General features: G+C 32.1%; 4 protein-coding genes and 2 long non-coding RNA genes across 10 annotated transcripts; 2 read left to right on the top strand and 4 right to left on the bottom strand.

Moving 5' to 3' along the window:
* Positions 1-23,596: 23,596 nt before the first annotated feature.
* On the bottom strand, positions 23,597-33,837 carry LOC139905442 (uncharacterized). Its single transcript, XR_011780178.1, has 2 exons — positions 33,474-33,837; positions 23,597-23,890 (listed from the first exon to the last, which is right to left on the bottom strand). It is a non-coding gene; the product is annotated as an uncharacterized lncRNA (long non-coding RNA).
* A 5,549-nt stretch (positions 33,838-39,386) lies between these two features.
* Positions 39,387-63,333, bottom strand: LOC121117471 (uncharacterized). 5 transcript variants are annotated; one of them, XR_011780177.1, is made up of 13 exons: positions 63,194-63,333; positions 62,516-62,872; positions 62,042-62,357; positions 61,760-61,979; positions 61,436-61,468; positions 56,800-56,920; positions 53,335-53,502; positions 50,214-50,326; positions 46,247-46,305; positions 46,087-46,184; positions 41,102-41,596; positions 39,977-40,083; positions 39,387-39,923 (listed from the first exon to the last, which is right to left on the bottom strand). XR_011780177.1 is itself a non-coding variant. In XM_040711913.2 (12 exons), the coding sequence occupies exons 2-12, from the start codon at positions 62,789-62,791 to the stop codon at positions 39,578-39,580; spliced, it is 1,857 nt and encodes a 618-aa protein (XP_040567847.1). In that variant the 5' UTR covers positions 62,792-62,872; positions 63,194-63,333; the 3' UTR covers positions 39,387-39,577. The 5 variants fall into 5 exon arrangements, 4 of the variants coding, with proteins under 4 accessions (XP_040567847.1, XP_040567849.1, XP_040567848.1 ...); XM_040711913.2 differs by lacking the exon at positions 41,102-41,596; XM_040711915.2 differs by lacking the exons at positions 41,102-41,596; positions 53,335-53,502.
* Positions 43,417-45,215, top strand: LOC121117472 (uncharacterized Golgi apparatus membrane protein-like protein CG5021). Its single transcript, XM_040711919.2, is given in 4 exon segments — positions 43,417-43,656; positions 44,461-44,835; positions 44,890-44,934; positions 44,936-45,215. Coding segments are annotated over 4 exon segments (720 nt in total). The 5' UTR covers positions 43,417-43,554; the 3' UTR covers positions 45,134-45,215.
* Positions 62,867-68,030, top strand: LOC121117473 (uncharacterized). Its single transcript, XR_005864182.2, has 3 exons — positions 62,867-63,039; positions 63,087-63,954; positions 64,502-68,030. It is a non-coding gene; the product is annotated as an uncharacterized lncRNA (long non-coding RNA).
* Pcif1 (Phosphorylated CTD-interacting factor 1) lies at positions 63,942-68,475 on the bottom strand. The gene is made up of 7 exons (XM_040711911.2): positions 66,462-68,475; positions 66,193-66,374; positions 65,982-66,123; positions 65,737-65,912; positions 65,379-65,650; positions 65,044-65,313; positions 63,942-64,973 (listed from the first exon to the last, which is right to left on the bottom strand). The coding sequence occupies exons 1-7, from the start codon at positions 67,177-67,179 to the stop codon at positions 64,664-64,666; spliced, it is 2,070 nt and encodes a 689-aa protein (XP_040567845.1). The 5' UTR covers positions 67,180-68,475; the 3' UTR covers positions 63,942-64,663.
* A 64-nt stretch (positions 68,476-68,539) lies between these two features.
* LOC121117470 (uncharacterized) lies at positions 68,540-71,400 on the bottom strand. Its single transcript, XM_040711912.2, has 5 exons — positions 70,995-71,400; positions 70,777-70,935; positions 70,532-70,649; positions 70,376-70,476; positions 68,540-70,315 (listed from the first exon to the last, which is right to left on the bottom strand). The coding sequence occupies exons 1-5, from the start codon at positions 71,157-71,159 to the stop codon at positions 68,954-68,956; spliced, it is 1,905 nt and encodes a 634-aa protein (XP_040567846.1). The 5' UTR covers positions 71,160-71,400; the 3' UTR covers positions 68,540-68,953.
* Between the last annotated feature and the right edge of the window lie 689 nt (positions 71,401-72,089).

Raw genomic sequence — 72,089 nt, 5'->3', positions numbered from 1 at the left:
CTGCCACCACCATCTATACCCGTAAGTAGCCCTGACACCAGGTTTGGGTGAGATTTAACAATCAATTTGCAATACTGAGTGGAAGTCGGAATGTATGTCAAAAAATTCAAACGACTCCGTTGCTGTCTAATAAATATTAAAAAAATGTCATCAGTCAAATCAGGAGAAAAAGCTATATAAAAAAAGTTAATTATTGCTTTTCAAATCTAAAAAAATGGAATTATTTAATATACTCAGTAGTAAACAATGCTTAAAATATATTAAAATGCCCGTGCTTTTTATTAGACTTTCTACCATAACTTTGCCAAGGTATGATCAGATATCTTCAGCATATAGGAAAAACTAACTGCAGTCTAACCATCTTTTCAAAATTATGTTCAAGAAGTTTTCTTTGAGAATTATTTTTCTTAACATTGAATCATCTTAAAAAGAGATATCCTTATTACATACTTTTATATATCTTTCATTGCTATAAGTTTGGTGACCTATGTATAAATGCTCCGTGTGTATTTTGTGAATAATAATATGATATTCATTCTGTATTCTCGTCGTGTAGAATAAAGTATATATATATAAACTAATGGTGGAACTGGCAGGCAAGGAGCATCAGCATCTGCCTTCAAAGGATGAAGCGTGTAAAGTATACGGAAAAATTGTATACAAGGAACCGGAACTATTGAGAGGAAGCATGGATTTGAATGAGTTTATTGAATGGAAACCCAGTTTTGAAGACTAGAGGCAACTAGCAGGAGTTGATGGTTACTCTCATGCAAAAGAGCTAGCGAATTTAAGATCATTCATGGATATAGAAATGAGAGAGAAATTAAGAGTCTCAATTGGGATTAAAGAAAACATAGGAAACATTTCAGGAAACATTCCTGAAATTTTAGAAGAATGGAGAAATATTTTCGCTCTCAATATAACGTCATTCTTGATAAGGTTAAATTCCATTCCTTATATCAAAAAGAAGGTAAATCATTCGAGGACTTCTATGTAGAGGTAACTCGAACTGCAAATAAAGCCGAATTAAATGAACGATGTGGTAATAAAGACTGTTTCGAAGAAAATATCAAAGTTAAATTAATTGTGGGACTTCGGGATGAAGAAACGAGGAAAAAACTTATGGCCAAAGAAGAAAAAGAATGTACACTTCAAAAAGTTATTGATAGATGTTTTGGAAATGAGGAAATTAAAGAAGAGATTAATAATTGTAAAGGAAAATGTTAAATTTACAATGTCGTGGGTATTGTGTAAGAAATTAAGAATTTTACCCGAAGATTATATATATTATTATAAGTCAAATTGAGCGAGGTGGATGGAAAAGAGCCAGAGAACCTAGTGCTCGTGGAATCAAGGAAATGAAATATCGAAGATATGGTGAGAAAGTGTGAGGAATGCCAGAAGTTATTACCTAGTTTATTAATGGAGGCTCAAATTTAAGGACCAAAATGAGGAGACCATTTCAAGTAGTAGCTGTGGATATATTTTCTGTATGTGGAAATAATTTCTTGGTTTATGTAGATAGACTTTCTGGATATCCTGCTTTATATCATTTTGAGCATAGTGGATGCACATCAAGAGTGATTAAGAAAGTAATTGAGAGATTCTTCATTGATTATGGTATACCTGAAGTTTTAGAATCAGATGGTGGAACCAGGGAATTTCAAGAATTTTTATCCTTTTGGGGGTTGAATGGCGATGTTCTTCCCCACATAACCCACAATCCAATGGATTGGCTGAAGCTTGTGTGAAGAAGTTAAAATATTTAGTAAAGAAAACTATGAATGGAAATAAGATAGATCAGTCAAAAATCAATCTTAGAATTTTAGGAATGAGAAATATTCCGAGAATAGAATATGGATTGAGTCCAACTAAAATCGTCTTTGGTCGTAGTACTAGATCTATTATACCTATGCCACCTGAATTCCATCAAAAGAGAAGCCAAGAACTTTGTAAGGCTCCAAACCCAATTTAAAAAAAAGGAGATGTGAAGAAGTTATCTGTATTAAAGATCGGTGAATCGGTTCGGATACAAGATCAAAGCAAAGATGGACCCATCTAGGTACAATTGAAACACAGGAATCTCAAAGGTGATATCTCATACGTATGAAAAATGGTCGTCTTTGGCATCGTAATAGGAGATTCATCCGTTTGGATTCCACAGAAGGGAATAAGCGAATTTATATTTTTTTTAGATTTATATTTTGTAATCATTGTCCTGGGGGAAAGAGGGGATGTTATATATCTTCATAGCTATAAGTTTGGTGACCTATTTATAAATGTTCCGTGTGTATTTTGTGTATAATAATATATAAATATGCTATTCATTCTGTATTCTCCTCATGTAGAATAAAGTATATATATAAACTGCATATCCTCATATATCTCATATCCACGTATATCATACATACTAATTCAATTAGCTATGATAGTTTGTAGAGCAAAAACTACACATCTTTAGGTTTACTGATTCACAAGAGTTTATTGCTCATTTGATGAAGAAATTAGGAACAAGTTACTTCACAGTAATTCTTCGAGCACTTCTGTGTTACCAATCTCTCAGTACAGACTAAAGAAATAATAAGTTATATTTATTTAAGTATTTTATATAACTTCTAATATGTTTGATTAATTTCATAGTCCCTTTCATTTTAAGGGAAGGAAAATAATTTACAACATGTTAAACATTAAACATCAATAATAATTTTATCAACATTGTTTATTAAGGAATTCTCTCAGTAACTCGATTCAATATCTCAAAAAAAATCAATCTTAGATTAGCTCTTTCCACATGAATCCTTATGAATGCTATTTTGTGAGAAGCATCATTTTCTTGTCATGTGCACGGACGATCTGCCACTTTGATACTTTCCTTTGAGCTTGGATTCGTCACTTTACATAATATTTTCAATCATAATTATCATTTCAAATTCTGGGAGTTTTTGCCGCAATACTAGTACCTCGCATTAGCAGACGTTAAACAGTCTCTTTATCTGTTCATCGACGTCAAATCATTCTAAACAATGCTGGGTACTTCCACTAGTTAGTAATAATCAAATTATATTAACTATTTTTATATATTGTAAAATAATTTAGTAGTTAGAATAAATTCGTGTATAAAATTTATATGAACCATACGCTTTGGAGTTATACATATAGTTCGAGTTATCTGCAAAAAAGTATTTAAGAAATTATTGTAATACATGTTTTTTACCATATGTTTTAAAGAATAACAAATTTGCTGAAAAGTCCCGGATTAACAAAGAAAGCATGTTTCTTTTCTTTTCATAATTGGCTTTATTCATTAATATAATCTCCATTAAGAGCGATAAGCTCATTCCAGTGCCGTTTCAGCATTTCAATGCCACTTTTATAAAACGCTTTATCTTTTACCTCAAAAAACTCCTCAGTTTCAGTAATAATCTCTTCATTGCATTAAAATTTCTTACCAACAAGCATATTATTAGGTCTGCGAATAGTCAGTATTAGCTTGGAGCTAAGCCTGGAGAGTAAGGTGGATGGGGAAGGACTTCGAAGTTCAATTGATTTTTGACACGGTGCGTTATCCTGAAGAAGCAGCACTTTCTTCTTATACAAATGAGCCGTTTTCCGTGATTTGTCATTCAAACGCTCTAATAACACTCTCATTGTTGTTGGTATTTTCCTTCTCAGGGTAGTCGATGAATATTATGCCATGCGCATCCCAAAATTACCGATGATATAACCTTTCCCGATGATTGTTATGTATTCAGGCAGTGAGGTGAAGTGATTTATCCATGTTTCATCCATTCTTACATACAAATGCAAGGATTATTTTGTGTTTCCTTTAAACATGGACAAAAAAATGTTCAGAATCATCATTAAGTTTTTTTTGTCAACAGTGATCAAACGTGGCACCCACTTTAAACAGAACTTTCTCATGGAGAAATTCAATATAAACGTAACACGTTCTTTTGATACCATTATGATCTCAGCTAACTTACATAACTTCACTTGTCGATAATTTAAACAATTTTTTGGATGTTTTCTGTTGCTACCGCCTCATTTGGACGTCAACTGCGTTCTGAATCATTAGAGTTTCTACGATCACTTTTGAAGTCAGCAGATCAGCGTTTAATTGTTACTGATGAAACAGATTCTACATAATACTTTTCGAGCCATTACTTAGCTTGAACGGTATTTTTCCCATCAAGAAGCAGTGTAAAATTAAAACACGAAAATGCTTTTGATCCATTTTTTTAGAAATAAAAAAAAATAGCTTCACACTGAAAATGAGGTGAATGTGTGTAGCCCGGGACTTTTCAGCCAATATGCTATGATTAGGATAGATGAGGTTACGAATGTGAATGGTGAAACCCACTTCATTGATTTTTGAACTTGTGATAATTCATGAGTAAGGTGGAAAAAAAAAAAAAAAAATACGCTCACTCCAATAAGCTTAAATAGGTATGTTACTGGTTTTGAAATAGCCTTACATGTAGAAAGACTTGGGATGGGACCGGAAACTGTAGTTCTATCAATGAAAAATAAAGGAGGGCAAAGAGAAAAAATCTGCATTTTAAAATAAGGAAAAAAAAAGCGAGACAAAAATGTAGCTTCTTTAAAAAAATAATTTTGCAAAAATATCAAAATTCTTCCCTTAAAGAAGGGAAAAAATTATGAATAAATGTCAATTTCTATTAAGTTGTAGTCTAAGTCAAGGGTCGTAATATTTCCTGTGAAAAGTTGAATTTTTAGAATTAAATAAAAATAAAACTTTTTAAAAAACGTTAAGAACACATTTTAGGAAAAAGGATACAAAAAGGCTTGACCTTATAAAAAACGTCGTTTAAAAGACTGTTTTTCTATAAAAATAACGTCATTCCATTAAAAATGAAATAAATTGTTTATGAGAAGAAACCCTCTAATTATGTTTGGGATAAAAACAGCAAAAAATGAAGTGTAACTCGGAAAATTTGGAAAGAATATTGTTCCCAAAAATTTATCGGAAAGAATATTGTACTAATTTTATATTTGAAATTTAATTTTTTAATTTTTTTTTTCCAAAAAAAATAATTTTTACTGAATAGCTGCTGAGTATCATATACTGTTACTCTTAATCATATAATTTTTAATATTTTATACTGTTAATCAGAAGCATCGGCTAAAGTTGGCTATAGGGTCTGTAACCTTCCCCAAATTAATAATTTTTGCTTTTTACATGAAAATTTTTATATTTATTTTTCAATTTTATATTTGAAATTTAATTAAAAATTTTTTTTTCAAAAAATTTAATTTTTTTGTGAATAGCTGTTTAGTTTTGGAATTTTTGGATTAAAAAAAAAATCCGTATAGCATGCCCGCTCCCCCAAAAAAAAAAAAAAAAAAAATCCTGCAGACGCCTCTTTTATACCGTTGTTATACTCTATGACGTCAAAATCTGTGTTTCTTGCCGAGCGCTCGGTACGGTACATCAAATAGAAAATTCTAGCAAGGCCGACTACATGATGGCATAACTTTATATTTCTTTTAACCTAGTCCATCTTAAAAGGAAAACTTTAGTCAATACCCGGGGGTTTCCTAAAATTCCTTTCCTATTATATATGCTTGATTAAGGATCTGGTTCCAAACTTTCAAAATGTCTTCCATATGATGTACAATCTACAAACATAAATCAAAATCTTTCTTTACAAAACTAAAAAAACTTTGGATTTGATACTCATCAAAACTTAAATAATATTTAAATAGATAAACACTCAAAAAAAAAAAAAAAAAGGATCTTTGGATTTACATAATAACTATTATCGTAAATAAGCAGAAGAGAAGGAAGAAGGTTTGAAGATAAGGAACTGAAAGGGAGGGGATATTTCTTATAGTTAGCTGTATAATATAAATTAGAGCGGTTGGATTTTCATTTTTTTCGAATTTCGATTCCGAAGTTGTCATTTGGTATAAAAATTACCTCTGCAAAATTGAATTATCCTATGAGGTCATATTTAGGTCGCACACCTTCATCAAATTATGAAGTAAAAACAAGCTTTCTTTATTTGGTGAATATAGATACTCAAAGTTAATAGAAATAGAAAATTATACCATAACGCGTGTACAATAGTTGTTTGACTTTCATCACACGTTTTAATATTGATATTGATATACTTTATTAATATTTTTTATAGGTTAAAATAATGTATATTATCATTAATTAATGTAAATAAGGATGAATACTGTATTTTAATCTCTATTCACGAAGTAAAGAACTTTTGTCTCCTTTCAAATATTGAACTAAACTTACTACCTCAAGATGGCATCGCAGGAAAATGTAATTTTGCTATGAAAAAAGTTCGAAAAATTAAATTTTTGCAAAAAATTTCAAAAAAACAGAGCTATTCTCAAAAAAATTCAAAAATCTATAGCTGTTTTCAAAAAGTTAAATTTTTTTAGAATTAAATTTCAAATTCTAAATTTTTTTCCAAAAAATTTAGAATCCACAGCTGTTGACAAAAAATTAAATTTTTTGGAAAAAAAATTTGAAAAGTTTAATTAAATTTCAAATATTACATTTTCTATTAAGAAGAAAAAATTCCTTTATTTCCTTACCAAAGCCGAACTAGCCGTAATCGAAATTCGAAAAAAGTTGAACGACAACCCGGCCTAATATATTTATATACATTTACGCATCTCACAAACAGGGGTGTATTGTTGCTTCATCATAAATAAACACAATCTCATATAAAGTAAATATTTTGTATATTACTGACTTTTCTGTACTATGATTATTATTTATTTATAAGTAAGAATATGTAGAAGAAATAAGATATATATGTCAAGTTATATATCTACATAAATATATGCTACTATATTTGAAAGAAATTGAAATAGATTTAGAAGGAAGGTCTTTGTTTAAATAATATATATTTTTTATTATATACTTTTACCCAATTGTATAGATGTACATATTATAATAATATAAATATTCTTCATATTTTCTTCGTCTACTCCCCCCGCCTTTTCTCTCATACTACATACACACATGTGTACATTTTCTATTTAAATCGAAAAAGTCAAGTATTATTGTCAATCATTCTACATATTATTTACATAAAAATTAAATTGACTTCATTTGTTAAACTTACTAAACAGTCTCAAGTACCTACATGCATACCATCATAGATAAGTATGGATTGCTTGAGAGAACTAGTGTTGCGTAAGAACTTTTGTATGTAGTGATGAAAATTGTGTATATTTTGGGCATGTTACAAAAAAAGAAAAAAATGGCTGGTACTCGTCTGAAAGCACAGAAATGTAGCATACTGAAGAACAAATTGACGTATTTGGTTTTTATTGTGTCAAAGGAAGGTAGGTCACTGGATCCAGAACTTATTCGTCTTTACCGTTATCATGTATGGAAGTCAAATCCTTCCTGAGTATGGTTCAATACTACGCTCACTTCGTTCTCAACCTCTGCTGAGGCGACTCCACTTCATGAATTGTGGTTGAAAGATACAACCTTTGAGTGGACGAAGGAGATGCAGGTCAGTTTTAGCCATATTAAAAATTCAGTCTCTAATGCACTATGATCCATCTCAACCGTTGGTTTTGTCAACTGATGCTTCCCCTGTTGGTCGGGGAAGCGTCCTCTTGCAGAAGGGAGGTGAAATGGAAGACCCAGTGGCCTTTGCGTCGAGGAAACTGACTTCAGCTGAAGTGAACTATTCTCAAATTGATAAAGAAGCGACTGGCATTATATATGGTCTCAAGAAGTTTGAACGGTATATCCTGGGACGAAAATTAACCATTAGAACGGACCACAAACAATTAAAATTCATAATGGAAGTTCATATATGAAGTTCATATTCATATAGGAAAGAACTTCCCAGCGTCGTGTCGGCAAAACTGTCGCGTTATGCGATGACCCTATCGTCATTTGACAACATGATTCAACATGTGAAGGGGGTGGATAATTCAAAATCAGACTCTTTCATTGTCTCCGCCATATCACCCTCAGTCCAATGAACAAACTGAAAGAGCCCTTGGAAATATCAAAAACCTTCTGAGAAAAAACCCTACCTTATCGTTGGACGAAATGTTGTTCGGTTACAGATCGACTATTAATGTCTTGCCAATTTCAAATTTGCTTCAACTACTAATATGTACGTATTTCAGTATGTTTAAAACTATCAATATTGGTCTAAGGCAAAAATTAACGGCACAAAATCATTCTAAAATTTTAATTTGTGTATATAATATAGCAAAATGTATGAATAAGTCATGATAAATATAAAACAACTTTAATTAATAAATCATGTTATATTATAAATGGTACAAGAGGATTTCAAACTTGAAGATGGGAGGGGGGAGGAAATGACGTATTTCCTTCAATTAGGTCTCATTTCCTACCCTCTAGTTTTGACGGTCCTCAAATCAACATGGACACCCTGACCATTTGAATAATGTTTTTAAGTAGATCCTCTTAGCTCTCATAACGCTTCATTTGATCAGCTACAATCGCCTGTGAGGAGGGGGAGAAAAAAAACAAGGACGTGCCAAAGAATGACTCTGATGTCGACTCTCAATTCTATTCGTAGTTCATAAGGCCTTACCGTTATAACTCTACAACAAATCCTAAAGGTTACTCCCGTCTTTTATAAGCACACATAAATGTTCAATCAGGTCGTGAATATAATTGAATGTAGAAAGAAAGGAAGTTTACTTACTACTCAGGAGTTAAATGATTATGACGACAGTGGAATATGTGTTGGATACAAGAGGCGTTCATCCTCTATTGGTGATGCTGAAGAATCAACTCATACGCATTCAATCCAAAAAGGAACATATACAGGGACTCCTTCAAAGTTGCAACATCGACTATCAGGGACAACATCTCTTGGCAAAACCACACTGACAAATTTAAGGAGGCTGCGAGGGGAAAAAAAGAGTACATGACTTCATCGAGCGTATTTGGGATTTATCCTTACACCAAAGCAGATGCACTTGAAATATCGTATCTCGTCTTGGGTCTTTTTCAAAGAAGGGTTTTTCAAGGACGAGCGGGCAATCCGCAATGAATGTAATGAATAAAATAACCAATATCGCATAATTTCAGGGACTGCAGCTCCTTGAAGTACATACTACAAGAAATTAGCCAGGGTGTGGAGTCCAAACTGGTTAGGGAGCATCGAACCACGAACTTTTGTATATTTTTGGGGGAGCTAGCGATCACGATTGAGGGGCCTCGAAGGTTGTTATTAAATTGCAGTGTTTATTATGTAGAGCACAACCAATGGGCTCTACTAATATTTGGAATGGACCAAGGGTCATTTACTTAACCCCATGTAAGTGGAATGGTATTTTTTAGGCTTAAAAATCAAATGACAAAACCTTATTGGCTTTTCACAATATTACTCACTTTTTATTCCATCAGCATCAAAGAATCAATTTTAAGTCACACGCTACAACTTATATCTCTTCCACGAAAACCACATTTTGGAACTGAAATAAGAAAGTTTTTGATTAAAAAAAACTTGCGAAGTGTAGGTGTTTCAATCTGAGAGTCATACAGATTTTACCTATAACATTTTTATACCAGCCAAAATTTTAAAAATAATTACTAAAAGTAAAGTTTAGATCGACCATTTTATCTGTTAAATTTAGGAGTCATCTTTTTCGAAAAGGATGTATAATAAGACAGCAAAATGCAAGACTGTTAATTAATGCTTATTTTCTCATTACTAAGTTTTAGTAGTTATTTTTTGATATTCTGTTCTTGCTGTCCTTTTTACATGAACAAACTATACTAATCATTTAGTCATTTAATCAGCATGAGCAAGCAACACACAAAAAGGAAACATATCTCAGATATCCGGTTGTGGCACATCATTAATAATTACAGAAACTGATTTAAATTTTTCATTTTATTGTTATTTTACTAATTTTGTTCGTTTTGACAAATCTGCAAGTACATAATGTTATGTTCATCGACCTTAATTAACAGTGTACATTTTTTTTTCTAAATAATCTGTAAGCAGTTAATCAATTAGATTTTCCCCTCAATTTGTATCTTATTTTGTATATATAATAAAACAAGGATACATGGAAGCTCAAATTAGATTTTTATTATCATTAGACTTAGGTTTTGTGTGCTATCACTCCATTGCTCAATTTTTTGTCATTTTGACCTTTTGGAGAAAATCAATCATTTTGTTTTTTTTGTGTAAAAATTGTTCATTTTTTGAGACTGTTATTGTTTTTTGAACCAAAACCTCCTAGAATTTTGAATACTCGTCCTTGGGTATATTTATGGTTACAGGACCGTTCTCGCATACAGGGATTGGTACCTTCGACATAAACTATTTCCCCTTAGATTATTTTTTTTAAAACCATTTTCCCTTAGGATATTTACCCTTAAAGCTATTTTGCTTTAATATATAAATAAATCAGGTGATCTTCCCTTTGGATGTTTTAAACCAAAATATGTAAGGTTTGTAAATATAAAACTCATTAAATAGTTCTTTTCTGTTAGAATAATAATGGGAAAATGATGAAATAGTATAAGGAAAAATTTCCTCAGGCAAAGACTTTAACATAAATAAAAAACGAAGTAAGAAAAAAATTTTTAGTGATTAAAATGGGTCTTACTCCACCTGAAGTCCTTTTTTTTTAAAAAGAATAACTTGAAATGAGGGCTTTTTAATTCAATTTGGATGTAAAGAATTAAGTATTAAGTTGTTTTTTTTACCGGTGTACTATAGCTGAGAGAATAGAGGAAGAAAGAGCACAGACAAATAAATCTACAATGAGCTCCTTAAATTTCTGAGCATTTCCCAAAATATAATCCTGAATGGAATTTGTACTTAAATAAGGTGTGTTAATCCACCCGGGAAGTGCATCTATTTCACGCACAACCTTGGAACAGTTCAAACGAATAATACATCTTTTGAAGATATTATTCACTGTAAAGTCGGGTTACCACATCTATCGGCTCTTACCCCCCCGACCAACTACCACCCGTTCTTTAACCCACGACCAATTATCCCCTCAGCATTTTACTCCCTATTTAATAAATAGCAACGACATGACCAAATATTCAATCTTTTAACAACCATAAAAACGTAATTATTAATTTAACTTAATGGCGTAAGTATTAATGATGTAATAGACTTCTCTTGACCTGATCACTTGTCACCACTTGAAAGTCAAAGAGGAGTTTTCCATTAGCTGTACATTTATTTATGATTTATTAATTGTTAATAAAATAATTAATAGTATATTAAAAATGTATAATTCACGATACAATGGTCAATTATTGCCATAAGCGGGAACTTGGACTCAAGGCTTGCTACTCAACTTGGAGTGGAGTCCATATTTTGTGGACGATCTCATAATCATAGACTTGATAATTGACTTAGACTCCATAGCTAGATCTTGAAACTCGACTTGGACTCCAGAGTTCATATATTGTGCTTTCAAGAAAAGCCTTGTCACTGTAGACCCATTATTATAGTTATGGACTTGAAATGAGATTGAATGAAATCTGAGGATTCGATGAAAATATTCAAGGACTTGGACATGACTGTATATTTTACGTGGACTTGCAGTATAAGGACTTTGTTCCTACTCTGATTAATGCTGTGTCGTAAGCTGCAGGAGTTGAAACGAAATTCCGAAATCTTTGGAAGCTATGGGCTAAAGATCTTTGTAGAAATGATTAGATACCTGCTAGAATTCAAGTTTGGGCTCATTACATTTTGAAGACGACAAAAAAGATTACTCCGAAAATGGAGGAATTGATTTCTTAGCTGTCGAATGTATCTTGAATTCATTGTATGTGTCTAAATCCAAAAATTATTGTATTTAATATTATAATTGTATCTGTTTTTGTAGCAAGTAAATATGCATATATATAAATATATGAAGTATTTTTTTACTGCACTAAATTATTTATTTATATTTGTATGGTCTGAAAAGTTACTTCATTAGTTTTAACCTACAAAACCGATTACATAATAAAGTCAAAAAAATTAATAACAAATTCAATAAAATTATACGATAAGTTTTTCTTTTCTTATGCCTAAGGTTGATAATTTTGATAAGAATACAAAAGCGTGCGAGGAGAACAGAAGAAATACTTATGGCATCATTGATTAAATAATAACCATCTTCTAACAAGAACGTTATCATTCCCATTTATTTTTTAGTATGCAGATTATATTTAATTTAAGCCTTTTTTTTTTTAAACTTGGAACTTCAAATATATTTTGAAATACTCTACTTTGTCGTTTCATTAGTTATTATTCTGAGAATAGGGTTCATAATGAATTACAGTTTTATTGAGTGTGACGTTTTCAAATCTACTGTAACGGATAAAAAACGGTTAAGTCAATTATACGTAGTATATCTTCATTAAACATTTTGCTAATAAATACTTTCGTTATACCCTCAAAAATCATAATAAAGCAGGCAGCTGATAATCACATCAGTATTTTAAACAATGATACCATATGTATTTCTCTTCTACCCCTTCTCCTTGCACGCGTTTTTCTCTACAGAATTATCAACTTTACTTATGCCTAAAGTTGATAATATTGTAGAGAAAAATGCGTGTAAGGAGAAAAGGGGGGAAATACGTATGGTATCATTGTTTAAAATACTGATGTGATTATCAGCTGCCTGCTTTATTATGATTTTTGAGGGTATAACGAAAGTATTTATTAGCAAAATGTTTAATGAAGATATACTAAGTATAATTGACTTAGACGTTTTTTATCCGTTAGAATAGATTTTATAACGTCACACTCCATGAAATTGTAATTCATTATGAACCTTATTCTCAGAATAATAGCTAATGAAACGACAAAGTAGAGTATTTGAAATATATTTGAAGCTCAAAGTTTAAAAAAGAAGGTTTTAATTAAATATAATCTACATACTAAAAAATAAACCATTAAACATTTAAGTTAAATATACAAAATTAAACAATTAAAATCATATAACTAATAATAACAATAAATAATATAAACAGAATATTGAAATAATAGATTGATCCAAATAATATTTTCTTGTTCTGACATCGGAATCCAGTTAAATGTGTCATAACTTTAGGTTGCAAAACACAAGCGAGACGTGTAGTTTAATCAAAAAGATAATCACCCTTCTTCTTCATGTGGAAGTTGCTATATACACTTGTGCACAGGATAGATATATCTCTACCGATGAGATCTAACTAATTATTAATAATAAAGTAAATGTCAACATCATAAAATTAGACAATAAATATACTAATAAAAAAAATGTTAGAAATAAATCCATCTTAAAGATTTAGAGAAAAAGCTAATTATGTAGTAATGTCCGGCGATAATACTCCTTATTAAGAGGATAAAAAAAGATATTTTCCCCGTTATTTATGCTTCTATAACAACATACTATTATCATGAAGGATATACACAATTGTTAATTATAATGCTACCCCCAATGTAACTACCCCCGTTATTGTGACCATTTATGCAGTTTTTTTTTTTTTTTTTGCCTTTTATGAGTTTTCTGAAAACCATTTCTTGGAGCCTATCAACCATAGCTAAGCCTTAAGTGATAAAAAAAGTAATATTTATTGACTATGTAATATTGGAAAACCTAATTATCATACCCAAGTCTTTAAGTGAAGAAAGTAGTCTCAGACAAACTAGTTGCGAACCATCCAAAGGTACTACTCCCGTTGTTGTGACCATTTAAGCACTTTTTTTTGCCATTGAATGAGTTGTCTATCATAATTCTTGATAATTTTGGCTAAAATAAAATCATATTTTATGGTTAGATTTAAAAAAAGTTCAATACTTACTGTTAGATAGTATAAGATTCAGAGTTCCATGAAATTAGTAAATATTTTATACTTATTACTGATAACTTGATCGTCTTTTGGTGTGGATGACTCAAAACATTTTTATAAGTATTTCAGTAGATGACACCAGTACCAACATCCTCCATTAATTTAATGATGGTTCCTCGGGAAGGGATAGGTTTACCCGTGTATTTCTCCTTAATTTTTTTGAACGTAGGATGATCAGCAATGGATAAGGTTATATTACATCCAATAAGCATCTTTGTGAGATCAAAGTTAAAGTCTGACTTGATGCATTCATCATTAACTTGATTTTTTAGATGAATATCCATGCTCTTGATATGAGATGAGGATATTGAGTGGCGTGTAATTCTAGACAGGGGATTAAAGGCACTTTTATATCGACAAATCCGACAAACCATCTGTTTCTCATCCTGTAAGTAGTTTCCAAATTCCTGGGCCTCCATTTTCAGAAATCCAGACAGAAGGCGACGTTATTTTAGGCATTTTATTCAGTTCTCTATCGACTATCACCATCTAATATTAAATTAATATTGAATAATAAAGGCGGGAATGATAAAGTTCTTGATTGATAGAAGAAGATGTATATTATTTAATCAATGATGCCATAAGTATTTCTTCTCTTCTCCTCACATGCTTTTCTATTCTTACCAAAATTATCACCCTTACTTATGCCTTAATTGTAATAAGATTTTTCCTTTTTTAATTTGACGTCATTTTGAATTACTTCCGCAACGCTGGAACTTTGACTGGATGGAGGGTAAATATTTTCGATTGCACATAAAAAAAATTGTAAGTCATTACCAACACCTTAGCATATCTCATGATTCATGATAATTTTGAATTTGGTGAACTTTAAAAAATAGCGAACACTCTTATAAATATGAATATTCTCCGTGTTCCAAACCGACTCCGTGAGTATATAACTCATCAATCGTAACTATTACTTCATGAAAACGAGATGTATCTGGTTACTAGAAATTATATTCTTTCGATCCTTTTAAGCTCATGAACGGGGATATAAAAAAATGATACATCCTGACTGATGTATCCAATTGGTTCTTTTTCGGTACGAAATATAAGAATCTTGTTAATCCCAATGAATTAATTATATTATTAATGTAACATTAATGGGGAATATCATATTATTTGAATAAAATTTATTATAATTCTAAATCCATTCAACTTTGTTAGTAAATATATGCGACTTTAATAACTCCCGGCTCAATTAAATGTAATTACTTAAGATTTCATTACTTTGATCCTTGTAAACTCAAGAATTAGGGATACGAGCAATCGATACACTCTGTATGAAGTTTTCTATCGCTTTCTGTTCGGCAACTGACACATAAATACATTATCATGGTTATGAATTAATTACATGATTACTCAAAGATCAATGGAGGATATGATATTTCAATGAATATTACAAAATAATCTCGTATGAGCACGATCTGAAAGTAAAATTAATTTTAGAAGGACAAATTCATCAGTTTAAATTATTAGTTTAATAGTTTTTTTAAATTTTACTTTAGAAAACTCTTCAACAATTATGTATATAGGTTTTTGAGTTGTATAAATTACGTCAATCCATATTGTTTTGCTCCGAAAAAATTTTACCATTTCAAATATTATCCCAAAATGGAATAGTAGCTTAAAATACCACGTGATGTTGAGGAAAAATTACAGCTACTACAATTACGACAAATATTGTAATCTTATAATTGATTAATTAACCTTGAACTACGACAAATATTATAATTGTACAAAATTCATATGAGTTTACCATGTTGAATTTATCATCAGAAATGATATACATGTAAGTTAGTATTTTGAAACTTTCTATTACAAATATACCGTTGATATTACTTGGGAAGGTTTGGGATGATTCTATTTGACTTTTAAAATGTTAAAACATATATATTAAAAATTAGATATAATTAACGTATTTATTTTAGATATGCATGACTCTATTTCATCGTATTAAAAAAGTGTGCATACTCGTTCAATATAATCGATCTCTAAATTCATCACATAAATAATAAATTAAAACTCAATGTTTTGCCAACTTTTTGTCATGGGATTAAGAAAATTAGTTTAGGAATTTTTAGAAATATTTATTCTATCTTATATGTCATGCCTATGGCGAAACAATCGGGCTAAGTATCTATTTTAATTGAAAAATGTTTGTATTTTAGTATTAAAATGTTGATGATTTATAGAACTCATAGTTCCTTTTTGTTTGAACTTGAAAGCTTCATTGCTCAACAACCGCTCCAAACAAACAAACATAATATTCATTTATTACTTTGGCCCTCTATCATTTGTTAACTGTACTTTTCAATGTTTCCATTCAATTTTTATTTGACTCTGTCAAATGGTTTTATGAATACAAATAGACTTGATACTTACATTTAATTCTACTTGATGTCAATGATAAACTTGAATATAATCAAAGTAATATATACTGAAAATTCCTATGGAATGTCTAACTTGTCGTTTTTTTTATAGATCGATTAAGGACAAGTAAAATATAATCATTAGAGAAAAATATACTATTTGTTCCATTGTAATGATTAATTTTTATCTATGGTATTAAAATAAAATTCTATAACAATGTTATAACAGTCCTGGGCCCAAATTTAAATTAATAGTTACGTTTGTTTGGTTGTTAGAAGATTGAATATTTCGTGGTATGGTTGTTATTTATTATAATGGGGGGAGTAAAATCCTGGGGGGGGGGGTCAATCAGTCGGGGAGTGAAATGTTAGGGGGTAAAAGGAGCCGTAGAACCGTCAGTAATATATGTGGTGTGCTTCAAAAATGGATTTTACTCTCCTTTCTCTGCTTCTTATTTATACACATCCTTGATTTACTTGTTTCTTCGGATTAAGATTTACTTTTTCCTCGATATGAAATAAAACATGAGAAATTCTTCATATTATATAGTTCACATTTTTTACTTTTTTAAAATGAACTTATACACAAAACTGTGACCTTAAACATAGTTAACTTGTCAAAATGAGGGTAAGAGACTTTAGATAAAAATTTGTTATAACATTTTTTCAAAAGATGTTAATTTTTTTTAGTCATGCACGAAAAATTCTAATACATCCATTTGTTCAAAAAGTGTACCTGACTCTTTAAAAAAAAAAAAAAATATACTAGATCAATTTTAAATTACATATCAATTATGCCTAGTTGAAATTGATAACTTAGACATGTAATGCTAAGATGAAACATTTCAAAATTTAATTCCATCTTTGTGGGACACGACTCCAAATGCAAAAATACACCCCTTAATCCCCACTCTAAGCGAGATAAATGATAACACACATGATCTTACTTTTTAGAATTCACCAACACTCCCTTATTATCTCTTTTTATATATATAATTAAGAGGTAGTGAAGATTTTATTGGTCCCCTAAATCTTGATAGTTGATCACAAATCAATTTACTTTGATTTAATTCAAATACCACTGTTTATCATTGACATCAAGTAATATTGAATGAAGGCACATTTAATTTGTATTTATTCATAAAGTCATTTGATAGAGTTTAATCAAGCTTTTTTGCAAATTTGTCCATTTGATGTAGTAACAATATCAACTATGAAATCCAAAGATGCCTCACCTTATTATTAACCATAGGACTATCTATACCTTGTAAACTAACTAAATTTGATATTGAGAAACAAAATTTTACAAGTCCAATAATTTCTATGGTAGATGATAGTTTTTGGAAATTTTGCTTTCAAAAGCCTACACACTACGGGATTTAACCATAATCGGCCAGATATGTCCAAAAGTTGACAGAATAACCTTTTGTTATCGCACAATTTTAAAATAGTTGATTTTGAATGTTTTAGAGCTATTGAAGCTTCATTTTTTTACAGAGTTTCATCTGACAAAAAATTGATTTTGTAGTCATCTATGTCTCTTAGTAAACTAAAAGTGAGATTAAGAAACAAACATATTCTTAGCTAATAATGTTTTATGAAATTTTGACAGTCGATAAACAAGGCCAAAACTTTAACAAATCATACATGTAGTTGACTGGATATAGTCGGAAGTTGAAACAAAAATTAGCATTTGAAAAAAAACACGAATTTGAATGTAGTAAAACTATTAAACCACTTAAAAAAGTTGTAGCTCGGTCTCACTTCAGGAAGAATAGTTAGCTGAAAAAGCGAAAGAAAAATAATTAAAATTTGCTGAGTAATTAGCGACAGAAGAATTGGATGTATTTAACTCTTTCAGAAAAAAACTAGAAAAACCTGAAAGGGTAAGTATGATCATTTATTTATTTAAAAAGCAAATGAGATAACTGTGAAGACCAGTTCAATATACCATTTACCATTCTTAGAAATATTTAGATGTAGAAAGAGATGTAAAAAAATTATAATATATTGTCAAAAAAAAGTCATAATAAATTATTTTCTATATCCTAGTGTATATTACTTTGTGTAACTTGAGTGTATCTTTATGAAATCTCTTGAAAAGAACCAGATCGATCCTTGAAGATAAAGATCTCATTTGTTTGCCGACAGAAAATAATATATGAAAAAAATTTCTGCTGCTTCCCCAGCATCAATAAATTTTAAGGAAGAGATAATAGACGAGAGAGCTTTTGTAGCTCGAGGCTTGGAAATAGCTGAGTTATTTTTTGAATCACGGCTTGATTTTAATTCGATAGTAAAATCTCCTCCCAGAATAACCACTCTGTGAGATAATATTGACACAAGTATGACCCATACAGCCCAATTTCATCAAAAATTAGCTTCAACTTCTTCACATCGTACTTTCGCAAGATTTCCTTGTGAGCATTTATACTCGAATTTGGGATTTAGTGATTTTTTAATCAATAATGATACACATTTTTTAGGATTTACGAGGTTTTTATTAAAAGCTCGGTAAAACATATAGTGGGTCCGGTAATGATAAGTGGTTATGCAAGTCGCATCTTGTATCACATAGAATGATAACATCAGGGAAGTTCAGGAATTTTAACAACCTAGAGAGACGATATTTTCTCTCCAATGTTTGAAGGGAAATAAACTTAAAGATAAAAATGAAATCATAGTCGTTTAGACTGTTGAGGGGGATGTAATTATGATTATAATTAGTTGTAAATAATTTGAAATTAAATTTATTTATAAAGTTAGTTCATCTTCTTGCTCAGGAGTCAGTTTATTCTTAGTTGGTTTATATATTTTGTCCACACTAATATATAGACTTTAATTTTCAATGGATGAACAGGAATTCTGTTATGCAGGTTTATTGCACTTATTAATTGTTAAAATTAAAGAACAAACAATTTTATACGGTGTCATTACAGGTAGAAACCCTAGTCTTAAATATAAGTATTCAATACTTAGCTACTCACATCTTTTTTTTTTTTTTTTTTTTTTTTTTTTTTTTTTTTTTTTTTGTTGACCATTTGAAGTAATATACAATTAGAATAATGTAGATAATTAAGTAAGCAAAGATATCAATGAAATCGGCATTATTGAGCCGATTCCGTTAACGAATTCTTTACTTTACAAAAAGTCCGATTTTTACCGATTTTGATGCATCGGTATACCCCTAAAAGAAACTCAACATTTTTTAGTATTCCGATGATATCGTCACATAGAAAACATGTTGCCTATAATACTCTAACTCAAATTCAATATTAAGCTTTGCAACAAATACTCCAGAAATTGTATAATAGATTTGGATCTTCAGTCCCCTAACGTTTTGAAAATTCCTTTGGCACCGTATTGGGTTAAAATAGATATACACTTGAAAAAAAAAAAATTCAAATATGTATATAATAGAAAGCACAAGAGTGTATCCATTAGTATATACGCTTGATTCAGATAACTAAGTAAACAAAATAACATGGTAATTATTATTTATTAGCTTATTATATACGACAAGCCCAAGAATGTACACATTTAATAGAGCTAAATCCCAAGATATTTTGTGGGGGAACCCCAATTACTGCCAATCCTGATAACACTGAGTGATATGTATGTCCAAATTTAGAATCAATATGTCTGGATGGAGATATCGAGTTTGAAGATGATGAAAAAAATAGCTTTGATTAATACATTATATTTAATTTATGGATGTAATTTATTCGACTACTGTAAGAAAATAATATTGTATAGTACAATTATCTCTCAAGGTTTCCAATAATGTACGAAATATACACACCTTCAGAATAATTGTACGTTGATCCAAGAAATTTACATATATTTCATACATAAGTTATTTACAAGCCGTAACGTCCTTCATCTTTTGGTGATATGATGAATATCTTTAATTGGATGTGAAATATGTAAAACAGTCACCAAAGACATTCACATATTGTTCTTACATATTTTAATTAAATACCACTTTAAAGCAATAATAGGGACTGTTTGAAGTACACAAATAGTGACAAGGACACTTTACAATCAAAACCTGACAGTGTATTATATTTTATTCACTTATAGGAAATCAAACTTCTATGGAAAGATTCAAATTACACCGTGGCCTCATTTTCTTCTGATAACAACTTTGGTTTGAGCATGGATTTTTTACATTTCATGATATTTTCAGTCATAATTATCGAATAAAATCCTATTAAGTTTTGCATGGATACTAGCGCCGTACATCTGTTGAAGAGTTGTGCCCGATATTAAACAGTCCTTATAATTTTTTTATATCGTAGATACACAAAAAAAGATCGGTATATCACGCAATATGCTCTAAATCCAACTTTAGAAATTAAAATTGTTTTTTTTTTTAATTTATCTCACGCATCTTGTTGTATTAATCCTTATTTTGTACTGACGAGTGATGACTGCAGTATCGTCCCATTCAGTCTTGGTCTGATCAAATTCTGTCCTGTATATCATTCCTAAAAACTTATAAAGTTCAGTCCTTGATGACGTCACTCAGCTTTATGTCTTCTTTTTCAAAAAAAAAAAAAAAAAAAAAAGGACCAAGAACCGTGGAAAGCTTGGCAATTCTTCGACACTTTGGATTTTGTTATCCAATCATTATGATAAGTAGTTGTTAACAGATTAAAAATAACTGATTCTAATTCAACAAATCAAAGCACAGAACACTGATTAGGGAAAACAGCAGACACATCGACAGCTAACAGCAAATTAAACTTATAACCAACTATTTTATCCACTCTCAACCTTGAGAGTCAAAAGAGAAAGGAAAAAACTTGAAGAAACATATGGTATCTCGTCATTTATATTTTACTTATTGGCAACTGTTAATGATTTTTTAGAAAATAGTTATTAATTATTACATATGTTGAATTTATAATTTGATAAAAATAAGTATCAATGACAGAGTATGAAATGATATGAATTCTAAACGAAGGCCATTGAATGAATAAATATAAAAATCGAAATCCTACGTCATACCTTTTTGATTTCATAATACGTAGAGTCAGCTACTTTAAATTATACCGGAGTCAACTTATGAAAATTAATGGAAACAGCTAAAAGGAAAATAAACTATTTCTGTGTTTATTTAAAAAAAGAGAGCCGTTACTCTATATTTTTGTGATAATGAGTTAACCCCGTGAGTAGTTAGTCAATTCTTCCCAACAGTTATTGAATTATCATTCAATAACTGTTGGAATTTTTTAAGGGCTTAAAAATAACTCATTCTAATTCAACCAATCAATGCTCAGAACACTGATTAGAGGAAAAGAAGCGCGTACATCGACGGCTGACTACAAAATACATTTTGTATTCTTGCATTTTATAAGGTAACCCTGTGACTAGTTAGCAATTCTTCCCATGTATGGAGTTATCATTGAATAACTGTTGAAAATTGTTCAGGGATTAAAAAGAACTAATTATAATTCAACCAATCAACGCTCAGAGTACCTATATTGGGAAAATAAGCAGGTACATTGACAGCTGACTACAACTACTGTATATTTTAGTGTTAGCAAGGTAAGTAGTTAGCCAATTCTACCCAACAAAATCTAATTCAACCAATCAAAGGTCGAATTAAATTTAGTTATTCTTAAGTGCTAAAGAATTCCCAACAGTTATTGAATAATAATTCATTGATTAAGGAGGCATAAACATCGACAGCTGATGACAAAATACACTGAATATATATATATATATTGTGAGGTATATTCCCTGCTTATAGAAAAATAATATATTTGCAATTAGAGTGAGTAATCAGTTAATGACATTGCATTTTTCATATTTACATGTAAAGGACAACAAATTTGGAAATACATTTTCTTTCATGGTAAATATAAATTCCAAGTAATTTTACGGTTCTTGTAAGGATGTATATATATTAACATTCATCTATTAGGAAAATGTCAATAGTGTATTATTAGTAATAGTATTTTCCTCAGTTCACCAAATTCTCACTGCTCACTGTACAACGTTATCTCCTAAAAGCACAGAAAGTTTACTATGTATTTTTTGTCAGTTGTCGTATAATCATCTACTCTTTTTCCTTTTCGCGTTTATTTAAGCGTTCATGAGTTCAACTGAACTAATTATGAATGCCCTTTCTATTGAATTACAGTGGCTTAGGAATAACTAATTGGTTAATTTAATTAAAATAGTAAACTAATAACTTTTTAACACGGGATACATAATTATGTTTTTATTAATATCTATACTGCTGGGAGATTTATGTGTTGACAAACAAATAAACGTTGCTTTAATAATATAGTAAATAACTTCTCAAGAAATCATCTAAGTCCATTAAACAAATACTATTTCATGATGGACAATAGAGCGTTTTCACGGACGTCACAAATTACATTATCTATCTTGGGGGTTCAAAGTTGATACTTTAACAACATAAATTTGACAATTTGCAATAAATCTGGATTAAACTCCATCTACTGGCTCTACAATTAAATTGAAAAAATGGGAACCAATGCATTAGAAGGATACATTTTTGATGGACCGTAATTCATTACTAGGGATATATTGTTATTTCTTTGATCAAAAATACATGAAAGTATTTGATATACATCAGAGAGTACTATATAAAATGCACCCTATACATACGCTCGATGTTATATGCACACGCCTTCAATATTTCATTAATGAGACTACATTGTTATTTATTAGACCAATGATTTGTCCTTGATATATATTAGGGAGCTCAGTGGACCCTGTATACACACTCAATGCTACATGCTCATTTGGTTTAAATAACCAAACATATGGATATACTTTGCTTTACTAATATAGAAGATACGTCGTGTTTTTTTTCGTTTCACGCATGGGATCCAAAAAAGTCGAAGAGATCAGTCTGATATTTAGCAAGTAGACTTATAATATAACCAAGCACATTGCTATGACTTTTTTTAGGTCCTCAAGGTCATTAAAAGGATGTTTCGGACGGAAAATGAGAGGGGGAAAAATACTCATTTCCCTTTTCTCTTTCTAAATTTGCTCTCATTTTTTCTGTTTCTTCCATCTTCTATTCTCCCTCCATCCATTTTTCCTTTTCTAATCACTAAACCGTGTTTTTTCATCAAAAATTCTTTCCCATGACGCATGGGACGCTTTCTTGGACGGTGTCCTAATCAAACTGGTTTTTTTTTAATGAAAAACTGTGAAGTTATCTTTTTTTAAATATATTTTACAACAAAAGTATTCTAATAGAATATACAAAATGTTTATTCCCTTTTTTGGATTCCATTATTTAATCGTTTACGCAGATAATGTTGAATTTGAAAATGTCTAACATTAACAACAAAACCAATTCACAATAAAACACTAATTCAATTTTGCAAAAAAATAACTTTATTGACACATCGATGATAATAACATTAATTTTGATTTAGGAAATCCTTTTTATGAGTCAGGGACTATCTTTAGGAAGAGGTTTACCAGTAAACTTGATATGCAGATATTGCTTTGAATTCTGTGACAGACTTGGCCACCATGAAATGATAAATGGATTGAAAACAGCTCTCGGATCGTTTGGAGGAAATGGAGCCACGGAATCTTGAATGAAATTTGTGAAAGTGAGAGTCACAAGTAGAATCAGAAGGAGTTGAATTGGCCGTCCCATCTGTAAAAAAATGATTTAGTGAAAAATAAACAAAAAAAAAAAAAAATTATAATTATCTATGTACAGGTGGTATCTTATCTGGTGGGACTCATTTTATAGTTTTAAATTATTCCCTAGTAAATTTAAGGAAGAAGTTTTGTAAGGACATTTACCAAAACAATACCATATCAAAATAGTTCTGGCATAACTTTTATGCAAAATATGACCTTTCATCTCTCATACGAGGCCTAAATCCCATGTAGGTCTTGACTATGTAGACAGATTCGAGCTTAGTCGAATCCTTCTTGATGGAAGCCTCTAAAGACTGGACACTCCTGCGAGCACACACCCTCTCATTAAGAAGTACGTAGATAGAGTAGTCCAAAGAGTTCGCATCTGGAGAGGAGGGGGGCACATGCTCAAGTTGTCTAGCATTTTTTTATCCAGAAGTTCAACGTAAGCATGTGTATTGAGCCGCTCCTTCCTCCCTAGAAAAATGGAGGCAGACTTCGCACATGCTGACCACAACGCCCAAGATCATGGTGGCAGTGATTAAGTCTCTGGCACCATAAATAATGTTACGGCTGCACCCAAGCTCCTTGGATATGGCCATGTGAAGGAACTTTCAAAATTTTAATCCTGTTTTGGCTCCATTTTAATCGTTCTCATTTGTTTCATTTTTAATTAAGTCGAAACTTTACCAACTTTACTAAGTTTGAAGACAATCGACGAATAAAATTTATCTTTATTTAAATCTAAATTAGTATACCACTATACAAGATCAACCCTATACACTAGGCTGATTCTAAAATCTTTTTTTTTTAAATGTCGAGTAAATAGGGTTCAAAAATATTTATTTTGATAAAGTTCTTAAGTTGTAAATTTCACAATTCCATGGGGGGAAAAAATATAATTCCTAACTGAAGATACAGCATGTCTCAGCGAATCGTGACTGAACCTTTCATTGACTTACTCAATAATTTACTGATTTGTTCCCTTAATATCAAGGGGTATAAGAATATAAAAAAAACAATTCTTGTAAAGAAAATTTCTTTATCATACCAAGTGCAACTGAGATAGAGGCCAAAAGAAATCGTGTTTTGCTTCTTGACGCAGGAATGAGTGAAACCTAGATATCCTGCATCGTCCCCTACTCCAAAAAATAAAGCTGAAAGACAACAAGCTAAAAAGCTCAGAAGTAAGGTGAAGACAACTTTGAAAATTTCTGGCCCTGGTCTACATCTTCAACAGACTATAACCCTCTTGACTATGGGATCTAGGGTGACTCGAGAGGAAGGTCTGTGCCACATCCCATGCGAATCCCCTAAAGACTACTGTGAAGAAGGAATGTGCTGACATGTCAGAGGAATACTTGACGAAGACCTCCAAGGCTATTAGGCCTAGGATATAGACAAAGGGTTACTACTTTGTCAATAAAACTATAAGAAAAGTATTAAGTCTCATTGTCTTAATACTTGTGCTTTTTGAGAATCTTTATTAAGTTAAGCATAGGATTTGTAGGGGCACACTGTAATCAATATAACTCAAAGTAGAGCAATCTATAAAATATAACTATTTAAGAAAGCATAAACAATTTATCAAAAGTTATTCTATAATTATCGTCTAGACGGATTATTTTATTAAAAATTGATAAATATAGTACTGTTGTATCACGTATATTGGGCATGAATGCTTTGGTTCATAAAGGACATAGCATCCTTACTTTTTTTAAAAGCGTTTTTCAAAATGGTGTAGTATATACGTGTAATAAAAATTAATCGATTGTTTTTCCAGTAAATGTCTTTAGTAATGTTTGTCTCACTCTGTTTAAGTGTAATTGGTTAAGACTGGATGTCTTTAGAAAATTAATATTTTGTAATTAAAAAACTATTCAGACAGTTTTGTGATTGTTTGACTCAACTTTGCTTTGCGGTCGTCAAAGATGGTCACCAGCAAAGAGAAAATACGCCATATTCTACTGGTTTTCTTCGAACAAAGGTGAAACACTAGCCAGGTAGCTGAATGTGTGAATAGTGTTGATGGTCACACGGTATCGAGGTTTCGTCAATTATGTTCCAATAATTCTGATGCACCCCGCTGATTATCGATTATGTGAATAAAATAATAGAAATCGTTTCTATATACTTTTGAATGCCAAGGAGATAAACAGTTAAGGAAAAATCAAACTTTTAAAAATAATGGATTTCTCTTTACTACACCTTGTATTTTAAATTGCTCTATTATGAATTATGTTGACTATTTTAAGATAATAGTTCCGTTTTTTTTTATTAAATTCTGAAACATATAAGTTCAAACGTCCTGTGCACATCCTCTAAGTATTTATCAATATCGCTCAAACTGTATTTGCTTTCATTTTTATATACAGGAGAATTTTGAACTGTGTGCCCTCACATTTCGAAACAAAAATAGTTTAAGATAAATTGGATGTTATGATATGCGCTATAAGAGATTATATTTTATAAGAAAGTACATTATTACATAACCTGTAATTATCGGTTATCAAATTCATATTCATTAATTTTCTTTCCATGGGAAAATTGATCATCCTGAATGACGGTAATAACATATAGGACTACACGAAAATACTGTACATAAATAAGTGTTTACATTGTTTTTCATGACCTAGAAGTGATATTGTCAATTAATGTGGTTTGATCAGTAATGTATCCCTGAGAGAAAACAGGATATGAAGAAACTTTAATTCGTCTCAAAGCGAGAAACTCTCTTCAAAATTAAAATTCAATCTTAAAGCCATCTTAAACAAATATACACAGGGTCGGAGACAGGATTGTTGTGGGGCCCGGTAACAAACCAGATTTGTAGTTTCTTTCACTCATCTCTTCAGTGAGACGAAAGACTTGGGCAAAACAGTCAAATGTAGTGTTGTAGTGTCAGTCTTATTTATTCGGTCCAGTCTAGTCTTAAAAACCGGTCCTATCAGTCCTTGGGGCTGGTCTTTTGGATTGTCAGTACTAGATCTGATGGAAAAAGAAGAAACAAAGTTGAGTGACGTCATCAATGACTGAATTTTATCAGTTTGAGGATTTATGCAGAACTAAACGGGCAGGACTGCAGTCTTCAGTACTATATGAGAGCCAAATCATCACTTGTCAAAAAACTATCATTTCTTACATTTTCAGATCCCATATATTCCTATTTGAAAATTTTCTAGGAGGTATTTATTCACTGGACATCAGTGGCGTCGCTAGTCCTCTAATGATGAAAGCTATAAGCTATTTGAAGGACATAACACTTAATTTAATCATTATTTATTTTGTATCATTAGCCCATAATTGCATTATATTTTTCATACTGATGAAAGTGTAGTACAGTGTATTGTAATTACCTGTAAGTAGTGTTGGGATTGGTTAAAAAAACAACTAAAAAGACTTCAAACCTATCATTTCAGTTGATTCCTTATGGTAATAGTTACTAGCTACATCATTTCCGTTCTTTAAGTTTCATCGTAACCTCCTCCAATAAGACATGATACCTAAAGTTTTAAGAGTGAGGTATATAGTACTTAGAACTTATTATTATACGTTCTATGTATTTATTAATTACTTTTTATTTATTATTAAATTCCTCAATCCCAGCTGGGAGTGAAGAAGATACAAATATAGCTAGGACCGTGGACTGAAATACCACATAAACAGCACATGGGGCATTTGAATAGTAAAAAAAAGATCGGACCAATAAAATAAAAAAAAGACTGAAAGGGTGACTTATTAGGAAATGGAAGTTGTGGACTAAGTTGCTATTAAACGTGCGAATAGAACTCCAACCAACTTGACTATGAATCCCATTTAATTAGATTCTATTTATTATTTCCTATTTACTAAAATATAAGTATTCTGTGGCACATTTATACTTTTTAATGTGCTACAGTTACATTATGATATTAAAATATTGTATAAAACTGTGATTTTAAAGAGTATACTTAAGTATTTGCAGTTAAACGAATACAATCTGTTCTTTTTTAACATTAATTGTACTCTTAAATTTATAATTTTTAAGTTAATTCTGAAATATTCATAACAAAATAAATATACCTATAAATGTAGGTATATTATAAATTATTTTATTAAAAAATAACAATTTGAAGCTATGAATCATGAGGAACAACAACTATCTGTCGGTTCAAAAGGTAGTAGATGATAAACCTTTTTTTAGTGGAAACGCCTTGTTTTTTGTTTTTTTTACGTATGGAGAATCTTGATTTATAATGACACACCCTACGAAATAATTGGTTCAATACAAGTTTTCTTTTCATGGATATTATTTACATTGTACTGTTCTGGATATTTCCTGGATATTAATTCCATAAAAATGTAGAATAAATGTTGGCAAGGGTTATTATAAAACAAATCGGTACATTTAATGTAACACGCAACTTTTCTTTAAAAAAGAAATAGGTCAAAAGGCCCAAAATCAGTTGGTTTTTGATATGATAAAAGTATCAACATGTAAATAGGAAGTATGTGTAAATATGTACTAATACAAAGAGTCTGTCTGTTCTATGTGTTTGGAGTGTACTTATTGATATTAATTGAGACGTAACATGGTGCAGTCGACTAGTAATTAAGAAATTTTGAAAAAAAAACCTACGTGAGAAAATTAAATATTATAAATGATGCCGACGAAGAGTGAATAATAAAGGGAAAATCAATCACTTATGGAGCGGATTCAAAAGCTGGAAAATAATGTAGAAATAACAAATCAAGAATCTACAGTGTCAATAATGAAAAAAAAAAAAAAAAAAAAAAGCTTGAGATGAAAACCGACAATTCATGAGGAAATGTTCGAAAATTTAATTGATCATAAGGGTAGTAAAGATGATGAAAGAGCCACAGAAGGAAGTCCATCAACAAGTGTCACAGAAGTAAAAATACACATAAGCCCACCACCTCAAATCGAAGAAGATATGGAATTCAAAGAATTTATAAATTAGAGACGCTCTCGGACAATTGTGTAATGGTGATAAATGATCAAACAGAAGTTAAGAAAAAAAACAATTTTTAAATCACTATGTAGTCCGGAGATGTCGAATAAAATCAATCACGCTATGGTAATCAACATTGAACATCAAAATTCTATAAAATAAATTATGGTACTTATACAAAATTACCTAAGGAAATATGTCATTAGAACGATAAAATTAGTAAAAAGAAAACACAAAAGATGAAAAATTTGATTCATTCTAAACTTCATTATGTGTGCAAGCTAAAAACGCTGGGTTACGTGAGATGACCTTTGATGCTTGGATGTCAAATTTAATTATAGTAGAGAATGAACTCAGACATTGAAGAAATGATTAGAACATGTAGAAAATGTATATAAACATTACCGAGTTTACCAGAGGACATGATGATGAGGGACCCGATACCAAATAGGCCATTTGAGAACACGTTTGCAGATTTGTTTGAGTATGGAGGAAAACATTACTTGGTATATGAAGATCGTCTTTCAGGATAGCCTTAAGTAGAGGAATTCAAAATAGTTCCATCTTCGGGAGAAGTAATAGAGACATTAAGAAAGATATTTTCTGAAAACCGGGATTCCAGTGAAAATAAGAACCGATCAAAGCCCTCAATTTAGTTCCAGGGAATTTTAGACATTCTTGAAGATGTGGGGAGTAACATGGGGACCTTCTTCACCCCATTTTCCGCAAAGTAATGGACATGCTGAGAGTTTGGTGAAATGTATGAAGAATTTATTAGTCAAAACAGGAGGAAAATGTAGATCTCATGAATTCTTATATGGAATCCTGGAATTTCGAGACTCTCCAAAGGCAGATGGAAAATCACCAAATGAGATCTTATTTATTCATCAAGTAAGATCGTGTTTACCTATTCATTGGAAGAGCTATGGTCTAAGATCCGAAAAAGAACAAAAACAATCTGCTTGAGGAAGAGCAAAGGGACAAGGAGAAAATCCGATATAATAACAATAAGAGGGACTTACTGGAGTTGAAAATAGGAATGGAGGTGATAGTGCAAAATTACAAGAATAATCGATGGTCGGATGTCAGACGGATTATTGGAAAGGAAAAAAATAGAAAATATCCTTTTCGATTAAATACAAGAAGAATTATAGGGCGAAATAGACGTTTCTTAAGGCTGAGGAAAGGGGAAGAAATTGAATGTATGGAAGACAATGGGGATGAACACGAACTCGCAGTGAGAAGGTACAAAAGAATTCGAATAAGATCGTACTGGGGAGGGAGATGATACCATATAAGTATTAACCTGTAAATAGGAAGTATGTGTAAATATTTGTTAATACATGAAATTAAGAGTCAGACTGTTCTAAGTGTTTGAAGTGTATTTATTAATATTAATTAAGACCTAACAGTTGTTAGCCAAATAAGTTAGTCATTCAAACTTCTATTTACCTTTTAAGTACTCCCTATCATTTTATTTATCAACTACTTTTAAAAAGAATTATATAAATACATTTCATAATATTAAAATCCTATCTGATATTATATTTGATACTGTATTATAATATAGCTTCGATATATTATATTAAATGCATACATTTTTATTTCTATATGATGGCCAAAATATCTTCATAAAAATAATAATATGGCCAAATATATACGAAGAGGAATAAATAAGAAATGGTATTCCCGTCCTTCTCGAAACGGAGCATAAGTATATCTAATAATATCTTAGCAACTATTGGTATAGCATTACTTCATTTATCTATCAAAAAGAATAAATTATGAAATAGCCATATGACGTATCAGGGGAGACGAGAGAACTGATAGTTAACACAACCGGGCATTTTGTGTTAGCAAGGTAACACCATGAAAACATTAAAAATAGTATTCTTAGATTTATAAATGTCTTTCAGAGTATTTAGAGGTATTGAGAAGGTTTATATCTAAGTTTAAATAGATAAAAATTAATGGTTAATTAGGGATATCCATGGAATTTTAGATAAATGGGAGTCAATCGAAATCATTCCCTTTTTTCAGTTAGAGTATAATTTGTATATATTTAGATATATTTTCGTTGGCAATTTAAAAATTACAATTTTTGTATCATTATTAAGATTAAAATTTATAATAAAAAAATGTGAAAAAGACCAATCTTTGCTGAAATTTGCATATTGACATTTTAGAAATCTTAAACACAGTATATTCAGCCTTTATTTAAATCTTATTTATTACTAGAGGTAGTACTCGATATTGTCTAGAGCTAATAGGTATCAAGGAACGGAGAAACTTTACATTACTAATATAGAAGATAACTACTCAACAGATCTTCAGCGTTAATCAACGTTTTTAATGAGCAGACTAACACGTAGTTACTCAATACTTCGATGTTTCTCCTCAAGAATGAAAAAAATAATTATAACTACTTGTGAAAATAAAGACGTTGTTTAGGTTACCAACAACAACAATAACAAAACACTCAAATCCTTAAAAAATGCATAGAATTTACAACCCTAAACTCTCCATTTTTATTAATATGAAGCGCTAAGCGAGCAGTAGTTCCATGTTAAATTTCATCTAAAGTCACATTCATCTTTATACGAGTAATATAGAGTTTGTGTGTCCCCAAACCTGGTCAAACCAAAAGGGGGTGTCATTTGAGGGGGAGGGCGGGGTGATATAAATTGAACTTATTCTAATCCCAAAACATAAAAACTGTTTTTTGGAGCTCAAGGGGAATAGATAAGAGGTTGAGTTATAAATTAAAAAAATGACTTGCATCTCTTAAAAAAACTCTAATGGATGTTTTTTTAAATTTATCTAAATTCGAAAAAGTTAGGGACAAAAAACAAAAAAAAAATGGTCAAGATTTCAGTTTCGTTTTTCCCAGGTGCAACAAATGTATTTTCCAATGAATATTGGATTCGTGAATAAAATAAAGTTTGTAAAAATTTGTCTGGAGATTCCCTTTCGTATAAATATAACACATAAAAATTTTGTTTAACTGTATATCTGATGTTTTCTGAATGCATTTTTTTCTCTTTTTTTCATCAAACGTCAATTTTCCTACAATTTTAATATCTACCATTAAAATAATGTATTTTTAATTTCCGTAACATTCTATTACTCAACGACATTTAAATAACATATAAAATTCATTTTTTGAAATAGTATTTATAGTTGTTGTTTTTTAAATAAGTTGTACTATGACAATTTTTACTCCGATACGAAAAATCTATGTATATAAAATCAAAAAAATAATATGAAAGGGGACAAATTCGCTGTTTTAAATACATGTTCCTTCTTAACAGCGCCCTGATGTATTCCTAAATAATCCTGTTTTATTATAAAAAATTACTATTGTTTATTTAGAAATTTAATTGATTGTATGAAGAAGAAAAAAAGAATAGATTGGGAAGTCAATGATCGATAATCCGTCTACTTAAATGCCCAGGGATTGTACATTGAAGCTTTAAGTTTTAAGAAGAAAAAGATGAGATTGAAGAAAGGGTGAATGACTATTAAAGATATACATTGATAAATTTGAATAACTTCTGGAAAATGAAGGACATTCAAACAGTAGATTATATGTACAAAGCCTCTACAAAATATGTACATTGATAAGAAGTCAACTAAAGATTATACCTCCAATTCCAAGTCGGTCAAGAAACAATCTTCAGAACCGAGAAAAAACATTAGGTATTGGACCAAGTCTCAACACTAATACACCACTTTTTATAAAGGTTCCCCTTTGTCCTATTTATTATGTTTCCATGTTTAACTCCGATAACTTATTGTAAACAATTGTCTAAAGAAACTGTAAACCAAAAATAAGGAACAAATAAGAGGGTTACTACCAAAAACATGTAGCAACAGAGAGCTGTAATTATCGAGCTATCCGCGAATGAAAAATCGCCATCTAGGATCTCTAAACTGCTGGACTATAACCGCACAAGTGTGTACCATGTGACCACGAAAGGCACATCAAAAACTTCTAAAACGTTTAGATCAAGGCCAAAAAAATTGTTTGAGGAAGTTAAAGGCACCATTGAATGCAGAAAATGACCATTAATGACCTTGCTCGTGAGTTTGACAGCAGTCAGACCACCATGCACCGCTTAACGAAACAAAACTTAAATATTAATGCCTACAAAAGAACTCATCTTCAGGGTTTGAAGCTTTTGGATCGAGTAAAGAGTGTAACTCGCTGAAAAATCATCCTCAACACGACTGTTCCGCCCTAGGCTGTGGTTTTTTTGGGTACCTCAATGAGAAACATTTGGGAGTACGATACACAACAAAGGACCAACTGAAGGCCGCCATCAACGCTGCTTGACCCAACCTAGGACTGAGCTTTGTACAAGACTGCTGTGCAAATTTACACACCTGGGGGAACTAGTCATTAAGGCAAAAGACGGCCATATTGATTGAGAATATAAATAAGTGTACGTTGATTATATTTATGACTTAAATTTTCCACATTTGATGATATTTTTTGAAATATAACCATTTTTGTAATTTTCAAAAAGTATTATATTTTAAACGGACTGTATATTATATACACATTGTATGATAAATAATGATTGACGAATTTGTACGGAAAATAAATTTGTACTCTAAAACAGGAATGAAATATCTTACCTTTTAGTCTGTTATCCTTTGTGTGGTTGTTATAAAAAAATAACTGATTTGTTTTTCCATGTAAAAAGTTGTTTTTGTATTCCTTTAATATTCTTACGGTACGCATTTTTGAATTATTTAAGATACACATGCGTTGATAGTTATGTAGGTATCTGGTTCCTGCGTATCAAAGGTAAGAAGTACAGTGTAAAGAACTGGTATTAAAGTGTTACCCCGGCCCTCCCAAAAACTACGAAACCATTACATTCAGTAAATAAGGTTCTAATCACCGGCGAAGTGCAGGAGGACCAGGGCCATTGGCGTTGCTAGCCTCTTTTTTTTATCATATATATTCTGTACGAGTTGCAACCTGTCGAAGCACATTGTACAAGTTGCAATTTCTTCATCGTCTAATGCATTATTTAATTACATCATTACTCATTCTAATTACCAAAATTATGCACATTGATGCTATGATTACATTTTGATATATTCTAATTAAATGGTTATTATGTAATTATTAGTAAAATAAGTGTGGGCATTTGAACTTTATAATGACGTGCCAAAGAATACTTATTTTTAGTCATTTGAATTAAAATAGTCAAAAATGACATCATTAATGTATCAATTATCCATGGAATATTCCATTTTTGCATTATCCTCATCTTAAGTACTGAAAATCCTTCGTTTAAAATTATGCATCTCATTATTTATTGCAACTTGAACAAGATGTTTGTACAATTAACAATTTACACAAAATTGCAACTTGTACACAGTATATATATATTTATAATAAACCCATTTATTATATGTAATTGTATTATTTGGAGCTAAGCTCCCCAAGTGATGAAAGCTAGCAACTCCCTGATCTGGGCCCTAACAAATTTATTCAGTAGTAACATTTATCAACCTATGAATGGTCACTCAAATCCACCTCCTCCCATGATTACGGTACTGGCCAGTTATGCTGTGTTGGTCCTTATTTATTATATCCAGTCCAGTCTTAGTGCCGTTCCTATCGGTCCATAGGATAGGTCTATGTGACCGCTCCTATGATATTTTCTTAAAAAATTTCTTGAAATGTCGATGGTTCATTAAGCAAAATATGATAGGTATATAAGATATGTATTGCAACCATAGCACAAATCTTCCACAAAATATTCATGTTTTCATTTTAATAATATATAATATTATTTTTTCTTTGTTAGATCATTTATTCTATTATATAACAAAATAATTTAAAAACAGAAAAATACCCTCAATGACGTCACAAGGGATCTATTTTGCCTTCTGTAAGGACCGAAAAGAGGTGCTGGACCACAGGCCTTTGATGATAAATAAGGACTGACACAAAACTACTGGGCAGTGAAGTATAAATTTTCATATTCTGAAACAAGTTGGTTTATTGTACAAATCGTAACTAGTATAACAGTAGTTCCCAAAGTGGATGTGACGGGACTCAAAGGAGGGGTTGCTGGATGATTTTCAAAAAAAAAATATGTATATATAATTTGAGTTTAGATTACTTTGAGTGGCATCAAAACTTAAAAAATGATGAATGTACATATTTTTTATAAGTACCGTCTCGATCATTTTAAAAATTATTTTCCAGAAGATAATGCTCCACAAATACATAATTGGATACGCCCCTTGTATCCCCACAGCTAATCATCTGTCGTCTGATATGAAAGATACGCTTATTGAACTTTCCATACGTACCTAGATAGAGTAGTTCAAGGGGCTTGTGTCTGTAGATGAGGACAGTCACATGTTGAGGTGGCAAAAGTCCGGAAAGTTGTCTCTCAGGAAGGTTTGGGTCTCAGGGGCGTGATGATACAGGTCTCCTTCTTGAATGGATGCAAAGTTGTCCTCTAACTTTTATCTGGCCCAAGGTAGCACGATTTAAAAATTTGCTAAAATGGGAGGGCAGATTTCGCATGTGCTGGCCACAACGCCTAAGACGATGGTTTGGGCTGGGGTTTCTGCTCTGAAGATATATCTCACTGAAGCTGCACCTGCACTCCAAAGGATATGGCCACTGGGGACATGCTGTAAATGGTTACTGGTACTCGGTTTTTTTTTGTTTTTAATTAAGTGAAAACTTAATATAGGGAATCTTGAGTCACAGAACCTATCCTTCACCGAGTTTAAAGACAATCCACGAATAGATTTCTGATTTAATAAAATTTAATTAAGTGTACCACTAGATAATATCAACCCTGTATATATATTTTAGAATGACTTATGCAACGAATTTAAAAAGATCTAAAACAAAATGGACAAAGTTTAGAAAAACGGCCCCAAAAAAGCTTGGACTTTTCCTTAAAATGATTATTTGATAAAACAATCATTCTTATTATTTGGTAAAAAATGTCATTAGAATAAAATTCAGCTATATTATTCATTAAATAAAAAATAAAAACTCATTATATATAAGATTCGGACAAAATTGTATAATAGGTGAGAAAAATGAGATGTCAGTCGAGGAAAAAAAGATATTATTTACAAGATGATTAAAAAAAAAGACTATATAAACCCCCTATCCCTTCCAAAGAAAAACATGACGTAGCTTGAAGAACAACTCGCTTGGGAGTAATCATTCTCGTGAACTCAATGTGCATAGGTTCGATACTCGATCGTTCTTAGTGAAGTACATATACTAAATATATATGTGTACTTCAAATATTATTCCTGGGTCAGAAGGAGTAAATGTAATACTTAAGTATTAGAATGGATCCGTGTTAAGGAAAAACTAAACATAGCAATTAGAAAAGGAAAAACGGTTGATGCATGTGTTTTTCTTCTTTTTTGTTCATTATATAATAAGTTGAGGGGGTGTTAACCTTGGTCATTCATATGCCCTGCCATAATTGGTAAGGGTAATATTTAGAAATTACATTTTTGTAAGAAAAGTATAGGAAATAGAAAAGGACCAACGGTTGTTGCGCATGATCTTTCTTCTTTTCCCTCGGAAGGAAGAATTATCGCCTATCGTTAGTATATTAAAATAAATATGTAGGAATTTAAATATAATAATATGTTTTTTCTAACTTGACAATTTCCAATAAATATTATGAAATACTGTAGTTCTATTTTCTTCTGTAAGTCTATATAAATCATAAAATAAGTTTAAGTTATAAGCTCGTACGTAAAATTAACCAAATTTCAAGAGAAATTAAGTAACTTTGAGATCCCACCCTGGAAACTATGATGCCCCTCCATATGTAGAAAATGTTGCTAAAGTTTCATATTTATAAGTGTTGGCAAATATTTTTATTCTTGATCAAGTACTTGCTAGTGTATTTCAGATTTTTTTTTTTTTTAAATCAAAATTGAGGTCATAAGACATTTAAATATTATACTTTTGACTTCATTTTTGGAATTATCACACTTCAAAATAGTTCAGTACCAAATTTTAAGAAGTAAGCTCCTTTGGATAAAAAAAATAGATAAGAAAAAGTAGCGTCCGGTAATAATACATCAAAGCGACGTTGAAAATTTTGCTCCAAAAAGGCACTGAGACGCGTATCTATATCTAATAAACGACTCAGAATTATGTGCTGGAATTTGCCACACTTAATCTAATAACACATTAAAGCTTTTTTGCCAAAAAACATCCAAATCTGAGAGGGTCGGGTGACTTATATTTTTAAGTTTTTTGGGTCGATTGGACATGGAATGGGAGTTGACTTTCTACTTTTATACTATCAACACGTCACTCGTTTTGTCTTGGAGTTTAATTTGTTTAAGAGGGGTTTAAAGTTTCTTCATTCCACCAATAAATGGATCAATCGAAAGCTAAGGCAATGATCTCATAAGGACGTCTTAATAAGGACGTTTCCAACTCTCAAACTGAGCAGAACATTTTTGCCCATCTGTCACTCAACTTTTGACTATGGATGAAAGCGAAAGTCAAGAGAAAAGTATTCATAAAACATATCTAAATAGAAATAGTAATGACGTCGACCTGAAATGGGAGACCGTCACATAGAACAAGTGGGGTAACGGAGTAAGAGCCCATCCCACGATGGGAGAAAAAGGTTCCAAAGAACCTCAAAACAAAAATAGCAAACTTGGAGTCAAAATCCTAACTCCATGAAAAATAATAATCAAAAAGTGCAACTCTCTGTACATGAAAAAACTGAAAATCAAGCCCTCGAAGTAAGAAAACGGCAAGACGAAAAGACGGTCTTACTACACTTTTCCTCTGAAACCTGTTTTAAGCATCTATTTTCTATTCCATACTGTTGACATATTTCTAAGGAAAAAATAAGTGCAAGGAGAGATACATATGGAATACTGAATGAAGAACCTTGTAAATATTAGCTGCCTATGACGAAATGTGTTACTGCTTTAAAGTAGAGAACCTTCCACATTTAAAATACCATTAGTGCAGGGAAAATATAATTATTTTTAAATTCAAATATATTTATTATATTATGCACTTTTTAAACAATTTACAGCAAAGATAGTCGAGAATGCTTACTTCAGAGGGATAAGTTAACTTTCCCACCCAATCAAACAATGAACAAAAAAGAAAAAAGAGCACACGCAACAACTAGTTTTCCTTTTCTAATTTTTAAAGGTAGTGTTTTTATTACAAACATGTCAACTCTACTTATATTAGTTTATAAACAAAGCGTCAGAGTGTGGCACCTTCTTGCAGCAAAATAATACAAATCCCTGAATGATAGTATTTTTTAATATCCAATATAGGAATCTTACTCACATAGAGGGCCCTGTGAAAAATGTATGTTACACCCGCAAGCTACAAGATGTCACAACACCTTGCAGATATCTTCATTTTTTTTTCTTGGCTCACGCCCTATTGATTCAAAAAGGATTTGAAGTTTGTGTATACAATTTGGAAAATTACCAATTTACCAAATTCCACAAATATCTGAGATGACGAATAACAAATTGCTATTATTGGGCAGTTTAATCTGAGATGACCCGTAGACTCAAGCTGCCAGACTTAATTTTCCCAAAGGGGTCATGAGTAAATATTGCTGGCCCTAATTATTATTATTATTTTTATTAAATGATATTTTTTATGGGAATAATTTGGATCTTGTTTCTTTATTATAGCTATTTTTAATATTTTTTTTTTTTAAATAAACTATGTATTTTTAATTTTTAGACCTACTTGCCGCCTTCTAAAACATAGCAACTCTCAAAATATTTGCCTTAGAGGACAATTTCCCACTGTGAGGGCGGGCGCCACTGCCAGGAGACCTCATAGAGTAGTAATTAATCTCCTTTGAAATACGTTGTGTCTTCTATTTTTTAAATCGAGAAAAACAAACTTTTTTCATTGATGTCATAAATTGCATCATAATTGAAAGGGACCCCCATCAAATGGCTTTATGAATAAAAAATGATTTAAAACTTGCATTGAGTACTACTACATGATACCAATTAGAGACAGTGATATTTTAATCAAGTCAAAATAATATGTGCTAAGAATGGCTAGATGTGTCCTTTTTTATATGGATAAGGGACAGAAAAGTATGATAAATATGAAAAAATATCTTATTTTTTCTTTTATAATAGTTAATTTTTATCTACAATAAGTAAACAAGATTGTATAACGATATTCCAAACATATTTTTAATACATTTTAAGGTCATATATCTAATAAAGCAAGGCAATTGAGCAATACATTTTTTATAAAAAATAAGTCCTTTTATATGTTGGTCCTATTTTGACATCCAATAGTTTACTATTTTTCTGACTGTGAATGAAAAAAGGGGATTGATAGGTTAAAAAATTGGTCGTTTAAGCCCCCAAAATCGACAAAATCAAAAGTGTGACGTCGCGTGAAAATGCTCTATGGAATAATTTTATTTATTCATTTTGAACATACATATGTAGTACGTAAAATGCCTAAAGTAATTAATTACAGATCCGCCCCAAGGAATGAACTAAGTTGAATGATCTTACAAACATTTATATTGTTAGTAATTATTTTTTTATAAATAGATTTCAACTATAAAATATGTAAGATTTCTTCTTTTTGATTAAATAATATAATAACTAAAAAAGTGAGCTCTACGTATATCCATCAAAAATGATGAAGAGCACATACATTATTATTCAATAAACTACATTTAAAATGAAATCCATCACAGCTCATACAACAGTCTTTGATAGTGAGGGAAAATTTGCCATGTTGGTACATGCAAACCAAATTCCAATGCAACCAGAACAGAAAATTCAGAGGAAATCAACTCCTTGCGACTAATCCGAAATCCACCCTCAATTTTCTCAATCAAATTCTTGAGCATTGGTCCTTTGACATCATTAAGTTTGGCAGCAAGTAACAAACAAGCCCCCGCACAAAGTTTCCGATTAATCTTGGTGATTGCGTTTTTAAGAACAAGGATCTCAAAATAGACATAGGACATGGCTATGGTAAGGGAATCCATTTTGCATTCTCCATGTGCAATCTTGAGTATTTCTCTTTTTAAACTAGAGGAATAATACATATATATTACAAATAGATCAAAGTATTTAAATTTTACCTTCGAAGTTTACTCAAGGTCAATTGAAGCTGAGGAAACTTTTCCTTAAACTTCTCATTGAGTTCTTTCTTGATTTCAGAGGGTTTTACATATTCAATCACGGATGTCTGTAAAAAAAAAAGGTGATAAATGTTCAACTTATTCATTTATACTAATAAAGCAAAGTTTGTTTGTCTGTCAATATGAATATATGAAAAGGAGTAACCGGATGCACTGAAGATATTGTCCTATGATGTACATCATAAATATCTTTTGATTTAAGAAATAACAATATTGTAGACATGGGCGTTCAGGATCGAACATGTATACAGGGTGTACTCTTTCTGTTTGTTTTTGTTGTTACCATAGGGTTTTAAAAGAAATGATTTCCCTTTTGATGGTGATGGTTGTACAAAAGCTAGTCGTGATATTTTAAGATTTGTTTGAAAAATAAACACGGGTATGTTAAAATGAATTTTGTTTGTTTTTATTAGTGATCGCTCTAAAGACTAGAGTACAACTCATCAGTATGCCCAGCATATTAATGTTTTTCATCTTCTATATTATTTAAAAAAAAAAATTGTATTTTAGTCGGACCCTTATTATTTCGGGCAATGCCGGTTACTACTCTTAGTTATTGATATTTGCTTATGTATACTATAAATATATTTATATATATATATATTCATATTAAGGTGGGTAAAACTTTTCATTTTTCAAAAATCAAAAACCGGTAGTGTTTTTGACGTAGATTTCAAAAAAGTGACTTTCAAAAAGATAGAATAACTTTGATAAATTAGAGAGAATGCGTTTTTTTCTATATTTTCCAGTACTGGCTTTTTAAATATAATTTATAGACATTCATATTAAGGGACTATACATAGGTATATGTATAGTCCTTGATGTGAAGAGTTCAAATATGATGAAATTTTTATCATTAAATCATTTTAACCTAGTTATTTCTGCCCTTTAAAATAGATAAATAAGCAGTAATTTCAATACTGCTTTGCTTGGAGTATACTTAGGAACATATAATTTTATTTACTAACCTTATGATGCATATCTGTTGATGCTATATTTTATTAATTTTGATTCTAAACATATATTAAGAAAAAATAAATATGACAATCCAGAATAATTTCTTACCAAATTTTTTGCTCCATTATATGATTCAAATATTTAAATTACATTTGAATCATTAAAGCGTTTCAACTTTTTCTTTCAGTCTATCTTTCTTATCATTTATTTAATTTTAGAAAGATATAGAGGTTTTGCTTGGATTCATTCTTTGAAATCTCTCTCCTGTTGGCCTTCTGATTCCTATTTGCTCCATCTCTCTTCTCTTGTGATAATTACTGTGAAGAAACTGCGGTGACCATTTTAAAAACTCTCTTGCTGTTTGGATAGATTTCTTCAACTTGGAAGTTGTTTAGGAGCAGTTAAGAGGTGGCTCTGACACTCCTTCTGACCAGTTGAGCAGGTCAATTACGATAGAAGCCCCACTGTTTAAAGCAGATGTTTTTCTTATGCTGACACATAGACTACCCGATTGTCCGTTTGATCCACTCTCTCCCTGATAGGCAGGGTTTATTCTACGCTTATGATTATCTCCTTCTGGCCATCAGAGCAAACTAGAGTAATCTTATTTTTGGGAATGATTAACGTTAACGTTTTATTAAATTGATTCATGACTCTGTTATTATGTGTGTTAACTAATTAAAAGTCCATGTAAATTATGTAGAATTAAATAATGCAAATGGATTTATAATATATTTAAAAGTTAACTAACACTACCAATTGGCTCAATTACGACTTTTATATCTACAGGGTTCGGAAGCAAAACGTGGACTGTTATAAATACCAATTATTTAATTAAAATCGAGAGGTTTTGTAATTTTTTCTATATATTCCGAATCTCCTGTCCTCTTTGTATAACTAAACAATAATAAGCATTTCTCAAATCTTTCATCATGAGTGAGCAAGAAGCAAAACGGCGAGGATCTCAGACTTTCTGGATGTCAAAATTGAGGTGGCAGAGATTATGGACATTGTGAAATACTCCAGGAGCCTCTAATTGAAGGTGGGCACGATGAAAGAGGATGGAAAAGACCTCTCAAGGAAAGAGGGAAGTGGGGGACACAACTTGAAAAGGGATTCTGAGTTTCTGGGGGACCTGAAGAAGAAGGTCAAGGAGGGCCCCAAATCCATGAATCGCCTCTCTAACGAGTTTGACGTGGACGAAGGGACAATCAGGAGGGCGGCACTCTGAAGGAAAGGGGACTGTATATGTGCAAGAAAGTTCGTGCATGGATCAAGACAAATGTATTCACGGTCAAAATTTTCTCTCACAATAACATTTTCACCGTAGACTAGGTCTACAACCGTCAGGACGACTGTTGGCCTAGGGGATCACCAGATGAGGTTAAGAGGGTATTATGTACAAAACATCCGGCCCAAACAATGGTCGTGGCGTCCGACGGCAAGAGGATGCCTCTTTTCTTTTTTAAGGCTGGTGAGAAAATTGGCCAGGAGGCCTACTATAAGATGCTGAGGTTCACCATACTGCAATGGCTCAAGGCCACCTACCCAGAGGAAAATTATGTGTGGACCCAAGATGGTGCATCCTCACACACATCGGCCAAATGCCAGAAGTTCTGAGCAGACAACATGGCTGATTTTTGGCCCAAGGAAACGTGGCCATCGTCTTTGCTGGATTTAAACCCGTTGTATTTCGCTGTGTGGGGCACTTTGGAGAGGGAGACTAATCGGACATCTCACCCGAACGTGGACTCCCTGAAGGTCGCCATTGTGAAGGAGTGGAACAGCTTGTCCGAGAAGTTCATCATCAACTCCTGCAAGGGTTTCCGCCGCTATGTGCACCTACTATAATTGCTGCTGAGGTCGGCCATATTGAGTCAACATGTTTACAAATGTCGTGTCTCAAGGTTTTGTTCAAAAAAAATTTAAAATTATTTATCAAAAAATGAAATTATTAATATTTTTCTAAAATCAGGTATTCAGTTCAAGTTTTGCTTCCGAACCTTGTACACTATAGCATTATCAAATGTAAACTTACTTAACTTAATGTTAAGTTATGACTAAAACTTATTCATATTTGAACTCTTCACATCAAGGGCAATACATATACATTCCCTTAATATGAATATCTATAACTTACATAAAGAAAGCCAGCACTGGAAAATATAGAAAACAACCGCATTATCTCTCATTTTCAAAGTAAAACTGATGTAGCTTAAGGCTATCCTATCTTTTTGAAATTTACATTTTTGAAATCTACGAGAAAAAATACAGTATACAAAATACTACCAGTTTTTGATTTTCGAAAAAATGGAAAGTACGACCCAGCCTAATACATATACTCTATAAAAGTAGTCTGCATGTATACAGATGTTTAATTCTTTTCTCTCCTATTCTCATTTTGTTCCCTCAAGTGCTAAGTGTTCTTCCACTAAATGTGACATAGAAAAAGCGTATACGGTTACAAGTAATCAATTGATATAAGTATAAACAATACGTACCCTTATATCTTCATTAAATGACTTGGTGAGGGGTCTTTTAGTGTGTTATTGCATGAAAGGATGGAGGACACAGATAATTTAATTGGGAATGAAGAAATGGAGGACGAATCCTACTCTAATATAACTACGAAAAGCTCAATGATAGGACACCGAGGATTTCAGGTTTGAAAAAAAAAAATCTTTAATTTTTGTTTCTCTTTTGCTATTAATTGGTGACGTCAACACAAATTACTCAGAGTTTAAAAACTTTCGTGTATCCCTACCAGAGTTGGGCATATAACATCTGCTAAATAGTGGACTAAGAACAAATTTGAAGATTAGTGAAATGATAAATTACCCTATCAGAGATTTGCTGACTATCAAAATAGAAAAATTTAATTTTTCAACTTTCAGTACTTTAAAGTTAGCTATGTCCAAATGAAATATTATCATGTATCAGATATATAATTTTTCACCTCGTCTTGAGCAAAGTTAGATTAAGCTAAGATGGATTATTCTGAGAGAACGAAAAAATAAATTAGTCCTAAAATAAATATAGAGTTTCATCAATACTTTGATATGCGCATGTATTTATGTACAAAGAACCTGGTTCAGAAGACTTGATATTTTTTGAAGACTGTAGTTTCTCTACGTAACTGCGCTAACCAAAGAGTAAAATATAAATTAATGCATTTTTGCTTCTGTCCAGTACGCCTGTTAGAACCGCTTCATCGTGACCAAGTGATAAAAAACCGGTCCCAAAGCACATTTATTGCATATTTGTTATAGTTAAGGTTTGTTGATACTAAAAAAATAAGGAGAATTCGCGATAGCGGAATTGCGAAGAAAATTAGTGGATTAGCGTTTAGCAGACTAACAACAAATAAGAGGGTGTCCACCTCTGATCCCTACAATATGGTTCAATTAAAAGATGTAAACATAACATAAAAGAAATGCTTAGTTCACATTATCATTATTTCATTATAGGTGATTGAGCAAAAGCAGAAAAAGCCTGAGCGAACACTGGTTCTGTTTTTTCATGGCTTGTTTAAAATATTGGCCTTCATTTTCTACATGTTTGGTCACAAAGTTGGATTCACATCCTCCTTTGTATTAGTCGTCCTTCTATTAAGTGGGGACTTTTGGTTAGTAAAAAATGTATCCGGAAGGCTTTTAGTGGGACTCAGATGGTGGAACTTTGTCAAGGATGACAACAGTACTGAGTGGAAATTCGAATCCTGGTCTGCAAAAGAGCGTCAACTAGCAAATAAGTTTCAAATGAGGACATTCTGGGGCTTTTTAATTATTCACCAAAGCGTTTGGAGCATTTTATTTATGGCATCCCTATTTGGATTGCACCTGGTAGATTAGTCAATCATTATGATTATATAAAATAATTCACTTAATTCCTTTCAGATTTGGATAATGATACCAATAGTAGCATTAATTTTAAATTCTTCCCAATTTATATGGGTATATACGTTGTAGATGGGAAGCCAAAGATGATGATACAGAAGAGGGAGATAGTGGATCAAGATTTGGCTTTAATGTATCATCTGGTTTGGTAAAGAACATGTGGTACTCTTTAAAGTCTATGGTTGTTAATCCTAGGGGAATTTATAACGCTGTTCCTTTGGATGAAACTGTCATTCATCAATAGCTCTAGTCCTTTTTATCATTTATTTATTTTAAGTTTTTTGTTGCATTGGTTAATTTGAATATAACTTTAAAGTTTCAAGGTGTCTCTCTTGTTCACAATGATTACTAAGTTATTTTGTGTCTAGAATACATACAGTGTGCGAGGTAAAATTGTGGACTTTTTGATAACGAAAAAAAAAGGGTAAACTTTTGCAAGAGTGAAAAGGAGTAAAACAGAGGCTTTATCACAGACTTCTTTATTTACATATCTTTCCATTTTTGAAATTGATTTACTTTGGCTGCTATCATGGCCATGGGTCTAAAGGCGCCTCAGACATGGCCGCCCACTACTACTCGATTGAGGTCACCAAAATTTAGGTGAGGAGTAGCACAGGCTCTCTTCTCTACTACCTCCATATGGAACAGTAGAGGGAGGAACAGTTGCAAACTGCTAACTCATTATGCTTTAACCAAGCCAATAATTTATGGCCTCTCTTGACCCGGTTGGCCTTGGTTACTCTTGAAAGCAGTTTTCAATGGCGTCTTACATTAGAAGCCTTCCCAAATCCTTCACAGTCCAATAAATAACATTGAGAGCTTTGGAATGCTGCCTCATCGACTGGACCGGACTTCTGGTGATCGCTGTGCACAGGTCCTCCATGATCCCGATTTGACCTGAAGGCATCATGCTTTTAATGTTGCAAACAAGACTCTGTGAGTAATCTACGACTTTCATGATCTCCTTGACACTCACTTGGGTGGAGAGTAAACAAGACACCTTTTTTGCTATTTCGCCTCCATGGTAACAACTGTTGATTTTTGAAATTTCTTATTTATTTTTTATTAAACAGATAGTCCTTGCCTTTAAAAATGCAACCTAGTATTTAAAATGTTCATCCTAAATTAATCCATATTGAAAACGAATCAAGTCCACGATTTTACCTCGCTCACTGTATATGTTTATTTTTAACTTACGATATAAGACTGAAAAGGTAGATGGGTTCGATATTTTCCAGCAATAAGCCATCCATCTAAGGCATGAGGATGATAAGTAGAGCAAAGAGCATCCGTTTCTATAGAGGGATATTAAAAAAATTCAACAATTAAAGAACATATGTAAGAAAGAAAACTCAACCTGAATTATAGGTTATGATCCCTGTTGGAGATATATTTCGTACATCATTTGATGGATATCTGGAAAAAAAACAAAAGAAAAACACTTTATAAGGCCTTAGATAGGTGCAATAAACGAACTTTTAAAAAAATCAAAAAATAATTTGGTGTCCTCATTAAAAAAAAAAGAGAAAGTCTAAAAATTAACCAGTATCATAACTACCCGGACCTCAAGGGATCCATCAAATCTGTCTGCTATAAAAAAATCCGCCTTATCGAACTAATTATATATAGGGTATGATAATAAAATCGGTGGATTTTGATCTATTAACTTTAAATTAATTTAAATATTCAATTTATAAGATTTTGTCAAAAACAGAAAAAAAATGAGCAGCAGATAATATCATGGAGAATATATATCACTCAATCTAGCCTCTGTTTTAAAAAATTGACATCACAATGGAAAAAATAATATAGTTTTCTCTAATTATTTACTTTCTCGTGCCTAATCGATCAAAAAAAATGTATATAAAATTGACAGTAGATATTACTTTAATTATATTCAAATATCAGTGTTTATGATTGGCATAAAGTAGTATTCAATGCAGATGTTAAGTCTTTTTTATTCTTAAGCCGAAGTTATTATTATTTTTTATTTTTTTTAATTTGTTCATTTTATCTAGTAAAAATATCAACTTTGAGCCTCCAACATCGCGTGTCCTTCAGTTATGATGTTGGCAAAAATGCTCTATTATATAAGTAATTCAAGACTTTCATAAATATCCACTGTAAACGTATATACGTATATTCAGGGGTTGTACCCCCCCCCCTCTAATTAAGGAATGATTCATTTTTCAAGAATTTGTAGCACAAAAATAGGCGTAAAATTTCATTTTTAAAGATTCATTTTCTTTTTTTTAAAAGAAGGTAATTTGGGCAAATTATGCCGCACAGTAAAAAAATTAATATTTGATTTTTTATTAACAAAAAGTTTAATTTTTTGTAAACAATTGAGGATTTTCCAAAATTTAATATTTAAACTTAGTTTTTAAATTTTTTTTAAATATAACTTTTTGTGTAAAGCTGTGGAATTTGGAATTTTTTTTATAAAAAAATTAACTTTTGAGGAACAGCTTGAGATTTCTGAATTTTTTTATCTAAAAAAATTAAATTTTTCCAATTTTTTTTTTCGAAAAAGTTTAATATTTCAATTTTTTTTTAAATTAATTTTTTTGTGAATAGCTATAGATTTTGGAAAATTTCAAAAATAAATAAATATATTTTTTTAAATTCCAAAGATTCCTTCAGACAGCCCTGGTATTAGGCGTGTAAATCTTAACCGGGTATATAGTAATCCAAATTAATACTGTTTATAAAATATTTTTTAGAGGGAGTTTGTAAAATACATGCACTTATACATAATACGCAATTGATGTAAAAACTACGTAATTTAATTTGGTACATTTGAGAGAGAGAGATAAGTTTTTTTTAGCAATGTCATCAAAGAAGCCTCATAAAAAGCGAATAGTCTCAAAACCGCATCTATTGTTGAAGTAACATTAATAAATAATAAAAAAATGAAATGTAAGAAATCAAGTGTTCGTCCTATTTTGAGCTGTCAAAACGACTCCATTTGAGGAGAAAAGAATATAAAGAAATATGATGTAATAAGTAATGTAAATCGTATGTATTTTTTAAATGACCCTTTTTATGGGATTGGGCATCTGAAGAATAAACTTTCTTTTCATCAGCTGTTGCCATTATTACTTAACTCATGAGTAGTGAACTTCCTTCCCAACTACTACATTTAATTATATTCAAAACCTGATTGAACATTCGTGTGTGCTCATAAAAGTTTATATATACTCCTTATCTATTTAAAGATTTGTGCAAAAGAATATATAATTCTTTGATGGGTTTTAGTCAAGCTTTCAGTTAATAAAGAAAAACAAAATTTTGTATTCCTAAGAGAGTAAGCATTTTTAGGTAATTTGTGGTGTGGGAAATGCATTTACTCCTGGACAAATTTTATTCCATGGAATTATTATAATATGCTTAGAGTAAATTTTAGTGTGCGTGGGAGGAGGGTAGGTAAAGAACTGTTTTTATCTAAGGCCCTTGCGTTGGTAACCTTGAAGATTTTGTTTGTGTATAATTGTAAGTCATCGTTGGATTCAGAGTAGAATTGAGGATTGACATCAGAGTAATTCTTCCCTGCGTCCTTATTTATTTCTTCTCTCTCTCCTCCCTTGTCACAGCTGATTGTAGCTGGTCTGATCAAACGTCATGACAGCTAAGCTGTTCTCTAAACATTCTTCAAATTGTTAGGGTATCCATATTGATCTTTGGACTCTTTTTTTTTTACATGCCTAAAATACATACGATTTTCATCACTAAACATAAAATAATATGAAAAAAAATATAAAAAAAAAAATTTATATAAATAAGGATTTACCCCATAAATGATGACTCCAAGGCAAGGATAGACTCTGAGAGCAGATAACTAAGATTTGTTTACATATAATTAGTCACAAATTTTTTTAAACAAATAAGATAGAGACTCGTTATAAAAAAAATGACATAAAATGGATTTATGATTGATTGAAAGTTATTTGTTTAAAAGTATACGTTCCGAATTTTTGGTAAAAAAGAATGCTTTATCACAATTGGATTGAACTAACAACTCATTTTTATGAACTTTATAGAACTCATTATAAGCAGTAGGAATGGTTCCATAATCAGACTTATATCCAAGGAGGGCCCATCAAAATCACAAAGAAAAAAAGAACTAAAAGCTATCCACAATTTTGTTTTTAAGAAGATAATTAAAAATATACAGGGTCCACGCAAAGTCCTGTTATATTAACTTTATATAATATAATTATGTATAAGGTTACGAGATATTCTGTTTAAACTCAGGTTGGGTCAAAACTAGATCAAAACAACCAGTTTTGAATAAAATAACAGTTTTGTTAACCACAATAGAAGTCAAGAGAGAAGCTATAATATAGGACTACCTGAAGGGAAAATCTCGACTAGCCATCTTGAGGAACCTGAAGAGCCTGGAGGTCAACCCCATGATCATCAAGAAACACATTGGGAGGTACGAGGAGACTCAATCTATCAAGGACATACCCAAATCAGGCATACCAAGGTCAAAAAGGACGCCCAGAGTCGTCAAAGCAAGGATTGCAAGAAATCCTAGGAGGAACCTCACCAAGATGGCCAAGAATTATAACATGGGTGCAACAACAATGAGATACCTTATCCGAGATGACATTGGGATATAACCCTACAAACTGAAGAGTCAACAACACCTATCAAGCAAGGTCAAGGCTAAAAGAATTGAGATAAGCAATCTCATACTTCAGAAGCTGAGAACTGGCACAGTTTCCAACATTATGTTCAGTGATGAGAATATTTTCAATGTGAAACAACCTTTTAATCCACAAAATGATCAGATTCTGGGCAAAAAAGTTGAGCTGGATGACCACGGAGTCAACAAAGTGAAGAAGCCACAGTCTGTGATGGTTTTGAGGGGCTTTGTCAATAAAAAGGACTTTCCCCGGACCCTGCATAGGAAGACCCTTATAAGGTTATTCATCAAGAGACGCACTTTTATTATAATTTCTATTGAATTTTCTCTAGAAATGCTACTAGTATTTCATCATGATGGCGCTTAAAATCGCACTACTCTCTTTTATTATGAAAGTGAGTCTTAAATGTATTTCATAAAAGGTGCCATCATTACTTCAAAAGATACCATCCTAAAAAAAAATGTTGAGTGATAAAATTATTTGAATGCTCCTCAAAAAACTTATAATCCTATATGCCTATGGTTACGACACTGAGTATGAAAGATAATTGTAATAGATCCCAAATATATTTTCTACATACATAAATTTTTCCAATAAAAATATAAGACTAGACTTTTAACTTTCATATCTTAATTACTTTGATAGATGTATATGTAAATTATTTTATTATACCTTGGCAGGGTTTTATTGTTGATAGTAACAGAGGAAAATTCTTGTAGTTCATCAATTGAGGCTGACCATCTCACAGATGAGCTTGAATAGAGCAAGTGACAATATGACGTTTCCTGAAAGTAAATCATATACAAAATAAATAAAGAACTCTGTCACATTTATTCAAAAGGATGGTCAAGATTTATGAAGAACAAAAAAACGATCAGAAAAGGATTAAATTGATAATTTTATAACGCTAAAGAAAAAAAGCATTTGATAAGAGAAAAAATATATGTAAATATGGTCATTTGTCACAATTATTATAATTCAACCAGTCAGATTCATCATATTCCATATATCCCCCCCCCCTTGTGTTCAGTACGGTCAATACCTATAATTAAATCTTCGACTAGATCTGTAGATACCATTTATAATATTAAGGACATGAATACCAGACGAAATAATTTAAATAAAACTCTAATGTAGATCTATATTTGTGGCCCGTCAACACAAGGGTAAGCTAGAAGGATTATTTTTTAAAAGTTGAGTCTGGAATTACATTAGTATTCCTCAACGAATAATAGTTGAACAAGATTGCTTTAATTACCGAGTGATCCATTAAAATCTGAACATGTTGAATTTTAAAATTCAACATGATATAATTTATTAATTAAATATAGAATTTCAAGAAAAATTAAAACTATAGATAGATGTGTGTCTGGGCTCTTGTCTTGCAACGGACGAGATGGTTTTCTTCCATTGCTGGTGTCAAAAGTGGCTCTTCACCCTCACAAGGCTATTTCCACTCACTTTTTTTATAGTTATCTGAACAATCCTGAGATCTCTTGTATGGGCCCTTATGGACTTGAGGGGATTGGCATGGTCTGATTTCTTTAATTCATTGGGATCCAGTTTGGCCTGTTTGAATGAGCCCCTCTTCCTCTCCAACGTTTCACACTTTCTAACAGCGTACACAGTGGTCCTGGAGGTGCCTAACGGCTTGGAGTACACGACTGGAAATTCCTCGATCACGTTTACTTATTGAATTAGTAATAGTTCAGATTTCAATATACCACCCGGTATATATGTTGTGTACAAGTTGCAATGTCTTCGTGTTAAAATGAATTATTTAATTCCAACATGGGTCCTTTTAACTACCAACTATACGCAGATACTATCATTTCATTTTGATCAATTAAAATTACATGATTATTATGTCTTTATGAGAAGTATAACTCTGGGCATTTGGCCTTTATACGGTGCCACATAATACTTATATTTAATTCAGTTATACAAAAATAGTCAAAAATGACACCATAAACATTCGATCATCCATGGAATATTCAATTATTGCATTATACTGATCCCAAGTGCTGTAAACCGTTCATTTAAAATTATTCATCTCATTTTTGGGTTTTTTCAACTTCTACACAACGTATACATTTCCATGTACAAGTTGTACATTGTTTGAGCAAATTTTTCTTGTCGCAAATCAAAAATAAGATGAATAATTTTAAATGAAGGATTTACCGTAAAAAAATATTTTTGAATGACTTTTTTTAAAGAACTTCATGTTAATAACCTTTTTTATGATAAAGGGTCACTTTATATATTCTTTTATAAAAATGTATTCTTTAAGTACCTATATATATATTATAACCAGTGTGGGACCCCAGTCAAGTGTGGGCCTGGACAAGTGCACACCTTAAAACAATACAATAATTTTAACAAAACTTTCTCTAAACACACCACTAAGTAACTACTTTTTGTAGTGATCCTTTAATTAATGATGACCCTGGATTTAAAATACAAAATATCGTCCAAATGTCATAAGCATGCACACTTCATCTCAACATTGAATTAAATCCACACTCATTACACGCGTATAAAGAATATCATAAATACAATCCAAGCAAAAGCATTTGGCACAGCAAAAAAAAAAATAAAGTTCAGGGTATATTAAACATAGCCAAGGGATTCAAAGAATGGTGAACCAAGGATCTCCATTCTGAGGTACTCCCCGTACTTTGAAGAGCCCAGGACGATGTTATTTAATTATATAAGAGAAAACAAAGTAAAGTAAAATATAATTGGATCTTGGGGGAATTCAATGAATGAGGCCCTCAAAGCATTAATTTCCTAGGGTACATTTATTTAGTCCATGCAAACTACGTCGATCCTACAGATATTATAAGTAACATAGAGAGGGAGGTAGGATTCTTTATATATTATAGTAAAAAAAGTTAATAATGTAAAACATGGACTATTTAACATCTGAATATACACTAGACCCGCAACCTCGTGAATAGTGCCTTGATACTAAATAATTCTTCCATTAAATGACAAATGTAAAATAGAAAAAATAATTTTTGTTAAAAGTAATTAATCGTGAACACACAAACTGGGACTTATCTCCTTCACCCATTGAAACCCCTCATTTGTGATAAAGTTAATTAATCATAGAGCTGTGGGAAAAAATAAAAGATTGGTCGGAAAATTTCATTTTTTTTTTTTTTGGGGGTGAAACTTGAAAGAGTCAATTTAGTCAAAGAAATGGCTTTTTTTATATAAATAGATCTACCTTCAGTTCGTTCCAGATCTGACTTATAATCCCATATCTCCTTTATTAGTGAGTATGGAGGAAGGACGTAATACTAAATCTCATCGAAAGAATACATTTTTTGAGGGAGTATCCATAGACCAACAATATTATATATTATATTGCCAGTTTCTTCCGCAGTTCATCATATTTAGCTTGTATTGGAGAAGAGTGTCCTTTGATAAATCTTTTTTATCTATGGATTATTTTAAATTAAGTAATTAAGTATTTCATGTTTCACATAAACGATGAAATAAAATAATTCATTGACTCAAAAGTGTAATACTTATAATAAAGAGGTTGTGTGATTTTAAAAGTAAATAGTTTATCCAGATGTTAAGTAATCCATGTGTAAAATAAATAACGATATACGCATAAAAATATGCTTTTAAAAAGGGTTAATGATTAATTAATGCAAATGACAAAGTGGAGAATACAATGACTGCATTGCAAAAAATAAATACTAAAAAAAATATCAATAGATACACATCAAAAATGTATGATCGGAGGATTGCTCTTCATGATGATGATGGTTCAACTCACTGAATCAGGTATTTGAGGAATATCAAATATTTGGCCCAAACTCCAAGATCTTGAATTGGACGTCTCAGAGTTACTATTAAGAACAACTGAGTCCCCGTGTAATGTTTCAGGAATGGTTTGCTTACGTCGATTTAACATTCTTATGGATACACGATGAGTCAAAGAGACCTTTTTAACCATAATTATATATTTGTACATGTATTAATGATTAATATCTAATTTCTTAAATAAAAATAAATCCTCAATCTTAGCCATCACGATATATAATAAAAAGCCTTTTTAATTGTATTTACAAATATAATTCCAAGTACATATTATATTAGTAGTACTAACTGGACTACTGGAGTTGGATTCGAGATAAAATTCTCGAGTTCAAGTAGGCGATGATACCCATATTTTATTTCGATTTTCTAAAATCGGGGTCGAGTTTGCTATCAAGAAATAACATAAATGATAGAACTAGGTTACTTATTAAAGGGATATATATGTATATTTCATTTAATACCACTAGCTCACGTTTAGTCAAACTCAAAGAAGGTTACTTCAAAAGTTGAGGCATCAGTTCTGATAGTTATTGACTTCACTACACTTTAATACTATATTAATCGATGTTAACATGAAGGGTAATGAGCATATCTGCTAGATTGTAATTAATTATGTTTCTCTTCTTTGAAAATATTTTCTCAGCAGATGAGAATACTTTCACTAAGACCTGAAGTTGCAGGTATTGATAAATACCTAATGGTATACTTAAATAGGTTAGGAAATGTTAATTTTCCTTGAAGGGTTCTATCACTGTAGCGGGGCATTAGATCAGTCGATACAGGGAAATTGATCATATGGATTCCTAAATAAAGCATAACGTTTATACAATAAAAATATTACTTCCGCCCTGGGCCTGACCTCTTAAAACTGTAGGATGTGGCGGGCCTTAGAACTAGTTATAACTAAAGCTCTAAACTTTTAACTTTTATAATTGTTATAATCAGAAGGTCATGACGTCATTCCTATCCTTCACTTATGAATAATTACATAAAAAATATTTGTAAATTTGGCGCAATTAGTCTCCTTTATTTTGAATAAATTTGTCTTTCTCTGGAATAATGAGATATTACTTGATATAGAAAATAAATAACTAGGTACTTGATTACTCGACACTTATACAAATATTTTAAGTTTCCGTAGTTTTTACTTCAAACTATGTCGAGTTTTTCAAAATATATTTTGCACGAGTTTTGAGTAACTTAAAAAAATCGTTACTCAAGGTTAATAGAAATACTAGGTTAGATCTTCATATTATCGGGCTTGCTAGAGTTTTCAATCTGATGTATTGTACCGACTGCTGGGCAAGACAGGCGGACTTTGACAAAACACACAACCCCTCATAGTCTATGTTATCACTATTGCTAGAATTTTCAATTTAATGTATCGTAACGACTACTGGGTAAGAAAAACAGATTCTAACAAAACACGCAACCACTCATCTACTATGACATCAATATTAAAAGCGTGTTGGAATTCAAACATCAGTCGTACATGCGTTATGGTATATTATGACCAGAAAGAAGAGAGAGGACCAAAAGGAGGAAAAATGATGTCAGGGAAATAAATAGAGAGGTTGCGTTGCCTTGGTGGGCTCTTGAAATCATAAATGAATACTTGTGATCGAGTTCAAATCGAGTATTCAGTAATGTTATTATTTGAGGAATCCAGGTTTTACATGATCAACTTTTTGATATCCTTAACTCCTGAAATTATGGTGGCACAACAATGAAGCCATCATTGAGTCCTGTGAATTTTGCAGCCTCAGAGAAAGTGTTTTCTGAGGCAACTGCCCTTACTGAAAATCTCATAATACTTCAAAGGAAAAAATTGATCAAGTCCCCACGCAAATGTGGTTTCCTCAGATTGGTAGCTTGAATCCAGTCTGTGAGAAGATTGATTAACTACATAGAAATGAGGATATTGAATCTCAAATCTTTGGCATGCTATAAATTCAGCCAAGACCATTTAGAGACATTTTTCTCATCTATCAGGCTGAGAAACGGATGGGCCTTACAATCCTACACCAAGGCAATTCAAAGCTACTTTTAGAAAGTTGCTTTTATATGCTCGAAAGAATGTCCTAAGTACTGCGGCTGCAAATTGTGTTGCTCAAGATGAAACAGTTGTTCTCTCACTCTCAGCTACTAATACTTTCTCGGTATGTCAAGTACAACAGCAATATAATCTCATGTAATTCAAGTCAAGCTACAAGTCAGGAAAGGAAAGTGAACTAAAGTGCCATTTTTGCGCAGTTCGGTACTGCAAAGTGTGTTCAGCTACTATTGCATTGTTTAAGCACTGCCATAGGCACTGAACCCCATTACAATTGTCTCCTACATCTTATATTGAAGAAATACTTGTCCCTGCGACTGAAGAAGATACTCAAAGACAAACATAGTAAGTCAAAAAACTTTGGTGGTAATTTCATTCGTCGCCAGAGGATATTTCAAGCTTTGTAACTCTTTGATAACATTCGAATGTATAATAAGTATTGCTTTGATATAAGATGAAATTCCTTTGTATTGATTAATTATTAAAGTATTGGTGTTCTATTATTAATATAGTTATATTTGATACATGACGAATATTAGCATAAATGTCCTTTCATGATAAATTATGGATCTTTTTTGGTCATACCAGGGTCATTCAAGCCTCATTATTTCAGGATTTGATTTTAAACTATGCATGATTGTATGTATAGAAATGACTAAAAAATAAATGAAGCCTCACTGTATTAATATATTGAAGGGCATTCAGAAGTCTTGAACTTTAAATGTAAGAAATTATTTAACGTAAGACGATTCGTAACTTATTATAATAACTTGCCTTACTAATATATAACTTTTAGGGCAACAAGACAACGCAGCCTCGTTGTTTACACTAAGGACAAATTTATCGATGTAAAAACAATTCTTTTGCCCCTCTCTCTCCTCTAGTCGTATAACCTTTTACTTCTATTAACCTTACCTCTGATAGTTTGACATCACTATTGCTAGAATTTTCAATTTAATGTATCGCTTAGACTGCTGGGCAAGAAAAACAGATTTTGACATAACACAGAATCAATCATCTACTATGACGTCAATAATAAAAGCATGGTGGAAGTCAAGCATCAGTCGTACGCGCGTTATGGTATAACCTTGGTCTTTACATATGTCGAGTATTTTTCGAGTTCAAGTAATACTCGAATCCAACTCTAGAAACTACTGAGTAAATGTTGTAAGTTAATCCCAAAAGGAGAAAAAGGTAGGTATGTATGTCTCAAAACTGACCAAAATGAATAATCATGATACTACTCATTCTGGATATGTAGTTCCATACATAACTATGCTATTAAAGGAGGCTATTAATTAATTTTAGTAAATATATTGCATAGGATTTGAGGTTGATTATAATGATTGAAGAATGTAAATTAAGTACCTGAGCCTCCTCTGTCTTATCGTGGCAAATCAAATCAAGGGTGTCTTTGATATCATTGATAGATGAAAGAGGTCTGGGTACAGTTCCAGATGTTCGATGTTTTCGAGAGCTGTGATCACCTCTATGAAGACAAAAATATAAACATAAAATTAAAAGAAGTGAAAGAAAAACCAGTATCTTATACAAATGTCATGCATAATGATAAAAATAGTTGTTAAAACACATGAATAATTGCATAAATAAAAAAGGAAGTTTTTACTGAAAGATGGAGTATAATTAATTTAATGACATATATAATTAATTGTCTCCGTATATTCAATATTTACATTTTACTTATTTTTGAAAAATCCATACAAACAGAATCAATAACTTAAACATCAATATTTCCCTCAAACATACATAAAAAATAACCTTAAAATACACTCATTACCCAGATATTAATTAAAAAGCTGATGTCCTGAAGGAATAAATATATGTTAATAAAATTTAGATAAAACGTGCAAGAGAAAAGACCCACAAATATTTGCACAGAGTATATTTTTATGGCGCTAGGTAATTTTACCTTAAACTATTTTGCCTAGACATTTTGCTACAAGGATATTTCAACTAAAAAATAAATAAATGAGATTTACAGGTCATTTTTGTTATTTGTGTTTAAAATTGATATTCCCTTGGATTTTTTTAATCAAAATATGTAATGTGAATTATTATTGAATGGTTGTTTTCTGTTGGAAAAATGATGGTATCATGCCCCAAAAATTCATTGCATACACCAACAAAATCTCACTTTGTAACGAATTCGAATCAGACACAAAGTTGGCTATAAAATTAGTATAATAAGAAAACAAAAATAAATAAACACGACAACGATTCGAATAGAAGAATTGCTAATCACGTCTCCGTTAGTAATATCATTAGACATGATGGAGTATTTATAAGTTCGAAAAGACTCCTGGATTAACGAACAATCATAATATGAGGCAAGAGCATAACTCCAATAGAAAACAAACATTTAATGCATCTTATAGTAATAATTTACATATTTTGATTAAGAATATTCAATTAACATCTATTTCAACAAAAATAAATATAATAACAACGTATAAGCCTCATTTATTCATATAGGTATTAAGGCGAAATATCCTTAAGAAATTACCGGGCACATACTTTCGCTAACGTCGAAACTTGGACCCAATATTTTTTTAAGTGCTCGGACATAATGTCGAAAGTACAAAAACGTAGAATCGACAATTATTATTAATATATTTTGAATTAAAAAAATATGGAACAAAGAATATGCAAAAATAAAGAGATTTGAGGGCATGATAAAATTACAACGAATTCACTGGTTCAATGGTTAGCTATACACAGTCGACAAAGCAGAGAGTGAGTTAATTGCTTCCTTGATTTTCTAAATTATCAGAAGGATGACAATGACTTTTGGTGATGCTGATTGAATTGTTGTTTGTAATGGCTCTGACCCTAGATGCTTCACCTTTTATTACATTTTCAATAGAGAGTATTGCAATCTTTTTAATCAAGTAGATATACATACCACTCATGCAAAAGTATTTTTTTACTCCTTTTTGAGTTTTGAGTTTCCATGATCAATTGAATTCAAAATATACAAATGAAAAATCTAGCTATAACTGCAACTGAATCTATTAACAAACTATATATGTTGATAAATTTACTACAAATATATGGTTAAGGGAATTTTTTTAAACGTAAGTATTCATTAGTTAGTTGCAATTTCATAATGCCCTCAGATTCCTTTGTTTTTGTATTTCTTAGTTCCATATTTTTTTTTGCTTCGAAATGCCAGCATAAAAATGGTTAGTTCTATGTTTTGTACATTTGACGTTTTGCCCACTTGCCATTTTGTCTTTCGTCGTTTTGTCCTAGCACCATTATATAATACAACTGAATCCAATCAGTAAATATGTACATAAGACATGATTATTTCTTCAGTAATTCTGGCTAGCACACACTTTAACAGAACCCCATGAAATATATACACTATTTATAGATTGAGAAGTTAAAAATGAAGTTCTATGACTAAAATCAAACAAAAAAAGGTTCATTTTAGAATAAAAACGAAATATTTACAAAAATATAGAATATAGCCAGTAGCAGAGTGGCCGGAGGTCCATTCCCCCCTCCCTCCCTAGCGAGAAATATTTCATAAGGGGCAAAATTCGGGAGAAAAATTAATAAGTTTAAAAATCGAAATTACTTTTTTCTTACTTTGAAAAATAAAAAGATCCCCTTTAACATAAAAACACCTTAAAAGGGTTAATGATTCTACTTAATTTTGCCACTAGTCAATTATTCCTTTCGAAATAGACTCATGATCCCCAATCTGTGACTCTTTTGTTCTGTTAAACACTATTCCTTCTTCTTTCCCACACTATTTAGTATTTCCATTTCAACTGAGATACAAGACCAATAAAAACTAAAGGTTAAGCTAAAACCTAAAAAATAAAACACTAAAAGGCGGCGAATTTGCCTTTCGGCAAAAACTGTAAGAGGCGAAATTACCAGAAGGGAAAATGTATGCAGCAAAATTATGGATCACGGAGTTAATAGGTCGATTTTTTTGGTAGAGGTACGGGCAAAGTAGAACTATGCCTTATTGCCCTATGGACCCTTCCCTATTGTGTGTATTTTGTGGAGTATGACTTCATAGTTCTACTTCGCCTCTTTGCCCGATACTCCATCACAAATTGATCTAAATACTCAACGACAAACGGTACCGATAATTAGGTAGGTTCCAAAGGGCAATGAAGCATAGTTCTACTTTGCCTAATGCTCCGCCAAAAAAACGACCTAATAAATCTTATTTTCTAAAAAAACCATTCAATGAAATCTGCTAATCATTTATTAAAAAGGCCGTTTAAAAAATAATAATAATAAATCATATGAGGGTAAAGACTAATCTGTATTTACTATTGAGTGAAGGAAAGGTGGACATTGTGGTTTTTTTAGATATTACATATCTTCTGTCTAAAAAAAAGATCGAAAAAGACCCAAGCATTTTATTTTCTAAAAATATATATTAAATTTATTTTCAAGAAAAAAACGGTTATACGTAATTTTACCAACATTTTCACCGTCGGTAATTTTTAGCTTCATACATTTTTGCCGCTGGTAAATTTGCCCAGAGGAGATTTTGCCGCATGCCATATTCCCAACTTTTTATGCTTTTATATTATCGGTTCGAACTTTAATCTCGATATGATTAATTATATAGCGAGGAGAAGGAAAAAAATATCATTATCGTCAATCAACCATTGAACTGTGTATCTTAAAGTAAACCCTATTCTTTTTTTTATTTTAAACTGTATGCATTCGGTCGATCCATCATTTTTTGGGATTTTAAACATTATTCCGAAACGGAAGAGTTGCTTAAAGTACCACGTGAGATTGACATAAAATAACAGCTACGGCAAATATTATAGCTTTATAATTCTACAAAGTTCATGTGAGTTAGCCAACAGGAATTTCTCATCAAAAATGATAAATTCACAACAGGTTGTGTGATTGGAGCTAGCACTCCTCTGGATAGTATTAGAACTCATTGATTATTTCACTATTGTATATAAATTTATTTTATCATCATTTTCCTTTTTTCTTCTTCTCCTAGCTATATCATTAATATGCTCGAGATACAACAGTAAAGTTCAAACCCATAATATAAAAAGGCGGCAAAATTTCCTCGAGGCTCCAGCAGCAAAAATATAGGCGAGAAAATTAACGGAGGCGAAAAATATCGATGCAAATTTACCGGTCGCAGAAAAAAACAATTCAAATTTAAAAAAGGAGATAAACAAAATATTCTGAAGAGAGCGCCAAATCGAAATAAGATTGGAAATTTCCGATAACAGAAGTGACAATTAAAAAAATATATAACTTTGTAAATTAATAACATAGGTGGCTAAAATTTACACATCGTATCCTTTCTGAAAATCGCGCCACTTCGCCACTGAATATAAAAATTTAAAAAAATATATGTTATTAAAATGCTTATCAAATCACTTAGAATGAATTAAATCAACAAATTTTCTCCTAAGTAAAGTAGTAGTACTCAAGTACTTATACGATTCCTAAGTCAAATAATTCCGTATTCGACCTAAAAATTGCGTCAAATTATCTTTGAAGTCCACAAAGTATATATTTGTGTAAATGCTAGTCTTTAAACATAGTTAGAGATGTGTAAAAGGGGGATACCATGCATGCATTTTCTATTCTCCATCCGATATCAGTCTGGAATACGACTATTAAAGGAGTTACGGTCAAGTATTCAGGTACTACTTACTGTATAAGGAATTTAATTACATTATAACATTGATTTAACTAGACAAGCTACATATGTACATATTATATACAATCATGATTGTTAATTAATTTTGAATATAAATTAGATAAAAACAAGCGGTTAAAAGAGCTGTAGGTTTTTTTTTTTAATTTTTCAAACAAGTTTAAGCCATCACTTAGTTTTTATAATATTGTTTGTAATGAACCAAACCATAAAACGGAATCAATTTCTCAGGCTTCAACTTATTCTCAATATATATAATTGTTATTAAACGTTAGACAACCTAAAAATATAAACAAAAAACAAGAACCAAGATACCTCGTAAAACTTAATCTTGATAGTGAATGACGCCTAAATGAAATAAATGTATTATTAGAATTAATGAACTCTAAATACATCCAAAATTAAATATTATATTTCAAAGATGGATCCAAATAAAATAAAAAGAAAAACAGAATTAAAATATGAAATGTTAAAATATCACAATCTTGTAGGAAAATAATGATAAATATTTGTTAATTTCGTACATAGAAAAATTGATTCAGAAAGTCAATAATTCTACATTTTTAAACCAAATAAATTACTAAATACCTTGCATGCAAAAAAAAAAAACCTGCATCAGATCCGAAAATGAAAACTTACCTATAGTAATTTGTAGCTCTTGATGTCAAAGATCTTTGAAATGCAATTGTACTAAATATTGCAATAGGAACTTTTTTTTCTCTCTCAACTACAACCATTCTATCCTCAAAAAATCCTCGCATTTCCGGGGAATCATCTCTTGGACGAAATATCTTGATTTCCTTATTTATTGTAGTACTGCTTTCAGATATATTTCCAGATATTTTACGGAACCTTGAGCCTATGTTGGGAAAGAAAAGCAGGAATTAGTTCGAATTAAACTTTATTGAAAAACACAATTACCCAAAATATTAGGAAGAATCAAACTCTCACAAGAGCTTCCTGTAATTACGCTTCCAGCATCGGACTTAGTTATGGAACATAGTTTTTTTCGACTAAGGGTTCTAGAGATGAGAAATTGAGCATTTGTGGACTCTGATTCATCATAAAAATGTAATCCATGTGATATTCTAGCTACGTTGTTGATAGTGGGTGGTGTAACAAATAAAGGATTTGCGTTCCCTGTTTCCGAAAATTTGCAAATCCTTGGGTCAAGGGTAGGAGCTGAGAGACAAACAATGGCGTCTGCTTCATCTTCATTGGTTTTTTGAGTTTTAAGCTTAAAAAGTCAACAGAGATTATCCTTTGATGTGATTCTAATTTAATTTGAGGTACAAGAAAAAAAATACAAGATTGTGATTTTTATGATTTATTCGAAACGAAAACTCAAAAATGGATAAAGATCATAGAATAAGAAAAAAGATAAATCTTTGAGACTTTGAGCTGTTTCTTAGAGAATTGTTGAGGCTTGTGGTTCTCAACTTGTAACTTAATGGGAAGGAGTGTGTCCCTATCCACAGAAGCCAAAGGTCTTGCCAATCTCCGCTTGTTTTTAACAAAGTCCCGTAGAACATTTGTTCCAACAAGGCAATCTAAGGCAATAGAAGAATTGTCATTGCTTGTTGAGATATTGGAAAGGAAAGAAATGGCCGCGACACGGCGACGATTCAAATCTAGATTCCCTTCCCTTCGATTTCGAGGCTTGAAATTCATTAACAAACGTCAAGAGTGACGTCAGAGAATTATTAAACAAACCCCAAATTTCATATATTATTCCTCGCGTGCGTCATTCCCCTACGGAATTACACGATGGTTAGACAATAAGAAAAATTGCTCGGCAAACATAGTAGATTTATTAAAATTAAAATTATCTTTCTATTTCTGGTGACGTCATTGGTTACATTTCTGTGGATAAATGCAGAGTAATGTAATAGCTACATAAAAATTAACAAATATAATAGGTAATTAAAATTTAATTTCTCAATTTACTCCAAATTTATTTATTAAGATTTTCAGTTTTTCTGCATCGTTATATTCATATATTTGGGATCCCAATGACGTCATCTATTACGTTAGTAAATTTTCAATTAGAAATGAAAATCTTTGCTGACTAACCTTGTTCTAGTAACATTGAGAACAACCTCTCTTTATATCTTTTTTACATGTTTCTCTTTAACGCAGAACCTTTGCCAGCTTTTTTCACTTCGGCCATTCATTCAACTACACAGTCCGTAGCACATTCCTGCCCATGGCCATTAATATTCACAATACTAGAGCAAAGAAGGCTGAAATGAGGAATATAGATCTTTTTTTGAAGTGCGCTTGTTTTTGACGGAAGTGCAAAATATTTTCAAGCATTTTCATTTACGTATTTAATAAAAAATAAAAGCCTCGGAGAGATTTTAGTTATCTTTATTAATATACTTGCACTTTTTTTCCTACTTTAAACTTGACGTTTAAAAAATAATCCATTTGAAGTGTTACTGAAGGAGTAGGCAGGCAGTGCAGTACTGTATAATAAATTAATAAGTAATGGAAAAGTTGACACCCCCCTCCGACTCAAGAGAAAAGAACACGTACAAAGGCCGACTCTATTTTAAACATTATTTAATGTATAGTATTTATCAGCTGTCTTACTTTTCGATGCTGTCAATTTTACTATACTTATGCCCATGGATCAATCATCATCCGTGATATGAGGGTAAGGTGGACATTGTTTCATTTGGATATTTCTTCGAAATGGAGCCATGCCGACATACTATAAATTATAACTCAATACTTTATGAGAGATAAAACATTGGACTAACATGACAACTAATATGCTATTCCGTCAAAAAACCATGGAAATAAGTACTTAAGGAAGTGATGTTTGTAAAGTGAGTATATATTTGATAATGATTAATAATTAATTACTTATTATTGCACAAAGGAGCATGATTCATTAGCAGCAATTTAGGTATATATATCTATATTGAAAAAAATATACTTATGTGTTTTGTTAAAACAAAGCTAACTGCCTTCAAAAGAGAATTAAAAAGGATTTGATGTATGTTATTTATCAAGAGGCAAAACCTACGACATTTCTTGCCAATAAAAAATTATATCTAGAATATATATGTATGTGTATATATATTTCTTTAAGTTGTTTGAATAATAAACAAAACATTTATGATAAATTTAATAAAAATGCTGTCAATCTCAAAATATTGGGAATATTAGGCCGCCCTGACAGAATTATTTTGTACTAAACATGGATTATAACATTTTCAAACGTATTATGGATTCTTGAATGCCTTACCACATTCAAAAAGAATAAACAAAACAATAGTCCAAAGGATATGTCATAAATACATATATGTAGATAAACATATTAATTATATATAATTAAAGAAATAACTTGTGATTATTTTTTTCTTCTTTCAGATACTAAGGATTAAAATTGCATTTTCAACGAATAATTAATTAAAAATGGACTTTAAGACACATAAAACATTGGATTAACATGATACATGATTTAAAATAAATCAAATAATGACCAAAGCCCTGAAAAACAATGCAGCGCGACTAATCTAAAAAAAAACTACACTACGAAGGTGCTGAGTTATTTGAAGGAAGCATCATATTTGGAGACATTGGAGGTTGCGTTGTTGGAGTAGTTGGAGCTTGTACGACAGAAGAAACGGTGGTAGATGGAGTTGAAACAATTGTACTTTCGTTATTTGATCTTGTAGGGGATAATAATTGGGCCTTGTCCCTTTCCCTTTCTTGGCCCGGTCTAAAGGATTCTCTCAGAGCTTCTATTCTATCCTCTGTAGGTCCCCATCTTTGGAATCCGGCGTCGTTTTGAAGCCATACCATGAGTGTACTATTTTCAGATCTAATGTTTACGTCCGCTCTAGGGGAGAGAACACAAATGTTAATGTTTGGAATGAAATTGAATAAGGATATGACGTTAAGGACTTTACTTGGGCAAAGAATGTTGAAATCCATGTCTATATTCATGTTCTAAGGCAGGGATGATAATCTGCCTCCTTTTCCAACGGGATGATTCAAGCTTTATAAGTGCTTGTGGTGGTGGATCTCGCCATTCCGGCAAGAAAACAATAAATGAAAGAGGTTCTAAAGATTCTTCGAGTAAGCGGTCAAAATGGTTGAAAGTAGTGTCCAAAAGTTCTTCGCAAAAGGGAGGATTTGCTTCGAAAGACCCACAGAGTGGCTTAAAATCCATGACAGGGCTAAAAATACATTTATAACACGAATTAAAATAGAGGTAAATATGACTACAATATACAGAAATTACCCTCTAGATCCAAAATATGAATCAATATCCGGAAACGCAGAGCAATACTGTCGAAAATAACAATTTAAAGGTGATGCAAAACACTCAAAAGTTACACCAAATTGTTTATTTAAACACTCTAACACTGTTATAGGAATAGCTCCTTGATTTTGAGCTCCCTCTCCTTGATTAGTGCCAAAATATGAATTATAGCGCTTAAGTAACATCCACACACGAACTAAAAAGTATTCAAATTTTCTGTCATCAGCACAACCATATCGATACAGTTGTTCCTGAAAAAAAAATGTGCAAGGAAAAAGTATAAATTTTATAGACAATATATAGGCCCTTAAAAGAACAGTAAGGAAAATGTTCTTACCAATTTGTTAAAGTGTGAATTATTAATTCCTAAAGAATCATTTTTATATCTAAGTACTGTTTGCTCTCGATCTTGAAAGAAATCAACTTGAGGAAGTCTGGGGCAGGGAAGAGCAAACTGAACGGGGTAACACCATACTTTATGTTCATTTGGGACGCTTGTTTTGATGCCATGCTCTAAAAAAATGAATTAAATTAATTAGTAACAAAAACTTTGAAAGTGTTTATATATATAAAAGGAACAACCTGAAATATTTGCTTCCTTCAATATTTCTGCATTTTTTTCCTTCACTTTTAAGGCATAGTCAGTAGAGAGAGTATATATTTTTTTACAAATTCCTTCAACTGAGCTTTTCGCAGCTTCGGTTATATGCGGTTGACATTGTGTCTATTCATATAATTGATAAAAAAATGAATTTAATCATAACACATGGATATTAGCATATATGTACATTACTTTGAGATGTTGGAGTCTTTCTTGAAAATCTTCAAAATTAGCGCCAACAACCCGTCTTAACCACGCTAAATTATCCTCAACATTCCATTTTACTATTTTTCTACTTTCAGGAGGTGCATTTCGCATTTCCATCAACTTTTTAGCAGCTTCACAATACTTTGAGAGTTGTTTTCGAGCTTCAGCTATATATAAGTACACACACACATGAAAATGAAACAATATAATGAAACTCAAAGAAGAGGAAATCGAAATCCTCCCTTGAAACATACCATTCATAGAAGGACGAACTAATTTCATTGGTATATCGTTCATTATCTCCCTATACATAGACATAGAGATCTCTGGAAAGCAATAAGAAGGTAAAACAGGATCCCCACCCTGATCAATAACTTTTCTTTCGAGAAGCCAGCGATTGAAACAGTCTTTAGGAGCATCAATGCCTTCTCGAGAGCGGCAAATTTCTTCTAAGCTTTGCCTTAGTTTCATAACAAGGACAAATCGCAGTGCTTCTGCCTCCGGATGAGGATGAGGGATCATGGAAGGAGCTTTCTCGAATAAAATGACGTTGGTGGGTATCTCCAGATCCCAAGGACCATTGAGGATAAGTTTTTTAAGAGGAGGTCCCTGCTCTTCACACGAAGATATCCGTCTCTTATTATTGGTGTTGACGACGTTGCCGCCACCGTTGTTGTTAGGGGTTGGAGGGGGCTGAGCCTGAGGATCCCCCGCACTGATGCCCAGAGGATCTGCGGAGTTATAGCCTGCTCCTCCCGTTCCACTTCCAGGGCTGGGAGGCATTTCCCACATCGTGTCTCCCGTTAAGCGGTTGAAGAAATAGGGACGATTTTCTCGGCGGCTCCAAAACTTGCGCCATCCCTGACTTAGTAAATCCCCAGGAAGATCCGTTTCGAAATTATTAATGGAGTGGGGGACGGGAGCCCCTCTAGAGCAGGTTGCCTCCACATTTGCACTAGTCGTCGAACTCATCCTTTAACCATTTTTGTCTGGATTTTGACATAAGGAGAGAAGAAATTCGACGTTTATTTATTTATTTACACTTAACACTCTGCAGGGAAGCCAAAGCCCATAGCCCAATACTCCTGTTTCCAGTAGTTGTAGTAGTATTTTATGTCCCTCCAAATCACAACTTGCACAAACACGCCCCTCTGCCACACTCACGCAATAACAAGAACCAACACCATTCTGCCCATACAGCCACCTCTTCAAAATAATATTTTGCCTTTCTAGCGTTGTTACGTCCAAGAGTCTACCCTCTTTCTCATTTCTAATTAGTAATTACTACATAGGTACGCTACTTGTTATAAGCTTATAGAGTTTTTACTTCATAAAATTAATAATAGTTCATTAATATACTCTTATAACTTATAAGCTAATGATCGCTGCTTTAAAAACAAATTCAAATCTGTTTAAAAATATTATCTATAATTCAAGCTTCTACCTCTTGTTTGGATTTTTGAATTCAATTTAAATTGCTTACTGCCTTACTAAAAATCTCACCATGGGTTCAAACATGAGTTACTATCTATTAATTCATGATTGAAACTATTATTTTCTGATATCTTATATGTACATACCGACAAAATTAATTTCTATATGTATGTATTCTTTTTTATTCTTAGTTTTTGCTTATTCTTTAAAATATATATATATATAGATTACTTGCAAATAAGTATGCAAGAAATAGTATTATCTAGGTGTATAGGCAAGAAAGAAAATGTAGTTATATTGTAGAAACGCATGTTATGTTAAAGCACTAAATTATTTAAAGGGTTAATTTGTCTAACATTGCTGATAACCTAATAAAATCGTTCACCTTATACTTAATGTGCTAATCTTTCAATTCATATATAAGTGAGCATATATTACATGGAGTTGTAGCGACAATCTTCAGGTAATAAATCCGTTATAATTTCTTCGTTGTTTCCCTATTAATCATAGATACAATCAATTAAGAGGTTATCTTGCAACGCTAGATAATATATATAATCGTTGGTAATTATTATAAATACTCCCGCTTTGATCGGATGGTTCTTCTAGTATACTTGAGTTCATCACACCCTCTGTCAAGTTGCGACAAGCTGTGAAATCAAACTCAAATTTATGTTTTGGTATTTGCTACATTAGCCATCAAGTTAAACATACATCCTTATGGCTGATAATGAAAGATTCTCTGTATTTCTAGGAAGCCTATGACAAAAAAAAAGCACTAAACTTAGAACAATCCCCTCCCCCCTCCCAAAAAAAAAGTGACTATTGTTGAATATTTATTCTATTCCCGACTTTCAACGAATTTCCTTTTTGTAAATTTGAGTAAATAGATACAAAATTTTCATTTAAAATATATTTAATAATTTTATGAGTTGAATACTAACAAACCTGACATTAATATCAATCATTCCTAAAAGAAACAATCCTAAAACTCAATACAATGAAACTAAAATACATTAAAAACAATTTACAATGTAGTTGAAAGTGTTCATGTGTAATATTATAAACTAATAACTGTTAAAAAATACATCAATTTAATAAAACAATGTTGTAAACATATATATATATATTATATATTACAATGAAATACGAGTGCATTTAATAGAAAATTTAAAATATGCCAATGTATAATTGAGCTTCGGATGTTATTCAGTTCGTTATTATCTAATAATTGATAAAGAAAAAGAAAATATATGAAACAAGACCCATCAAATATAATTTAGTCCATAAATATGATTAACAAAAGATGCATTTAAGAGGGAGGAGGGCCACTAGATGGTGGGCCAGAGTATCCTGGATAACCTCCAGGCCTTCCTTGATCATAACCTGGATAGTGATGGCCAGGAGCCGGTGGTCTATATGCCCCATATTGGGCAGTTGCAGGATATCCCTGATAGTGTTGAGGAGGTGGAGGAGGATAAGTACTACCCGGTGGGGGTGGATATTGTCCTCCCGGTGGAGGTGGTCCATAAGATTGTCCTCCTGGAGGATAGCTACCGGGTGGGGGTGGATAAGCACTTCCTGGAGGTGGTGGACCTTGTTGATTATACATTTGCTGTACACCAGGTGGCGGAGGAGGATAGCTTCCAGGAGGAGGTTGTGGCCCAGGATGAGGAGGATAATACCCTTGAGTGGAGGGTGGATATCCCGACTGAGATCCAGGAAATGGAGATGTTGCCGGGTGTCCAGGAGGAGCACCACCAGGAGGTCCACTAGGAGGACGGCTTGGTGGACGTCCAGGAGTACCTCCAGGTGGTGTAGGTGTACTACCAGGTGGAGGTTGTTGAGGAGCACCAGGAGGGGGACCACTTGAAGCAGACGAAGGTTGGATTGGAGCCGGACTTGGATGACTTACAGGAGTATTGTGTGCAGAACTTGGAGGGCCTGAACCTAAAGGCCCTCCTGGATGTGGAGAACCAGCTGAACCTGGTCTTCGAGGCGACATATTTCCAGAAGGAGGTGCAGGAGAAGGAGATTGTGTACGTGGAGACGGTGCCGGGGAGGGTGCAGAAGGAGGTCCACTATTTGAATTAGAAGGTTGGTTGGTATTAGGTGGTGTTGAACTTGCGCTTCCTGAAGAGGGTGCCGTAGACACTGGAGGCGGAGCACTGGCCGTCGAATTACTAGGTGGAGGTGGTTGAGGTGATGGAGCTGATGAAACAGGAGTTGGAGCGTTTGGAGGTGGGGTTTGTCGGCTTGAGGCAGTATTTTGTGAGGGAGGGGGCTGAGGACTTGCACTATTATTAGAAGGGTAGGAGCCAGGAGGAGGAGGTCCACTATTTGATGAGGAAGTATTTTCACCTGAAGGAGCCCCAGGAGGATAATTGGAATTCCCAGGGGGATGATTTGAGCTTGAAGGTGGTGGAGGTCCAGATCCAGGATAACTTCCCTGAGGATAACTACCTGGGGGATAATTACTAGGCCCAGATGAACCATAGGGATAAGCTCCGGGTGGAGGGGGATATGTACTTGGTTGTTGAGAGTTTGGATATTGATATCCGCTGTAAGATCCCTGATTATAACCTGCATTCCCAGCAGGTGGAGGCCCAGGTGGGGGTGGATACCTATTTTCTGAGCCATTGTAGCCGGGAGCATTAGGGGGGTAATTACCATACTAAAAGACAAAAAATAGTCACAACAATGTAGTTAAAGTATGGATAAAGAGAGCGCATACCTGTCCTGGAGGACCCTGCTGATTGGAGTAGTTGGGATAATTATTTGGATAAGCACCTGGAGCCGAAGGTCTGTAGGGACCAGAACCAGGGGCAGGTTGACCTAAAAGAGGAATGGAATATAAGGGCGAGTCATGTTAGTAGTGCTCTTGTCTTACGTTGCATTACTCCAGGGTTAGGGGGTCTATTATACTCGTTGGGAGGCGGCGGAGGAGGTCCTCCCGAAGTCGTAGGAGGAGCTCCTTGTTGGGCCGGAGGGGGAACGTGACCCGGAGGCTATCGGAAAATAAAAAAAGAGTAAGTCAGTGGATTCAGAGGCATTTATTGTGAAGAAATAGATTGAAAGGAAAACATGAGAAAGACATAAAAAGAGAGACTCAGAGGAGAATGTTCATAGTCTTACAGGCAAGAGAGTCTGGAGGTTCTGCTGCGAGTCCGCGATGGAGGCCAGGTACATCAAGTTCCGATGCAGCGTCCATTGATACTGAACCGTCTCCTGATGCTTCCCTGCGTTCTGGTAGTCGGAGATCGTCTTGATCAAGGCAGAGTTCTCGTCCAGCATCTAGTACAAGGAGAAAGAGCAAGTGAGAAGGGCCTAGAAATTGCCTAGTGCGTACTTACCCTTTGTATGTTTTGAGTATTCGTCCTTTGTGGAGAAGCAGCGGAGGGCGGGGGAGCATGCGAGGAAGGGGAGGCGTTGGAGGGGGATCCAGAGCCAGGAGGACCCACAGGGGGGATTACACCTCGATTCCCCGGAGGAGGGGGTGCTAGGTACGCCGCGGACATAGAGAAGATCCCAATTCACGTTCCGTTCCACTGAAAACACCGCTGAGCCAGATACAGACAACCCAAGGAGCAAATTCACTCAATTCAAGCGACGCTACAAATTAAAGCAAGAAAAGGAAGAATGGCTCAAATAGCTATAATCTATAGCTAAATCACACGGGCACCAACAAAAATCCACTCATCATTTACTCAGTCTCAATTCTCAGAAAAATTTTACTTCATTCCCTCAATAAAATTTAGTTATTAAGTATACAACCATTATTTTAGAACATGATGGATAAGCATGGCAACTAAACCTCTCTATTCAATCCATTTGCGATAATTAAGTATATTAAACGATTACAAAATGAAAAAAATAGGCTTGAAGGATCTATGTGATATTGATTTTTCTCCTGATTTCAGTTATGCATATATTTTCTAAATTTATTCGACGAAGTCATTTGAATTTTTCCACAGGAACTATGAATTCATTTTCTCAAAATCTCTAATTATTTTATCATACTTAACAATCTATAAGATTACATTAATTCTTTAGTTAAGTAGGATTTTTCGGAATACAATATTGAATATTCTATAGATTGTAAATGTCTGCTTGATGAAAATGAGTCAGATTATAGTTGAAACATTTTAGTATGTGGGCAAATTTCAAAAAATAAAATACTTACTTATTATATTATTTTAATCTTTAAATTCATGGAAAAGGTTCTATAGCTCTCCTTCAAGAGGATTTTTTAAAGTGCTCTCTATACTGTTAATAAACGAACCTAGCACCAAATAACACATTGACATATCTCAGATATGATATCTGATATCCTCATAAAAAACATACTAAGTTAAGTTTTCGTATTCTGTCAATTAGTTCTAATATCTGGAGTGAATACTTAACCTCATGTAGAGGGAGGGGGTATTTTGTATGGTTAAAAATCAAGT

The sequence above is a fragment of the Lepeophtheirus salmonis genome, chromosome 5 (assembly GCF_016086655.4).
Source record: "Lepeophtheirus salmonis chromosome 5, UVic_Lsal_1.4, whole genome shotgun sequence".
Lineage (NCBI taxonomy): Eukaryota > Metazoa > Arthropoda > Copepoda > Siphonostomatoida > Caligidae > Lepeophtheirus > Lepeophtheirus salmonis.
Note: the sequence above shows the minus strand (reverse complement) of the source record. Positions and strands in the feature narration are given on the sequence as shown.

Coding starts and splice junctions, on each gene's coding strand:
- LOC121117471 (XM_040711913.2), bottom strand. CDS start 62,791: ATGAATTTCAAGCCTCGAAATCGAAGGGAAGGGAATCTAGATTTGAAT. Junction 46,306..50,213: donor AACAATAAAACCCTGCCAAG/GTATAATAAAAT, acceptor TTTTTTTTCCAG/ATATCCATCAAATGATGTAC. Junction 40,084..46,086: donor TACCTTTTCAGTCTTATATC/GTAAGTTAAAAA, acceptor TTTTTTTTACAG/ACATCCGTGATTGAATATGT.
- Pcif1 (XM_040711911.2), bottom strand. CDS start 67,179: ATGAGTTCGACGACTAGTGCAAATGTGGAGGCAACCTGCTCTAGAGGG. Junction 65,913..65,981: donor GAAGGAAGCAAATATTTCAG/GTTGTTCCTTTT, acceptor TCATTTTTTTAG/AGCATGGCATCAAAACAAGC. Junction 65,314..65,378: donor TCATATTTTGGATCTAGAGG/GTAATTTCTGTA, acceptor ATGTATTTTTAG/CCCTGTCATGGATTTTAAGC.
- LOC121117470 (XM_040711912.2), bottom strand. CDS start 71,159: ATGTCCGCGGCGTACCTAGCACCCCCTCCTCCGGGGAATCGAGGTGTA. Junction 70,936..70,994: donor ATACTCAAAACATACAAAGG/GTAAGTACGCAC, acceptor TCCTTGTACTAG/ATGCTGGACGAGAACTCTGC. Junction 70,316..70,375: donor AGCAGGGTCCTCCAGGACAG/GTATGCGCTCTC, acceptor TTTGTCTTTTAG/TATGGTAATTACCCCCCTAA.